This window comes from Malus domestica, chromosome 16 (genome assembly GCF_042453785.1).
Source record: "Malus domestica chromosome 16, GDT2T_hap1".
Lineage (NCBI taxonomy): Eukaryota > Viridiplantae > Streptophyta > Magnoliopsida > Rosales > Rosaceae > Malus > Malus domestica.
The window spans coordinates 17,462,474-17,533,883 of NC_091676.1; the positions used below are offsets into that span (position 1 = coordinate 17,462,474).

At 37.8% G+C, this 71,410-nt stretch overlaps 6 protein-coding genes and 1 long non-coding RNA gene across 9 annotated transcripts in view; 3 read left to right on the forward strand and 4 right to left on the reverse strand.

The window, feature by feature from the left end:
* The window catches only part of LOC139193024 (uncharacterized), a 633-nt gene extending 213 nt beyond the window's left edge, over positions 1-420 (forward strand). Inside the window, exon 2 of the mRNA XM_070815983.1 lies at positions 1-420. This exon is cut by the window's left edge and continues 48 nt beyond it. Coding sequence (XP_070672084.1) covers positions 1-420 — 420 coding nt within the window.
* A 6,659-nt stretch (positions 421-7,079) lies between these two features.
* LOC103403958 (protein LIKE EARLY STARVATION, chloroplastic) lies at positions 7,080-10,954 on the reverse strand. The gene is made up of 4 exons (XM_008342804.4): positions 10,112-10,954; positions 8,882-9,534; positions 7,910-8,100; positions 7,080-7,723 (listed from the first exon to the last, which is right to left on the reverse strand). Exons 1-4 carry the CDS (start codon positions 10,629-10,631, stop codon positions 7,348-7,350), a joined length of 1,740 nt encoding a protein of 579 aa, XP_008341026.3. The 5' UTR covers positions 10,632-10,954; the 3' UTR covers positions 7,080-7,347.
* A 16,685-nt stretch (positions 10,955-27,639) lies between these two features.
* On the forward strand, positions 27,640-31,347 carry LOC103403956 (guanine nucleotide-binding protein subunit gamma 2-like). Its single transcript, XM_008342803.4, has 4 exons — positions 27,640-28,367; positions 30,799-30,851; positions 30,961-31,005; positions 31,090-31,347. The coding sequence occupies exons 1-4, from the start codon at positions 28,233-28,235 to the stop codon at positions 31,172-31,174; spliced, it is 318 nt and encodes a 105-aa protein (XP_008341025.1). The 5' UTR covers positions 27,640-28,232; the 3' UTR covers positions 31,175-31,347.
* Positions 31,348-34,586, reverse strand: LOC103403955 (uncharacterized). The gene is made up of 4 exons (XM_070816229.1): positions 34,535-34,586; positions 34,058-34,316; positions 33,587-33,802; positions 31,348-31,962 (listed from the first exon to the last, which is right to left on the reverse strand). Exons 3-4 carry the CDS (start codon positions 33,776-33,778, stop codon positions 31,603-31,605), a joined length of 552 nt encoding a protein of 183 aa, XP_070672330.1. The 5' UTR covers positions 33,779-33,802; positions 34,058-34,316; positions 34,535-34,586; the 3' UTR covers positions 31,348-31,602.
* A 956-nt stretch (positions 34,587-35,542) lies between these two features.
* On the reverse strand, positions 35,543-40,550 carry LOC114822167 (uncharacterized). 2 transcript variants are annotated; one of them, XR_003770313.2, is made up of 2 exons: positions 40,155-40,550; positions 35,543-36,282 (listed from the first exon to the last, which is right to left on the reverse strand). It is a non-coding gene; the product is annotated as an uncharacterized lncRNA (long non-coding RNA). The 2 variants fall into 2 exon arrangements; XR_011577434.1 differs by lacking the exon at positions 40,155-40,550 and adding an exon at positions 38,242-38,407.
* A 3,838-nt stretch (positions 40,551-44,388) lies between these two features.
* Positions 44,389-48,025, reverse strand: LOC103401330 (uncharacterized). 2 transcript variants are annotated; one of them, XM_070816230.1, is made up of 4 exons: positions 47,804-48,025; positions 47,388-47,455; positions 45,168-45,509; positions 44,389-45,092 (listed from the first exon to the last, which is right to left on the reverse strand). In XM_070816230.1, exons 1-4 carry the CDS (start codon positions 48,000-48,002, stop codon positions 44,847-44,849), a joined length of 855 nt encoding a protein of 284 aa, XP_070672331.1. In that variant the 5' UTR covers positions 48,003-48,025; the 3' UTR covers positions 44,389-44,846. The 2 variants fall into 2 exon arrangements, with proteins under 2 accessions (XP_070672331.1, XP_070672332.1); XM_070816231.1 differs by having other exon boundaries at positions 44,414-45,092; positions 47,813-48,025.
* A 5,338-nt stretch (positions 48,026-53,363) lies between these two features.
* On the forward strand, positions 53,364-59,941 carry LOC103425723 (pyruvate kinase isozyme A, chloroplastic-like). The gene is made up of 6 exons (XM_070816232.1): positions 53,364-54,192; positions 54,287-54,377; positions 54,476-54,669; positions 55,788-55,909; positions 58,014-58,492; positions 59,175-59,941. Exons 1-6 carry the CDS (start codon positions 53,455-53,457, stop codon positions 59,474-59,476), a joined length of 1,926 nt encoding a protein of 641 aa, XP_070672333.1. The 5' UTR covers positions 53,364-53,454; the 3' UTR covers positions 59,477-59,941.
* Positions 59,942-71,410: the final 11,469 nt, after the last annotated feature.

The window sequence follows — 71,410 nt, forward strand, 5'->3', positions numbered from 1 at the left end:
GGATGGGTGGGCCGCGATTTTGCGGGTCTGCTTCAATTTGCTGGAGGATCGGGAACAGGTATTTGTCATAGTGCGGCGGCTGCTGAGGCTTGTGCTATTCGGAGTGCTTTGATGGCTTGTATTGATAATGGCTTTGATAAGGTGATAATTGAATCTGATGCTTTAGTTATCATTAAGATGCTAAGTAAGGTATCCCCACAGGACTACAGTATTGAATGCATCCTTGGTGACATCGAGATTCTAGTACAGAGGTTAATGTCAGTGACGTTTTCGTTTGTACCTAGGGAGAGCAATCTTGCGGCTCATTCAGTGGCGAAGTTTGCCTTGCAGCAAGGTGGTGATTATGTTTGGGATTGTATTGGGCCGAAGTTTTTGTTTAATATTTTAGCCCACGATGTAAACATTCCTATTCGTCTTTAATCTATTCTATCTTTGGTTAAAAAAAAAAAAAAATTACAACGATTAGTAAACTACTCATAATGTAAATCGCAACGATTGATATTTTGTAAAACCAACCAAGTAATACTCAAACTGCATGATCAGAATCATAAATGTTACGGTAGTACTGCTGTTGCCTATTGCTATTAGGTGAACGGCCAATACGACGACGTATTATTCCCTTATTATGGGACAAAGCATTTAGTGCTTCATAGGGGTGGTTATCAGTCATGTGACATTTGCATAGGGACCAATCATGACAAGACAACTTCACTCTAGCAATTTATCTTCAAATGATATGATAGGATAAATTTGACTTGTGAAATATGTGAAAACACTCACGGGTGCCTCTAACCCGTTACTTTTGTTGAAAAAGTTGGAGTTTAATTGTTGTTCTTTAATTGCAACGACTAGCAAACTGCGTATAATGTAAATCGTAACGATTGATATTTTGTAGAACCAACCAAGTGATACTCAAACTACATGATCAGAATCATAAATGTTGCGACAGTACTGCTGTTGCCTATCGCTATTAGGTGAATGGCCAATACGACGACGTATTATTCCCTTATTATGGGACAAGGCATTTAGTGCTTCATAGGTGTAACAGCCGTCCCTAAAAAGTATAAATTTTTTTATAATTTTATTACATGAAATTACGGGAATACCTTAAGGGCAAAGCTTAATTTTTTAAGATGCATGTGATTCTCGTATATTTTGTCATGTTCTTCACATTTTTGGATATAGCTCGATTTTACGGACGCGTAGGCACAAGTAGAAGTGAAATTGGGGTTACGATTAAAGTTTCGTGGAGTTACGAACCCGAAAGTATTTGGAATGAATCATTATTTTAATTATCTTACACTATATTTTTATTATTATTACTAAATGATTTTTATGATATATGTGTGTGGGTGTGGCTGGTGGAAAAAGGGAGAGGAGGAGATTGGGTGGACCTGCCCAATCTAAGGAGAGAAGAGGAGAGGGATGCTGCCTTATCAGAAAGGAGGAAGATGGGAGGACAAATCAAGGAGAGATCAGGGAGGGAAAGGAGGAAGGTGAGAGGCACCTAACCATGATCTCCTTCCCCTTGACCCGTTTCTGACCCACGTGACCCGTTTTAAAGCCCAAACGCCCATGTGTTTTTCCGATAGTTTTTTCTCCAAATCTCCGGCAAGTTACAACCTCCCATCACCACTAAACATCATCCCAACATCCCATTGTTCCACTCTAGCCAAAATAGGCATGAATTGGTTAAGATTTCATGAAGATTGTACCGTGGGTGTCGTGGCCCTTCTTGTTCGAATTCCCCCAAATATGAAACTATTTGGATCAATTACTACCACCATTCGACTTTCCTTGAGGTATGGAACAAAGCCCAATCAGTTGTAGCGGTGGCAGATCATCGAGGAGGAAGAATTGAAGCACACCATTTTCTAGGGTTTCTGCGGGTTTGAGCAAAATTGGAGCTTTTCCAGGTCAAATTAGACTTGGCCGCAGGTATAAAGTTTACTTTACTCATTTAGATCTTCATTCTTGTCAATTTTGGTAATTTTTTAAAATAGTTGGATTTTCCTGCGAATTGGGACGGCCGACTGCCACCCACGGCGGCGCATGGCCAGGAGGCCGTTGATAGCGATTTTACCACTTGTAAAACAAAGGGTTAAACCATAGAAAATTCATGCAAGAGAACAAGTGTTTGTAGTATAGAATGGCTCAAGCAAGGTCGATCTCCTTAGGGACTAATATAAACAATTTACGAGTTTTTGTGTATTTACTTATTTAACTCTAAGAATTACACTAATTTGACGAAACTAAAAACTACTGGATGTGAATTAAACAAATATCTAAAATGGGAATTTGCTTATAGGAACAATGATTCAACTTAACAAAACAATTAAAAATATAAACTCAAGATAATACAATTAATTTAAGAAAATTAGATTGACAAGGTGCTAGAGTTCAACCTTTACCAACAACACTCCTACGTAGCTCTTCCAATTGCTTAAATAATTGAAAACACACCTACTTTGAAGGTTGGATTTTCCTTGTGTATGTTTTACTTGTGACATTCAAGCTAAAATGCATACCACTACATGCAACTTATCCATGACATTTGGATTAAATATAAACATGAGTGATTCATTAATCTTGGTGAAAATCCTTTTGTTAAACCATGTAATCCCTAAGAGCATGATATTTACCTTAGGAGAGTACAATCCTCAATCACAAGAAGCACAACCAATTTTAACGTGACATTCGTTCAAAATTGCATCCGATAACTTTTCTAAGCATCCTAATGGTGATCAAGCATCAAGGTACATATATAGTTTAATTCAGTGATTGAAAATATCAAAGCAAGCATGTAACAACACTTAAGCAATTGAAAAATAAATCTACGTATTCATGTTGCGGCTCATGGCCTTATTCTAGGAAAATAAATTAGTTACACATACTTATATTAATACATAAAAAATTATCCATAAAACAAAATAACAAAGAAAGAAAACACCGGTTTTTACAAAACGAGCTCTCCGTTGCTCCCGACTTCTTTTCCTTTCTCCCGTGCTCTCCTACTTCTCTTCTATTTTTCCCCTTTTATTTTCTACTGTGCTCTTCTCTCTCTTGCTGCCATCTGCTCTTCTCTACTCCTCTCTGTCTTCTTTTCTGTTATTCTTTTCTTTTCTTTCTTTTCTGTCTCTCTCCTCTCTGTCTTCTGCCCTCTCTGTCCGTGTCTCCCATTTCTTCCTTTTTAAAATTTTTTTATTTTTTTATTTCTTTTCTTTCTTCCTTCTGTCAGTGCCTTTCTCTTCATCTTTTCTTATCTTTTTAATTCTTTTTTTTTTCTTTTCCTTCCACTTTTCTTGTCTGCCATCTTTTGCTTTAAACAATAAGGCAATGATCCTTTCAAAACATCATTCCGTGGAGACAAGCTCCACTTCCATTTCTCTTATTTGTTTTTATTAATTCATTTTCTCCATTTTGCTTGAAAGTGATCCTAAAATAAATTTAACTGCACATTAACACAAGATAAGGTAAAATGCCACAATTTTAACACAAAAACATCACAAAGACTTTAGAAATGGATGGTATAAATGCATGAAATATATGAGTGATCAGCCGTCTTTAATTCAGTTTTGATATTTGAATGATGTAGGTTGATCGTTGGAACCTAATTCTCTACGATACGTTAATAGGTATTTATGTGAATCGATGATCCAACCGTTGGATCATCACCAAACTTTGTTACATTGTAGTACATAATATTTGAAGAATGTAGGAACTTACGGATCTGGAATCCTATATAATGATCTTCCCGAATTGAATTTGTAAGTTCATGAAATAAAAGGTTAACCGCCACTTAGTTTTGGCAATTGGCGGAAATCCGACCGTTGGATCGTAATGGGACTTTAGGATGTTGTCCTAAAGGTATAATGTGGATCTTTGGAAGCAACAGATCAGAAATCCATGATGCAAATCTTCCAAATTGAATTACGTAGGGATGTGTTATATTTAAATTGTGTATTTTATCGGTACGAACTTTGAGATGTGATTTGATAATTGGTCATAGGCGACGAGGGTTTGTGATGTCTCGATATGCGTACTAGGGAGTTGTAGGGTGGACCTCAGGTAAGTGGGTCTTTTCCTTTTTATCATATATTATATATGTATATATATATATATATATGTGTGTGTGTGTGTGTGTGATTGATAATTCCACAACGTTTATAAATTTCTTATTGTGTATAATTATTGTGAATGCTTTGAAGTACTAATGTGAACTACGAATGGCTTGATCCATATTTAGGGTACGTAGGCAGTCTAATGAGATGTTAGATGCAGCCATACAATATTTGAAACAAAAACCTTGTTTGGGAATTGAGCAATGTGAAGGAAATTGATGAAAATATGAGATTTAACCTTATGTTTTTAGTGATTGGATGTTGGTCATAAATCAATGTGGAAGGAATCAAGAAATTGAAATAAGGAAACGTAAGTAATGATAGTTAATTAAACTAGTGTTTAGTTGGACTTATCTCTGATAATTATTTCCGAAAATAAATAATTCGGGAGTAGGACGTTATAGATTGTGCATTTTACGCCACATTATATATATGTATATATTGGAAAAATACTATGATATGGTTGAGTTTTAGATTTGAATTATAGCATATCCATGTGTATACTACCTACACACGATTATTATGAATGCTTTGAAGTGCGAAGATGAACGCGAAACACACAGGTAAGTTCAGGTGAATTGTGGTATTAGTTGAAATGATTGAGTTATGGCATGATCACATTATGTTTTAGGCAACTCTAACATTGTCGTACAAGTTGCCTATGAGTTGTATATGTCACATGAGATGCATTTAGAGCTCATAAATATGCACCTTGGTGTTAGTGCTCCCGCACATGGCCAAGGCACAGTCCTTCACATGATGTTCACCTCCCGCACCTTACGCTCGCCTTGGATCCAAGGTAGGTGCACATGCCTGTCATACAGATCACTATAGGTGGTTCCGACTCGTAGGTGACTCGCGATTATTCGCACAATCTTCACGTGATCGTAGCACTTGAGCGTATTTATTTACACCCAGTCCTATCATACAGACCACTTTAGGTGGTTCCAACTCCTGTGCAGGTATACTTATTGAGCTATGGATAAGTCGTACAGGTCACTAGAGGTGACTCCGACTTATGAGCTAGCATATATGATGTGATATGTGATGAGCTAGCATATATGATAAGATATGTGATGAGCTAGTATATATGATGAAATATGTGATGAGATGAGCTAGCATATATAGTGTGATATGTGATGAGCTAGCATATATGATAAGATATGTGATGAGCTAGCATATATGATGTGATATGTGATGAGCTAGCATATATGATGTGATATGTGATGAGCTAACATAAATGTTGAGATATGGGTAAGTTATACAGGTCACCATAGGTGACTCCAACTTGCGTGCTAGTATGGGTTATTAATCACATGATTATTGATATTGCTGATGAGATGTTGTGTTGTGGTATATTTATGATTTTTCTGGAAACTATACAGGCGTTGTAGCAAGGGGTTATAATGTTTTATATGGTTTCTATTAAAATTTTATTTCCAGGGCCACTCACCCTTGTTTTGTTTTCACCCTCCAGGTTTTATTAGCTTAGTTTTCTTATCGTCGAAGATTCGTGGCGATTCTTAGTATTGGAGATTATTTCGAGGGTACGATTCTTAATTCACTCTACTGTACTTGTTTATGCTCTAACGTCACGTGTGAAGTGGGATCATTCCCGCTCACCAGCGCATTTTGGTATTTAGGCACTCTTAGGTTTAAATTTATTCACATTTTTCCACATCATCATACTTTATGGCTTCGTCACCCTCCAGGTGTCGGCCAACACAGCTCGATTCGGAGTCCTAGTGGACATCCCGGGTCAGGGTGTGCCAATAGGGGTTGTTGTCAGTCATGTGACATTTGCATAGAAACCAATCATGACAAGACAACTTCACTCTAGCAATTTATTTTCAAGTGACATGATAGGATAAATTTGACTTGTGAAATGAGTGAAAACATTCACTGGTGCCTCTAACCTGTTAGTTTTGTTGAAAAAGTTGAAGTTTAATTGTTGTTCATTAATTGCAACGACTAGTAAACTGCGTATATTGTAAATCGCAATGATTGATATTTTGTAGAACCAACCAAGTGATACTCAAACTGCATGATCAAAATCATAAATGTTGCGACAATACTACTATTGCCTATTGCTATTAGGTGAACAGCTAATACGGCCACGTATTATTCCCTTATTATGGGGCAAAGCATTTAGTGCTTCATAGGGGTGGTTGTCAGTCATGTGACATTTACATAGGGACCAATCATGACAAGACAACTTCACTCTAGCAATTTATTTTCAAGTAACATGATAGGATAAATTTGACTTGTGAAATGTGGGAAAACACTTACAGGTGCCTCTAACCCGTTAGTTTTGTTGAAAAAGTGGAGTTTAATTGTTGTTCTTTAATTGCAACGACTGGTAAACTGCGTATAGTGTAAATCGTAACGATTGATATTTTGTAGATCCAACCAAGTGATAGTCAAACTGCATGATCAGAATCATAAATGTTGCGATAGTATTGCTGTTGCCTATATTAGGTGAACGGCCAATACGGTGATGTATTATTCCCTTATTATGGGACAAAGCATTTAGTGTTTCATAGGGGTGGTTGTCAGTCATGTGACATTTGCATAGGGACCAATCATGACAAGACAACTTCACTCTAGCAATTTATTTTCAAGTGACATGATAGGATAAATTTGACTTGTGAAATGTGTGAAAACACTCACGGGTGCCTCTAACCCGTTAGTTTTGTTGAAAAAGTTGGAGTTTAATTGTTCTTTAATTGCAACAACTAGTAACCCGCGTTTAGTGTAAATCGCAACGATTGATATTTTGTAGAACCAACCAAGTGATACTTAAACTGCATGATCAGAATCATAAATGTGTAAACACTCACATGTGCCTCTAACTCGTTAATTTTGTTGAAAAAGTGACGGTTCAATTGTTGTCCTTCAATTGCAAGGACTAGTAAATTATAGTGTAAATCGGAACCATTGAAATTTTGTAGAACCAAGTGAAACTTAAATCGTATGACCAGACTCATACTTGGGCCTTTGTAGGCAATTCAATAATTAATTGGATGGTTTCACTAACACCATGTTAAGCCCAGAATCAGAACTCTCTTCTGAGATTAAATATGCAGTGGAAGTGGAACCAAACAATACCTTCAATGTAAAGCTTACAAGTAATATCACACTATATTATAACTACATTCATTATTTAGGTAAGGGGACTCTACGATTATGTATATAGGCGGCCTTTGCAGTTAGCACAGATGGTAGTCTATGACATCTCGGATGGCTTAGGAACTTCCCGGAGCTTGACTGAGTTTTCGAAGCAGTGGTAGAACCCGAAGTGGGGGAATCTCTCATACCATGTGTCTTCCTGCTCATGTGTATCCCAGTGCTCGCCGCTGCTGCTCTTCCCATACTTGTGAACCCACCCAGTACCATTGTGGCCCTCACCCCATGTCCGGTTCCAGCGCTCTCCAAACTTACCTTCCCACCATGTTTCCCCCTGCTTCACGCCGTGACCATTTGGATCAAAATGTTCATCCCATTTGTCACCCCATTTTGCCCAGCCATCACCCTCACAGCGCTCAGCCCATTTGTCAGTGTATTTGTCGCTGCCACCATGTCCATCATACTTTTCGCCCCACCTGCAACAGATGCAAAGAATGTCAAGATATGAGCAGGTTGATTGACATATCTGCAGGAATATTACAATTTCTTGAAATCTACTGCCATGCGGAAACAATTTGACCGGACAGCACAAATAAATGAGACAATGTTACTGGGGGCATGCCATCAAACAGTTAATCAATTTAATTCAGGGAGTTTGGTACCTTTCATGCCAGATGTGAGCATGACCAGCCTCAAGGGGTGTGTTTGGGTCAATACTACACCACTTATGAGCCCATTTCTCTGCCTGGCCTGAGGCATCATAGTGTTCCTTCCATTTCTCATGCCACTCATCGCCTCTACCATTCTTTCCCCACTTGTCTGCAGTTTTCTCCATATGCACAAGTCCACAATTCTGCAATCAAATCAAAACTTTCTGTTCAGTTTGTTCTAAGATTTGTAACATTCCTATTCTCATCAGACAAAACTAACATGCCCAAAAATGATAACACGAGAAGAGATGACAGCTTTCCATGCATCTTAAAATCATTAAAAATAGACTGTGCCTACAGAGATGCAGACAGATAGAGGGCCAGGGTTCTAAAACACTTTGAATACGGTTCGCGTACATTCAATATGTGCTGCCAGTTGGTGCAGGGAATAGGCATCCTCCCACAATCATGAAAGCATGAGGGTTTTTGGTGTAAAACAACATTTTTTAACCAAAACATTTCATCGCCAAATCAAACCTAACACAATTTATCTCATAAATTCATTTGAAAAATGAGTTCATAGACTCTAGGACCACTCTCTGAAAAATAATATCATCTCTGTTGGCAAAAGCGAAATTGTTGTTAACAAGTCAATGGTACAACAAGTAAACTAATTGCTACATAAAACTTCTTATGGCAATCCTGTTGATGGAACACAGCATTTCTAAGGGGCATTTCCTCATTTTTATGAATAGGAGCCTGCATTTACATAGATTAATATAATTTATAGCTCAAAGACTACACAAATTGAAACAAATTCTAAAAGTCTGTTGAGGAAGCAATTTAGACTTGCAATCACAGCAGAAGCTAGGTAGGGTTGTTTCTGACTGGAAAGCAAAGCTAGAATCCATTAAGATTGTGATATTGAAAAGAAGGGGAGAAACATTTAAATTTAGTTGGAAGTAGCAGTGTGTGTGGAATAACCTGCCACATAGATTCCGTCCAAAATTCACGCCAGACATTTCCAGTTGCATCACGTCCCAATTTTTCTGAACCAAGCTCCTTGTGACCAAACTCATCTGCAGCCTCCCAGTACTTATCTTGCCATTCAGTAACTTGGTCAGCACTAACACCTCTGGTCATTGTCCACTTGCAAATCACCCCATCAGGCCTTTGCTCAATTCCAGATTCCTTCCACCACTTAGATCCATCTGTATTCACTCCATATGATGACACCTCATCCACCGCATCAAGAGCTTGAGCTGCCTCTGCTGCATGTGCTGAAAACTCATCACCAAGTTCATGTTCCTCTTTCGGGGAAAGTGCCTTAGAGACGTCCACTTTCTCAACCTCCATCAGTGACTGGAAAGGAGGAAGAGGAGGGCTTCGATTGGGTTCTTGAAGCTTACTCTCTAAGGGAATTGAGAGATAATCCACAGATCGCTCTTTCTCCAACACAGGATTGCTTACATTTAGCTGTGCTGAAGTTTTCATTGCTGTTGGCAAGTCAATGACATCGTCTGAAACTTTATCACTACCCTGAGGGGGTTCCCAGGACCAAAAATCAGGACCTGGAGTCCTGGTTCCTGAAATTTCTGATTGAGGCACTGGCACAACAACACTCCTAATCTGTGCTCCTGTTGAAATTAAAATTTTTTGATAACGAAATGCTCAAATTACTGACATGCAAGTTATAAGAAACAAAAACAAAAAGTATTCAATTCAATTGATCACACAATTCAGATGCTCATCCACTACCTTCTAAAAAATACCAAATCAGCATGCCATTACTTACCACCCCACCGTAACTTAAAGTTCTACCCCGTCGATTGCAGGGTGTATATCCTCGTATTATCAAATGCCAACATATGTTACAAATTCACAACTCTAACTTTTACAATTTGATATAATGCGATCTCCGTGAAACAATTAAGCCATTTACAATTTGATATAATGCGATCTCCGTGAAACAATAATCCCATCAGCATCCAAAACATATGCAGAATATCAAACTCTAACTTTTTTGTTCTTGGAAATTCTGGACTTCAATTAACAAATAAAACAGTGATCAATTTTTCTCGATAGCATCAAATGTACCTCAAAACTATACCTATATTTATCTTCATTATCCCAAATCAAAATCCCATATTTAAACAAACAATCAGAAATTCAAATTGCCTCATTAAAAATCAAACACAATGTCCAAATCTTTACCTTCTTGACGAGCCCCAATTGTTCCGTCACCACCCCTGCCACTCCCACCACCGGAACCTCCGCGATCCCCCGCCTCAGTCCTCAACTCCTTATTCTTGTCCTCCAAAATGGCGCGAGCGGCCGCGATCGCGGCCGCAGCTCGATCAACAACCTGCATTCGCTGAACCCGGTCCCTTTCCTCCTTCGAAACCTCCAGAATCTTTTGGAACTCCTCGCTCTTCTTCTCCAATTCCTCAACAGGCTCCACACTCTGATCATCAACATCGATTTTTGCAGAGTTCTCAACGATCCTTTCGAACTCGGCGACCTTTTTGTCGTTCTCGACGGCCTTCTTCCACATGCCGAGGTACGAGTCCCCACCATCGGAAACCCTAATCCGCAAACTTCCCCTGCCTGTGATTTTGCCTCTCCCAAACGGCGCCATTTTGAGGGATTCGAGCGGAAGAATGAGCGGGTGTTTGTGCTTGTGGAGGTAGAAATGGGCGGCGCGTGGAGCACAGGCGCCGAGCTGAGACGCCATTTCGTGCGGTGGCGGGAAAAGCTGTTGCCTGTTGGCGGAGAGAGTGGAGTGAGCGAGCGAGGAGACCTCAGTTACTGGAGAAGAAGAGAGAAGTGGCGGAGGATATTTCAAGTGTTTATTTTATTTTATTATTAATATTTTATTTATTTTTCTCTGCTTTTTGAAAAGAAGGGGAAAAGGTTCCGTGAGATTGGAGGAAGGTTCTGGGTGCGTTTGATTGATACGTGGACACGTGGCGGGAACGAGAGGGACATAAGGACGGAGCGTGGCGGAAATGGACGGTGGCGTTGGATTCAAAATCCCGAGAGTCTCGGACCGTCCACGACTTGGATGCTGAGGCAAATAGAGATAAGGAAAAAATTTGTAAATGAAGTGATCCGTAACCAATACAATAAATATGTTTATTCAAAATTAAGTAATAATTTAATTATTAGTATTTACGTTATTTAGTAACAAATTTTATAATAAACTTAATTTTTCTAACATTATCGACAAATAGTATGCTCAATTATACGTTGATCGTTACGTCCAATCAATAAAAATAGCATGATGACAGGATAGGCTTTACTGTTAAAGTATAAGAAAAGTTGATGTCGGCATGATAATAGGTTTTCAGTTTTTGTTTTTACTTCCAAAAAAATTGTCAAGAAAATTCTTTCAAAATAAAACTTTTACGGTTCATTTGGATTTTTTAGTTTAATACTGATTTTCGTGTCAACATTATAAAATTATATGCAAAAAATATGAGGTGCCAGAAAGATTCACATTCAAGAGAGTTTTTTTAGCATTTTTTAAAAAACTAAAATCTTGTTTAGTAATTAAAAAAATGAAAACAAAAAAAGTGAAAGCTTTTTGCCAGATTTTGAAATAATTTTTAATTTCCAAAAAGGTGAAAATTAAAAACCATTATGACAAATTATTGAAAAATCAAGAAAGTAAAATCAATAATATTTCATCAATAATTTTGTAAAATCAAAAAAGTGAAAATTGAAAACTAAAAGTAAAAATTGGAGATGGTGAAATGATAAATTATTGATTTTATAAAATTAATAGGGTAAATATCAGTTTACTACTCTCATATTTCGCAGTTTTCATCATTTAGTATATCAAAATTTTTTCGTTCTAGAGTCATACCTAAAGTGTTAATTTTGGGACAGTCTCATACATCTGTTAGTCAAACTGTTAAGTCTGCCATTAACTGATGACGTGACGTCTATGTGGACAATGACTGGACGCCACGTGTCATTAAGGGTCCACTTGGATTATTTTATTTTTCTTGGAAGAAGGGGTTCAAAAAAAAATATTCAAAAATTCAAAAAAAAAAAAAGCCTCGTCTTCTACCTCCCTCAACCCCCTCCCTTCTCTCCTCTGTTCTTTTGGCCTCATCCTTTTCTCTTCAAAAACCCCATTAATTATACCAATTAGATATATGATATCATCACATTCTTTAGCCCTAGCAACTCTTCCTCCAAGCAACCAAGAACCGCATTTAACAAAACCCAACAATGGAGTCACCTCAAACCAGGAAATCAGGGGTTAACCTTCCCTCTGAGATGTCCGAGACATTGCTCCACCTCGATTCCGTTTCGAGTTCTTTTCATGCGGTTTCGAGCCTTTCAGTGTCGCTGGGTTCTTGTTGGGCGATTTTGCACTTATCCTCACCATCGAAGCCCTTAACTTGCAGCGACAGATTCATCCGTCGAAGAGGGAGGCAATTCTTCGAAAGTCACTCTAAAACCCTAATTCTATCTCTTTCTATAAAACCCTGTTCTTGTACTTACTTCCCATAAAATCAAAATTCCGTCTTTTTTAATATCTGCACTTGCAAAACCCTAAATCCCAAAATCCAATTGTGAAACCAAATTGAATCCCTTTTCGTTTTAGAAGTGGCAATTCTCTTTGGATTCGACTGATTTGCAGAGTAGAAGGGAGGGGGTCTATTGATTTACAGGTAAACCACAAACGAAGTTGTTTGTACCATACTTGACCAATCCCGAAACTATTGAGCACCGGTCAACATTATACCGTTAAGGACCCAGAAGAGTTTCCTTCTAACCAGGAGGTCAATCATAGTGCGACACGTGTCGACATCAGAAGCCAATCATAGCACGACACGTGTCAACATCAGAAGCCAATCACAACACGACACGTGTCAATGTCAGAATGAAACTAGAAACTCTATTATATAAATAAAGATCATTCTCTCATAATATTTCCTAATGTCGTTTGTACTAAATCATTCACCAGTACCCATTAAAGGAAAGCTTGAACCTATGTACTTGTGTAAACCCTTCACAATTAATGAGAACTCCTCTACTCCGTGGACATAGCCAATCTGGGTGAACCACGTATATCTTGTGTTTGCTTCCCTGTCCCTATCCATTTACATACTTATCCACACTAGTGACCGAAGCAATCTAGTGAAGGTCACAAGCTTCACACTTTCTGTTGTACCAAAGTCCTCACTGATTTTGTGCATCAACATTTGGCGCTGTCTGTGGGAACGAAACTTATTCCCATTCTCTTCAGCTTTGTTAAGCTGGTTTCCACTATTCGTACACTCTCTTTTGACCAGGCATCCCTTTCCAACATGGGGAGTGAAGGAAGCCACAGCACACAGAATGACACCCCTCTTGCACCTGGTGCGAAGCAACGAAAGAAGGAACAAAAGAAGTTACTCTTCAAGCTAAAGTCGATGAGCTGGAAGCTCAGAACAACAAGATAGCGATGATAAATGAGATTATCCAAGAGCAGTATAAGAAGGTCTTCGAGATGCTCCATGAGGCTAGATATACTAAAACACACGAGCTCATCACCCCTGTGGAAGTCAACCATCAACTGGGTGCCCCCCAACACGGAGGGTCATTTGCCCTCAACATGGGTATTCCTGTTGAGGAGCGAGCTACTCATCGAAATGGCGACCAACATGAGACTTCTCTCAACCCAGCTGCTTCGACCCGAAGCAGGAGGAGTGGAGGAAGACACCTCCTTACAGAAGAAGTGGAAGGATCGAAATCCATCTTTCGCGACTGTCGAGACTTCCTAAAGCAACATCGAGATAATCCCATCTATGTAAGCTCGAAGATCAATGACCCAAGGGTCTCTGAAAGACTCGGTCCCCTCCCATGTCCTAGGCCGGTTACCAATTTGGGGAAGGGGCAACAAGTCCTAGAGAAACACGAAGGTATATGGGACTTAGAGATGTTCCGACAGATATACCTTGGAAGTCAGTACGGCGAGTCAAGGGAAAAATCACATGCTCTTGATCAAACCTTCCTACTTCCAAGAGGAGATGGAGATTTACGAAAGAAAGCTTTAGTGGTACATGACTCCACTCAGGACCCTCTTGTCCTACAACTCCTTAAGGAAGTAAATAAGTTGAAAGCCGAACGACAAGCTGAGATACCTGATTGGAACCAACCTAGGCCTGGCCCTCTTAAAATGAGGATCCTCGACACCCTTTCCAAGCAAAGATAAAACAGAAGCTTGGCTTGCAACTCTATACTGGAAAGGAGGACCCAATTGAACACCTTAACCTTTTTGAGTCCACCATGGCATACCGGATGCACACCGACGAAGAACGATGTCTTCTTTTCCCCTCCACCCTCTATGGCGGAGCTTTAAACTGGTATTGCCGTTTTCCACCTGAGACGGTAGACTCATTTGAGGAATTGAGGAAACTGTTTGTTTCTCAACACATTTTCCAGACCGATCGCTTGCACTTTGTGGATGACTTATACACTATTTGCCAGAAGCCAGACGAGTCATTACGTATGTATACTGGTCGCTTCAGCCATAAGTATTCCCGTTGTGCCAAGGCAGACAACAAGACTGCCCTCAAAGCCTTCACGGTAGGCCTACGTGATTGTTTCTTCAAGTACATGATCAATGCCAACACTTGGAAGACTTACTTTGAGGTGATGGCACATGCTTACAACCATGCCTCCGCCGAGGCAATGACATATCAAGGGAAACCCCTCATATCCACCCCTTATCAACAAGTAGAGAGTGGAAGCTAGATCCAACCAAATGAAAAAACCTTGACCTTTCAAATGGCAGCGGTGCCTCCCCCTGCCTTAGTTAATACTTCGCCAAGTCAATAGACATATCAACCTTATGGCAAAAGGAAAGATTTCCATCCTCACCAGTCTCATTTTAGTAAAAAGAGTAAGGGACACTATCTCGATAACCAAGGGAATCGCCACGATAACGCTCGCCCCCAGGCAGTCAACACAGTGGGCCAAGCACATGTCAGGACAAGCCCTACCCCAAGGTATGAGACATACACACCCTTGAACGCCACATGCGTGGCCATTTACCCCAGCATAGCACACCTGATACCGAAGTTAAAGCCAAGGCACCCGGATTACAAGCCCATGAAGAACACGGGCACGTTTTGTTGCTACCATGAGCATAATAGCTATGACGGCGAGAAGTGTATCACCCTTCGTGATCATATTGAAGTTTTGGCGTGTGAAGGAAAAATTGATCGATTCCTTCTTCACTTTTCATGGGATAATTGTAACCAACGCCAAGTGAATGTGATATATTCCATAAGCGGCGGCACACCCATATATAAATCTTCCAATAGAGCCATGAAAAACAATGAACGAGCTTTAAGGCCTGGCTACCAAGTGTTTCACGTGGAAGACATCAGGGGAGTCAAGTATCAAAAGCCTAACTGGGATCCAATATGTTTCTACCTTGAGGAAGAAAGAGGTATCATTTACCCTCACAACGACCCACTGATCATGGAGGCTCACATAGCTAACTTTGAAGTAAGACGAATCCTGGTAGACACATGGGCTTCGGTCAATATCATGTTTGCTGAAGCTTTCAGGGCACTTAATGTAGCTGAACACTTGCTCGATCGCTCGATTTCTCCTTTGATAAGCTTTTCTGGTGATATCGTGCAACCTTTGGGGAGCATACACTTACCTTTCACCATTGGTACATGCCTTTACACAGCTACCATTACCACTAACTTCCTGGTGGTTGATTGCCCAACAACATACAATGTCATCTTCGGACGCACAAGCATCAATGATCTCAAGGCCATGGTATCCACACATATATTGTTGATGAAATTTCCAACCCCTTATGACAATGGTTACATCAGAGGAGATCAACTTAGTGCACGATCATGTTACAACACTTCGGTCAAGCAACAACACCTGCATGTGCCCAAGGAAACCTTTTCTATTCATGACCAAGTCATAAAGATAAGCCCGGACGAAGCCAACTTAGATCTTCACGGTGGCAACAGTTAACCCAACGATCCTCGAGATGACTTTTTCACCTAGCAAGCACAACCCGCTGAAAAGCTGGAGAAGGTTTCTATATCAAAAGATTATTTAGATCGCATGGTGAAGATTGGCACCACATTGTCACCACCCATTCGGTTGGCATTGATCTCTTTTTTGTAAGAGAACACCGAGGTCTTCGCCTGGTCATACAAGGATATGCCAGGCATCTCCCCCGATATCACATGTCATTGCTTGAGTATTAACCCCAAAACCAAGCCGGTTAGACATAAGCAAAGATCTTATGACGTTGAACGATACGAAGCAATGAAGGCAGAAGTTGAAAAACTCAAAGGCATAGGCTTCGTCCGCGAAGTCAATTACCCAACATGGGTAAAAAATGTGGTCCTTGTTAAGAAAAATCCGACCAAAGAAATTCTCTTGCTCCAAAAGGTCTTGTGGAGAATGTGTGTCGACTACATCGACCTAAATAAAGGATGCCCAAAGGATAGCTTTCCTCTTCCTCTCATTGACAGACTTATAGACTCTATGACAGGGTGTGAACTCTTGAGCTTCATGGATGCTTACTCAAGATACAACCAAATCCTCATGAACCCTCCGGACTAAGAACACATAGCCTTCACTACTGACAGGGGACTATATTGCTATAAAGTCATGCCCTTCGGCCTAAAGAATGCAGAAGCGACTTATCAGAGACTAGTCAATTCAATGTTCGCCGAACAGATTGGGAAAAACATGGAAGTTTATGTTGATGATATGCTAGTTAAGAGCAAACATGCTCACTAACACATCGCTAACCTATCTGAAACTTTCACCATTGTGAAGAGGTATCGAATAAGGTTGAACCCCAACAAATGTGCCTTTGGCGTAGGCTCTGGCAAATTCTTAGGCTTCATGATAAGCCAACGAGGCATTGAGGTTAATCTCGAGAAGATCAAAGCAATCCTCGACATGAAGGAACCGGTAATTTCAAAAGACATCCAAAGCTTTACTGGCAAGGTGGCAGCCTTAACTAGGTTCATCTCTAAGGCCACAGACAGATGTGCTCATTTCTTCAAAGCATTTAAGGGAAGTAAGAAGTACATTACATGGACTAATGAATGTGACGAGGCATTCAAGAACCTTAAAGACTATATGAGTAAAGCCCATCTGCTCTCCAAACCTGAGGTTGGTGACACTCTCATCATCTATCTGTCGGTATCGACTTCAGCAGTAAATTCCGTTTTCATTTGAAATTATGGTAATGTCGAATGACCTGTCTACTACGCTAGCAAAGCCTTACAAGATGCAGAGACACGATATTCCAACATTGAGAAATTGGCTCTAGCATTGGTCATGTCCACTCGAAAACTTCGCCCTTACTTCCAAGCACTCTCCATCATCGTGCTTACCAATCATCATCTTCGACAGATACTCCAAAGTCCTGACACTTCGGGGTGAATGATAAAATGGGTGATAGCATTGGGTGAGTTTGACATCTCCTACTAACCAAAGCCAGCTGAGAAGGGCCAAGCAGTGGCAGACTTCATCACCGACTTCACATATCTTGTTGACATTGTTTCTACGCCTAAAGAACTGGTTTCATTACCCTCGGAAGCTTAGAAAATAGAACCAACAGCCCCAGCATGGAGTCTATATGTTGATGGCTCGTCCAACCAACATGGTTGTGGAGCGAGGCTAGTCCTTACGACCACTAACAAAGTGGTGATGGAGTATAATCTTCGTTTCAAATTCAAGGCGTCGAACAGTGAGGCCGAATATGAAGCCCTCCTAGTAGGCTTACATTTGGCCAAACACCTTGGGGTTAAACGAATTGATATCTTCAATGACTCCCAATTGGTGGTTAACCAGGTCACCAACAACTTTAACGCTAAGGATAGCTCAATGACAGCATATCTGGCACAAACATAATTGTTGCTTAAGCACTTCCACTATCAGATCACCCAAATTCCTTGAGCGGCAAACAGTTATGCAGATGCTTTGGCTCGCCTCACCTCAGCGGTGAAAGACAAGATTGGGAGAAAAATTCAGGTTGAATTATTAGCAGCACCATGGATGCGGAAGTGACCAACTTATAACATGGGGATAGTTGGATTACCCTGATTTATAGATTCCTTGCTTATGACACCCTTCCAAATGACAAAGTCCAAGCTAAGTAGATTCGATACAAGGCTACATGTTACTTGATCATTAATGACTAACTTTACAAGCGGGGTTTTAACCTACCATACCTAAGATGCCTTACGCCTGCAGAGGCGAAAATTGTCCTTCGGGAAATACATGAAGGAGTCTGCGGAGATCATACTGGATCTCAATCCCTAGCACACAATTTTTTTCGCCAAGAATATTACTGGCCAACATTCCACCAAGATGCCATCAGAATATCTCGCTCATGTGATAAGTGTCAACGCTACGCAACTATTCCTCACTCATTTCCCGAGCTGAAGCCGCTCACTCCTATGATCAGCCTTTAGCCCTTCGCCTAATAGGGACTTGATTTGTTCGGCCCAATGCCTGCAGGGAAAGGTCCGCAATGCAGTCGTTGCAGTTGACTAATTTATAAAGTGAGCTGAAGTAGAACCCTTGGCAACCATTATTGAGGCAAAAATAGAAGACTTCGTATGGAATAACATCCTTTGTAGATTCAGCATTCTCAATGCGATAGTCACTGACAACGGGTGACAGTTCGACAATAATAAGTTCAGGATGTTCTGCTCTAAGTTCAACATCAACTTATGTTTTGCCTCCCCAGCTCATCCCCAGTTTAATGGACAAGTTGAAGCTATCAACAAAATAATCAAGCGAACTTTGAAAACCAGCTTGGACAAGATTAAAGATTGTTGGCCAGAATTTGTACCCCAAGTTCTTTGGTCATACCACACTTTGTATTGGACATCAATAGGAGAGACCCCATTCTCACTTGCCTTTGGTACAGAGGCAGTTGTCCGAGTTGAGCTTGAGCAAGCAACATTCCGAGTCCAGAACTACGTGCAAAGCGAAAATGACAAACAACTTACCCTCAACTTAGATCTAGTCGAGGAACACAAAAACCAGGCTCACTTGAGGAATATTGCCTACAAGTAGCGCATCTTCAACTACTATGACTCAAGGGTCAAACCTCGTTCTTTCAAAATGAGGGATTGGGTATTGAAGAAAAGATTACTCTGCGACAGAGTTCTGAGTGAAAGAACACTTAGTCCAAACTGGGATGGACCGTTTGAAGTTGTTGGCATTAGTCGCCCTGACTCCTACAAGCTTAGAAGTTCCAGTGGCAAGACCCTTGGCCATCCATGGAACGCTGATCACTTGAAGTACTATTACAAGTAAACTCACATTGTACAAGTGTTAAGCTTCAGCCGTTCGTCATCCTATGTAACGAAGATTATTTGGCATGAATTTAATAAAGACATGATTTAGACAACTCAGTCCTAATCCTCTTACATTCCTAGCAATGAAACACTCGGGTTCAAAGCTTCAACATGAATGCTTCCAACATGAAACAAAGTCTATGTCAACGAGACTATACAAATAAACGAACAGCTTCACAGTATATTCGTTCAATCATACATTCCAACACATTCATACATAAGCCAACTGTGATTCGAAAGGGTTCAACATACTTTGTGTCATTCGACACTTGCTACAATTGATGTGAGAATTACTTGACACACAAATTAAACCCTCATTTTGACAATTGTAGTAAAGTATGTAAGTAGGGTATCGTTCTAGGCTGGGGATTAGGAGGGATTGCTAATCTATTCTAAATTAATTTAAAAATATTAAACAAGACTCAAGGACACAAAACTAGGCTAAAAACTCTAATAACTCAAAACACACTTAGAATGACTCAACATAATGAAAACAATCAATTTAGACACTAGGAACTGAAATGGACGGAAATTGAATTAAAAGACTAACAACAATGAAAACTAACTAAATAATATAATTTAATAATGGGGGGGGTTTGGTTTTGACGAGAAGTAAATTAAACTTAAATAAATTACAGAATTGACAAAAGCATGAATTAAGGTGAAAGGATAGGTGACGGACTAGCTAGAGGGTTCTTCTCCACACATGACACATATGCAACCTAAATTGATTTTCAGTTGTTCTTTCAATAAATTGTGAATGACAATGTTCCAAGTTAATTAGGTCCGCTTAAATTAACTCTTAGATTTCCCTAGATTCATTGGATTGAATGGAATACGCATTACAACCAAATTATTCCTCATCAAAGTCCCTAACTATGGAATACGCATGATAGAGACATTCAACAAAGATCATTAAGTTCAACGGAAATCATAACATTGACTAGGCATTCATAACTATGGAATACGCATGTTAATCCAGCCTAGAATTCACTTAACACGATTGTGGATAACAACCTTCACTACTTGTGAATATAAGTTCATAACGATTAGGTGAAATTCACTTATATTCTAGCATCAAATTCATGATTGTAAATTAAGTATGCATTCTTAATCGACATACAAAAATAAGTTATCAATCAAGCAGTTAAGCAAATTAAATCACAACTCAGAAATCACAACTGAAGGTAATCAATTCATATTACAAATATATTCATGGCTTTGAATTAACCTCTAGCCAAAAAGAAATTAGTTCCACATGTTTAACATAATTGAACAGCAAGTTAAATTAAACATGAACATAGAATTAAAAGAAGAAAGAATTCCAAACACTCTAATAGTTGCAGATTGCATAAGCACGGCACTACTCCTCCTCTCCTTCAATGGTGGCGGCACAAGGTGGTTATGGTGGTTGAATGGTTGGTTATATGGAGGAATGGATGGGGAAGGTTTAGATATGTAGGGAGAGGCAAGGGAAGGCTTGGAGAATGGTTAATTTCTGGATGATTTGAATGAGGTTGTTGCCATGGTATTTATAGGAAAAGGATGGACTTGTTTAACACAAAATTCTGGTGGAATTGAGTAGGTGAGCAAGGCAAAGAGTGGGAATTGTTGGTGGGTTAGGTATTGAGTCATCCATTCACATGTCATGGTGAGTTAAGCATTGCATCATCCACTCACATGTCATGGTGATTTAAGCATTGCATCATCACTCAAATTTCTGGTGAAAGTGAATCAATGCCCACGGCATTGAAGAATTTCTTGGTTTTGAGTGAAGTTTTGGTCAATCCTTCTAGAAATTTATCCCTTCTTGCAACTTGTATTTGTTTCACCAGATTTTTAGCATGTTCATAGCCTCTTTTGTCTTCAAATTCGTCCATCCTCATGCCTCCATGCTTGCAAAATCCAATCTTGGCCCAAAAATGCTCTAGAATGTTCCAAATTGCTTCTTTTTGCATACTTTGACACTAAAACCTGAAATTGCACGAAAATAACTTTAAACACTATAATTATCATAGTTTAGCTAATTAAAAGCAAGAAAACAAGCTAACTAAGTCGTATAAATATGCTCCTATCAACAATGTGCCTCGACACCTTGCCCTTATTGCATAACAAAGATACAAACAAAGATCATTAAGTTCTATGAAAATCATAAGCATTGGCGAGGCACTTGTTACTATGAATTGCATGAAACTTATGCCAAGAATTTACTTAACACGATTGTGATCAACAACCTTTACTACTTTCGAATATAAGTTCATAACGATTAGGTGAAATTCCCTTATATCCTAGCATCAAACTTATGCATGAAAATTAAGCGTGCACTCTCAACCAACACACACAAATCAGTTTTAATTCATATAGATAAGTAAATCGAATTCACAACTTATGAAACGCAATTAGAAGTAATCAAATCATATAGCAAACATAAACATGGTTTCGAATCCCCCTAGCCAAAGGGGGTTTAGTTGCTCATACTTACAAAACAAAGAGTATTGAAATTAACATTGAAATCAAAGGAAACACAACACCTAAAACGTCCAGCAATCCACAATTGAATGGTATGCACGTCCAAGCTTCTCCTCATCCTCTTTGCTGCGGCACAAGGTCTAGGGACAGGTTTTAGATGGTGGTTGTATGGAGGAATGGATATGTAATGGGGTAGTAGTGTTTAGGATGGGTGAGGGGTGCGGCAAAGGTGTTTAGGTCAGGAATTATGGAGTATTGTGAGTGATGGCTACGGCAGAGAGCAATGGCTGATTTCTGGCGTGAATTGATGTGTATGAGAGGTGGTGGTTCGGCTAGGGCTGAGATATGAGTATATATAGGCACCTAAAACCCTAGGGTAATCAGATATGGACTTGGATAACCCAAATCCACAAGGAAAAAGGCTTAGAAATCAGAATTCACAAGGGAATAGGCTAAAAGGGTGCGGCAGATAAGGATAGGAAAGATAAGGCTTCTAGAAAGCCTTGCAAGGCAAGGAAATAGGTTTCTAGAAAGGGATAGGTGCGGCATAGATAGGTGTGAAGGGATAAAGCATCTAGAAGGTCTTGTTATGCAAGGAAAAGGGTTCCCTTGCTGAAATAGGTGCGGCATCCCTCTAGAATAAGGTTAATGTGTCCTCAAGTGTTTAGGACTCCTTTTCCTTCTTTGACTTGGAAAACTTCTTTGTTGCTGAAACTCAAGGCCAATTAGGTTTAACTTTCCTACTTCAAGTAGGAAACCTTGTTTGAGTAGGAATCTTCAATATTCTAGGAATCCCACTTCAACTAGGAAACCTTTGTCAACTAGGATTCCATCTTTAATTAGGCACTTTCCTACTTCAACTAGGAAACCTTGTTCAAGTAGGAATCATCATCTTCAAATCTTCAATTTCGTCCATTATTTTGGCTCCAAGTATGTGATGTCCAATCCAAGCTCAATTGTGATCCAAAAGGCTCCAAAATGCACCACTTTGCATACTTTGCCCTTAAAACCTGAAAACACATAAAACTAGCTTAAAAGACTACTTTGATTAAGGAAAAACAACTTAAATGCAAAAGAACTAGCTAACTAAGGCGCATAAATATGCTCCTATCAACTCCCTCACCTTCAACGCCACAAGCCGAGCCAACCAAGACAACATAAGCCACGAGCAGAGCAGCCTCGCAGCATATGCTACTTCTAGTTGAGCATCATTTCAAATTGAGCACCACCTCATATCGAACATCAGTTCAAGACAACATCTAGTTACTTCGGCCCACACATGGACTGAATTTCAAGTCTCCAGCCAAAAGACTCTCTTGACTGAAGACTTGGGGGACTACTGTTTATACCATATTTAGGGCCTCGCATTTAGATCTCGTACAAATATTCAAGGGACTTAAATGTAATTATGTGATAAAGGAATGGGCAAATATGTAATAAGTGAGGAGTCCTTATTCTATAAAAGGACCTATCACCCTCACAATTAGAGGAGGCCATTTCTGGAGCCTTCTCACCCCTCTCACATCCCTTCTCATTACAGAGGCTCTCTCCCTCACTTCTTAGAGAAATACAATAATCAGTGTGGACGTAGCCCAAACCTTGGGGTGAACCACGATACATCTTGTGTTATTTACATTACTTGTAGATTCACGGTCGGATTTACGTTGTTCCAAGACCTCCGGTTTTGTGCATCAACAACATCAATTATTTTAGGCTTTTTAATCAAAATGGTCTATGAGATTACCATAACTCCTCACTTTGGTCCTTGAAACGTAAAATCAATAGAAGTGGTATCTGAGTTTGTCCACCGTCAATCATTTTGGTACTTCCGTGAAATTAAATAAGATGAAATGAATACTCTCAAAAAAATTCAAATCAGTTTGCACATTGTTTTCGAAATTGAGGGTATTTTTGTCATTTTGGTCCTTAGTTAACAGAGATTTTTCATGGAATGACTAAAATAGTTGATGATGGACAAACTCATGGACCAATTCTATCGATTTCAAATCTTAGGGACCAAATTGATGAGTTATGCCAATTTTAGAGACCATTTTGGTGCTTGAATATCTTGAACTCTCTCTTTGAGCTATCCTTACTTGTACTAACTTGCTCTTTCAATAAAATTTACTTTGACCGACAACAAAACTAAAAACTATGATAAAATCTCAAAGTTTTATTGACTGAATAATATGAAAGATAAACCTTGCCATCATAAAGGATACTTGTACAATGTCTCTTAGCCCAAAATCTGTGGAAGTACAAATATAAAATGAATTAGGAATTAGGAAATCGACAAAATACTGAAATATCATAAAATGTTGAAAAAACTACAAGAATATTTTAATATTATGGAGTAACGCCCATGATACGATGCATGTGATATATTTGGTTTAATGAATATTATTTTTGGAAGCAACCTTATTGGTGAAACTACGAGGACTAAGGTCATCTTCAATAGAGAGGGCTAAAGGCTCAAAAGAAAAAAAAGGGTCATGATTTGTTCAAAAACTTATCTCCAACCGAAGGCTGGATTATAATTCTATTGAGCCCAGACCATTATTTGGCCAAAGAGGCATCATACTAGCCAAATGTAGCCCCTCTTAGCCTTCTTTTTTGGGTCCAATCCTCAATTGCAATAATTAATTCAAATTCAACGGCTAGATTTAAAAATAGTTTAATTAAATTAACCATAAATTTAAAGTACAAACTTAAAACTAGTAAATTATTAAGGGGGATATGTTTTAGGCCCTTCAGTGGAGATAATATATGAGTATGGCCTGACACTGTTCATTTTAAAAAAATATTTTGCAGAACTATAATTTTGGACGGGTCTATATTTAGCCCTTTTGGTTGGAAATGGCCTAATTTCCTATTATATTATCGTGATAGGGTGGTAATTAATTATGAGCATGCAAGAATACAAGTCATTTCTGTCTAATATAGTGCGGAGCCAAAAATCGAGGCTAAGAAGGGCCTGTAGGCTAGGCCATAACTAAACAAAATATAAGAGAGGAAATTCAGGTTTATTTTTGTATTGACATGAATATTTATTTTGAAACAACTTTATCTTCATATATAAAACCAAGGGCCCAATAAATAGTGTTTTTTGGTGTCACAAGCTTCACCAAAAAATAATTGAACATAAATGCCCCCTCAAACAAAAACTTCAAAAGCAACTCAAAATAATGCATCAAATGTGGTAGGGGTATTTTCATCATTTTGACAATGTTTTTTAATGCTTAATTTTTTTGTTATAGTTTTTTTTATTTTATTTTTAATAATTAGTACCTTACAATAGGCTAGCAATAATGTGATTTAATCAGTTGTTCATTAAATATTATTTTCTCTATTTTTAAACACATTCAAAACATCTTAAGAGGAGATAATACCAGTTATAAAAAATGTCTTTCGCACGCTGATAATAACGTGATTAAATTAGTTGTCAAATGAATGTTTTTTTTTGAACAAACGATATTATCTACACTAAGGGGGAGAGGGTGGGCTTAGCCTCACAATGAGCTAGCAATAATGTGATTCAATCAGTTGTTTATTAAAGATTATTTTCTCTATTCTTAATGTAAATTCAATAGAGACCAATTTTATTATGTGGATTCAACTGCTTTAAGGGGAGATTTGGGCTAAATGACACATTAGGCCTATCATAATATAATTTGTTATCGAATTTGCTATCCGCGAGAGTCAAATTTAAATCTCAGGACTTTCAAATAAAACGAAATACACGCTACTTAGTACTTACATTGGCACAGATAATTATAAACTAAAGAGAATGATGAATCTTTATAGCTTTCATGAGACATTAGTATTGAAAAAGTTATACCAGAAAACTAATTGTTAAAAACATATGGTGGCAACACATTATATAGTGGACCTTATTTCATAACAAAATTAGTTTGCTTTCAAAACAATTGCTCTTTGAGCAATTTGAATACATGTGGTGTTTTAACAATTTGGTAAAATATATGATGGAGATGCAGAAGGGGCCTAGGCCTATCCTGGCCTCACATGCTCACCTAGGGTGTGTTTGTTGTATCGGAATATCTCGGACTGAACTAGCTTCAGGAACTAAACTGGACTGGCTTAGACTAGACTAAGCTGGACTAATTTAGTGAAACGTTTGGTGCAGTGTCGGACTAAAAAGCAGAATAACTATTAAATTTAGATACTATATTATTTAATCTCTATTTATTAATATTTTATTATTAATCTATCATTTTACTTGTTTCTAGAAACACCTATCTAATGGCCAATTTTTATTTTTCCAAGCATATCACTGTTACCCATTCCACTTTCCTCCGCTACTCTCTCCCTCCCCTCTTCCCTCTTTTTATCTGGTTCACCATTTTTTAGACTTCTCTTCCACTCTCCTACTCTTCGTATACATCTCTCTATTTTCCTCCACCCATCTCCCTCCCATCTCCTCTTTTCCACCATCCACTCTCTCCCCAACCTCTCCCTTTATTCCTTATGCAGAGGATTCACCAAAGTTCACCACCCAACGCCTCCTCTGATTTTCTCGGAAAATCTCGGGATTTTCTGCTGATTTTGAGTCTTTGTTTTGAATTTGTTCGGGAGATTCGTCTGCATGTGCTTTTGGGGGAATTTTAGATGTTGGATTTTGAGGTTTTTGTTTTGAATTTGTTCTGGAGATTCGTCTGCATGTGCTTTTGGGAGAATTTTAGATGTTGAATTTTGAGATTTCAATGGGTGGTAGTGGGTTTCAGATCTGGACAGGGGTAAGTGAGTAGGAGTTGCAGACGACAAAGGTGTGCAAACGATGTTGGAGACGGGATTAGCAATCCCGTGGTTTTTTGGGGGTCTCACTAGGACGACTTAGCAAAGCTCTTAGTCGAAACGAGTCCGACTTAATCCCATTAAAGTTTAGTCCAGCTTGCACCAAACATGGGATTAGTAGTCTTAGCAAAGTAGTCCAATCCAGTGAACTTTAACGAGGGCAAACAAACACGCCCCAAATGTGTTATTAAGGAAAAATATGGATTATGGTTCAAACGTGAAACAAGGCTAGAGAGAAAAACCTAATTTTCTCCACATTGACGCCTCGTCTACAAATTGCTCAAGAAAGAGATTGTAGATGATTCACGACTAATTATCAAGGTATATTTGACATATTTCTCAGTAATCATTTGAGCATATCATGGATCCAAGATCTGGGTTCACAAATCGGGTCTCATGACTTTACCCAATTTAAGTTTACAAAAACATAGTAAATGACAGAGTTTGGTCTAAGAAACTCATGCCAAATCCTAAGTTGAACAAGTGATGCCATTCTCATGGGCTCCAATAGGTTACTGGAGGCCGAATATGCAAAAGCTTGGATCTTGATGTTGGATTTGCACCTTTCAATTTAATCTTCAATTGCCTCGCCATCATATACACCGTCAAATACTTATTTGAAGTAAGTGAATGTGCCGGAATGTACGATTAATTGCATATGTATTAGGTGAATTCATTTTTTATTTTTATAGAAAAAAATTGGAGGAGGTAAATCCGAATCTCTTGAATGCAAAATAATTTCTCTTAACCATTTGACCTTCTATTAAAAAAAAAAACACTTGACCTAAGATCTCCTTCTGTATTAGGTGAATTTGCAACACAGTGTCATTATACCATACCGTCACACAATAAAATTGTCATAACTGATAATAAGGGAACTTACACCACCACTAGAGAAACTTACCGATCACAATTCACAAATGTCCATCTTAAAATCCATTTTATGTCTCTCAACAAAAGAAGAATTTACGTTAAAAAGATTTGCAACCACATAATATCTAGTAATCAAAACGCCACAATAACGACAAACGGGTTCTATTTCCATGTAAGTTGGTCTCTGAGGACAGCAGCAACCGAACAAGTAATGATTCCTACGGACTCTCTTCCCGTCTACTTTCTAGTACTAACACACCAGAGCTAAATAGTGTCCTGTCCAAGCCCACAGTACCATGCGCGCGCACTTCCACGATTACAGGGCGCAAAGTGGGCATATAGACACCGCGTGGGGCTGCACAACAAAGTAACGAATCTGTATGAGTCTATATCCTTCTTGGACTTCAAAGTGGTGAGAGAGAGTAAAAAGCAGAGAGAGAAAGAGGGACAAAAAACACGGAAAAAAAGAAAACCAGCTTTGATCCAACACTCCCTCCACTACCAAACAACCAAAAGACAAAGAAAGAAAGAAAGCTGCTTCCTTTCCCCTTTCATTCCCTTCCAAAACAGCCAAACCCAAAAACCCTCTGTCTCTGTCCCTTTCTCTTTAACTAGTAGATCCGTTCCTTTGCAAAAGGGCTTTGTGTTTCTGGCGAGAAATTGGTTGTGGGGTCCATGAAGATCTCTGGGTTGTCGTTGGTTTCCACTCCAGTGGCGTTTCTTCGATGATCAAATTGTTTCTTTGTGGTATATGTTGGTTTTTGCAACTGGGTTTTTGCTAGACGGTTTGAAGCTTTAGTGGGTTCTGCGATACGATGCAATCGGATGGGTCGGAAACATTGAGCCCAACAACCCTACGGCTGCAGTCCTTGTCCGCCGCCGACACCAGAGGGAAGCACAGGATACATGCCGAGTTGAAGCGGCTCGAGCAAGAAACTAGATTCTTAGAGGTCAGTGTGATTCTTTTTACCTGTGATGGTGGGAATTTGAGTTCGTCTTATGTTGTTGGATTTTGATGTCTTATGTGTCGTTTCTGAGCGTGATTGGATGCATGTGCCAGTGAGATAGTGAGAATTTCCAATTTTTAAGGATGAATTCAATTAGCTGCTGGATTTGTACGGTCACTGGATTTTCTGTTTGTTTGTTTGGAGTTTTAAGGTTTAGAGAGTCAATGATGGAATCTAGGATTGGATTGGATTGGATTAAAAATGCATTTATTAGAGTTGTTAGGTTTGTGGTGAATGTGTTAAAATGGTTGCAGAGTTTGAAATGGTTTAATTGATTGTTTACCAGATCGTGGTCCTGTTTCATCAATCCGTAGGTTCGGTTTCCTAGTTCTGTAGTGTAATGTGAGAGTTTGGGAAATTTATGCATCGCTCTTTGGAGTGTATTCTCAGCTTTGCCTATTGCAGCCATGTGACCCTCTTATTCATTGTTACCCCAAATTTATGAGGGTTGTTGTTCGATTAATATGACCCTCTTCGTCAGGTTTTCCGATTGCGCCCTGTGACCCACTTTCTATCCATATTTTTTGCAAAAGTTGGAAATTTTTGGAGTTATTAGTCGTTGTCCGGTTATTATGTACGTTTGCATTTGGGAATAGTTGATTGCCTTCTCGGTTGTTATAGTTCCTTATCACATGTGCAGAAGGGCAATTTGATAATAAATTAATAATGGGATAATAGACGGGTGAGTACATGTTTCTTGTGAACAACTGATTGATTTTGTTGGTAAGAAAGCATGATCTTTACAGCTAAGAGGTGTACCTGTGTATTTTAGTTTTATTTGCTCACTTTTAACTTTTGAGAAGTGAATCGTTGAGCTTTACACTTTATACAGCGGCATACTTTCCTCATTTGTTTGGCATGTGTTGTATACATATTTGAGTCCTCTACATCAAACTCTGAAGTTAATGTTTTTGATGGTTGTCTTGTTGTCAAATTGTTTTGATAACTGAAAATGCGGTGCAAGACTACAAGATTTTGGTCTTTAAGTTGTTCTTGAAGACAAAATTTTGTTGGATTGAAAAGATGACCAGGGGTGTTGCGGAATAAGGTTTCAAGCAAATGTTTGTGAAAATGCATGACCTATCATATTGTTGATAACTGAAAACTAGAATAAAATTGAAAAAAGTTAGCAACATAGTAAGTACCTACTTATCACAAGAGAAGAACTGTAGTCAAATAGCTTAAAATTAAACGGCAGAACATTCAGTTGAATCTAGCGATCTCCAGTGCTATCTTAAAGTTTCCTGGGGCTGTATTAATAACAAGAGGTTTGTAATAGTCAACTTGGCCAGATCTACCAACATTCAGAGTACCTTGAGTCCTAAGTTTCAACTTTTCAGCTGTGAAGTTCGTAAAAATGATAAAGGCTAATTAAATGGTATCAGAGTGTTTGGAAAGATGGCTTCTCATGTGCTGAGTAGAAAAATTATGAATTTGTCACATTTATATTTGGATATTTAACCTCTTTGGGCTTTTGACTGTTAGAACACTCCGTCCACTAACCTAGGAGCAACTGCTATTATTGGTGTCATTGTCTGTGGCTAAAAGTTGTCAGACTTGCAGTTAACGTTATGCTTCAGATAAGTTTTTTGAAACCACATATATTGGTAGAAGTTGTTAAACTGGCTGCTATCATTTTGGTTTGACGAGCAACCACATATATTGGTGGGACAGTCATGTCTGGAGTTATTTTCAAGTTTTGGTTTGAGAGGGGGTCTAATTAATCTTTCCATATATCAATTGATGCCGCATGCTCTTGAGACTTACAAATCATACCTTCTTTTAAGAAATGAAACTCCATATCCTCTGTCTTCGGAAGCAACTAAGGTTAAAGATGTTTGAGTTTCGTGACTCACTCTTCCACCATGTGGGTAGCGCAACTTGAGGAAAGAGTGAGGCATAGAAAACGTTCTGGTCAAAAAGTTGGATGTCAATGAACTTGCAGTGTCATACTTTTCTTGTTAAGATAACTTTGAAATGTGATTATGTTAAAAAAATTTCTTTCGGCACTTATTGGCTTCTCGAATGTTTCTATAATAAAGCTTATCTACCACTCATCATTGTCAAGCATCTAGTGACACATTTCAGCCTCCCACGACCCCGAATTTTTATGGCAAGCATCTAGTGACACTTTACATATTAGGTTTACTTCGGAATTGGAGATTTATAATGGTTATTGCTTTATTTGTTTTCCTCTCTTTTTGTTGGGCAGGAGTTTCGATTATCTAGTTATGTGATTTGGTAATCAAAAGGCACCCCGAAAAAGGGATTCAGCAGCTTGTTGTGTGTGTGTTTGTTTGTCATGATTTATCAGCATGACATCATTATGAAGGCTGCTGAATGTATTTTTTTTCTCCTCATTTTGTTTGTGCAGGAAGAACTGGAGCAACTTGAAAAGATGGATAAGGCATCATCTGCATGCAAGGAGTAAGCACCAAAGCTACTTAGAATATTTTGATTTTTTTTGTTTTTTTTTATCCAGAAAGCTATTTTCGAACGTGATCAATATGTTTACCAACTTTTGTTTGTGCTCCAGAATACTAAACAGTGCGGAAACAAGGCCTGATCCATTACTCCCAATGTAACACCTCTATTCTGCCTCTTTTTGCGGTGTTTCGTTGAACTTTCCCATCGTTTCTGATTTTCATCTTCTTGCGATTGACAGAACACACGGCCCTCTTAATCCGTTCTGGGATCGATGGTTCGAAGGCCCCCAAGACTCAAAAGGTTGCAGATGCTGGATATTGTGATTATTGTTGCCGAGTTCCAGGCTTCCATCGTCGTTTGTTCACACAGGCTTCAATTAGGACATTCAAAGATTTTGTTTTTACTGTTACCCGCAAATGTTCCACAAAACGTTTCACTGTGCAGATGACAATTTATGGCAATGCGAAATTTGGGAGTGTCTTTAATTTAAGGCAAATTTGCATAATGTAACCATTTTTCACAAGGTAAAATAGAGGCAGAGCATTACAATTTTTCAGGCATCTCGTATTGTTTAATGAAATGCCTAATGATTCACAAGGTAAAATATTCTTCAAGCATTTGAAATTGGGAACGATCTACACATTTGCTCAGAGCAAATAGCTTTGATGATACACAACTGACACTGATACATCACTTAGCCTTGAAACCCCAGATACATGAAAAATCTCCCTCTCTCGCTCTCCGTCTTTCTTCAAGTGGGCGCTTTCCCTGTAACGTGCTGGGCAATCCAACCTAGACCATCATACAGCCCTTCTCCTGTGAGGGCACAACAGGCTTGGATGTGCCAGTCATGATTCTTGATGCTGTGAAGAGAGAGTGTGTCGGTGATCTCTGCTGGGGTCATTGCATCCTTGAGGTCTTGTTTATTGGCAAAAACCAGTACAACAGAATGTTGAAGATCCTCATGCGCCAGCAACCTCAACAGTTCATCTTTCATAACTGAAATTCTGGCCCTATCCGTACTGTCTATAACCGCAATGATAGCATGTGTTCCACGGTAATATGTTGCCCATGAAGTCCTCAGTCTTTCTTGTCCACCAAGATCCCATACCTATCATTGACATGATTTGCAGGTATCTTCTTTAGATCTTAGCGTCTAACACCAAGAAAACTTAAGCATGATATAATGCCTTGAATGAGAGAGAATGAAATGAAAATGGCAAGGGAAGAGAAAACTGAGAGCATGACTAACATTTGATCCAACTGAGATGTAAAGCATCATTTAAATGGGGTAGCGCAAAATATTTAATGAGCTAAAAAGACTTGGACACAGACCAACAATGTCACTATACATGAAGGATGTCACTATCTTCTAAGTTTTAACGACGACATTCAATTCCTTTCTACACTTCTTTGATCGCCATCAGCAAAGTCGTAGTTATCATGCTCAGTTGGCAAGTAATGTTGAAATTTCATGCTTCCTGTGTAGTTGGACGTATTGTTGCTTGACATGTTAAGACATATATTTCAGAAACACAGCAGGGACAATTAGCCTGTCCAAAAGTACATCCTCCAGATATATCAAATCTATGCCATTTTAGATGTACGAATGATGACACACACACGCACATGGCTCTAGTAAGTAACTAGAATAAAACTGAAATGAAAAAAAGTAACAACAAGAACAAACAATCCAAGTAAAATTTACGCCTAATCCTAACTGTTATAACATTAGTTTCTTCATTCTCTATAAATTCATCATATCAAAACTGTTATAAACAACGAGAATGAAACTGAATGATTTCTTATAAAGACCATGAATATATTAAACAAAAACATAAAACAACTCTAATCATCCTTCCACAAAAGAATGTTCAAGCACTTGAAGTCAAGTACTCTCATGGTAAACATATCTAAACTGTGAGAGCTTTCAGAGCATATAAAACAACTGGTGTGTTTCCGGTTAACTCTTAACCTTTCAATGTGTCGAGCATGGTATACTTCCTATTAAAGTACTTGACACAAAATGATTGACCACATTGTATGCCCGGTTAAAAAAATTCTGCAACCCAAAATAAAATATTCCTCTTCATTATTAGAACAGATGATCAACTTTGAAAGTTACCACGAAGAGGCCACTACTATTATGCTTCAGATAAGATTTGTGCAAAGGATAAGATTTGTGGAAAGGGCTAAAAGCTCATGCTGCTGTAAATCTCCCAATACAACACCGATAATCTTAAAAGAAACAAATTTCACCGAACAATTTCCTCCCCTTAATACTGCAGTGAACTATAACTCCATTAACAAAATGGGTTTGATGAGGGTGATTATATGGGATAAATGTCAAAGGCATTGCCATGGATAGGATTATCAATAGCAGTAGGGGAACGGCAGGCAATTGAGGGAAAGTAACAGATACATCTAGTCACCATTAAGAAACCAAACAATTGGGTAAGATGATTTCTTTACACAACCCTATTAACTGCATGGCTATCTAGAAATATCTATCAGGAGAAGAAAACAAAAATAAGAAACTGAGAAATTCAAATCAATAGCCAAATACAGTATTAAAAAGTCTAACAAAAAGCTTGTTAGAAAACAACAAGAATTCAATAAACACAGATAAAAGGACCCCTCCACAGCTCGACCACACATCCTAAAATGGATAACCATTCGTTAACGAAATTTAAAAAAAAAACAGAACATAGAAGAGAGAGGAATGGCTAAGGTACCTCGAATCGAATGTTCTTGTAGACAAGCTCTTCGACGTTGCTGCCTACAGTTGGGTTCGTAGTGACAACCTCTCCCAAGTGTAATTTGTAAAGAGTAGTGGTCTTCCCAGCATTGTCCAACCCAACTACCACTATCTTATACTCTTTTGCAGGAAACAACATGAACCAAAACTTGGAAATGAATGCCCCCATCTTCTATCCCCAACCCAAAAATCCCTACAACACCCAATATTTATCAGAACAAAAGAAAATTTTAAATCGAAAAACATCTAAAAACAAATAAATTACATGAATATATTGATTTCTGTGTTAATTCTGGATGGTTTGGTCAAATCAAGATTTAAAAATAAAATAAAAACAGTAATAAAAAATAAGCGATGACAAACTAATGTGGCTTCGATCCGAAATTAGCAGATCGATGAACAGAAACATTTCAAGAATTAAAAAAAGTGGAAAGGAAAACGATCGAACCTGGATTTGGATATTGGCGGAAGGGTGAAAGATGGAGGAGGAGGAGGTGGCGGTTGATGGCGGGGAAGGGCGGTTACCGATGGTTCGGGAAGCGGAGGATTGGAACCAAGAGAAACCCCCGAGATTAATTTTGGGTTTGGATCAGGAATCCGCCCAAAAGCTTTGGGGTTTCAGAAATTTTGCGATCCGTATGGGGAAAGCTTAGCGGTGTTTGCGACAAGGCGATAAAGGAAGCGCCTTTAGAGTTAAATATTGGGAACTTCAACGAAAGAACTCGCTCGCTACTCTTTAGAGTTAAATATTGGAACTTTAACGAAAGAACTCGCTCGCTACTCTTTAATTTAACGAAAAGTCAATACTGTACTATTCATTTTACCTTTTATTTCATCTTTATCATTAAAACTCAAAGTTTTCAAATTATTTTCATTAATTTTCTTTAAATATTTAATTAGTCGTTGAAGTACCCACCAAAAATACTTAATCGTTCAGGAAGTGGTGTCGGAGGCCGCACGGCTCTTTGGGACAACATAATGACGTGTGTTGATCAGTATGTAACATTATATAATACGAAAAATAATTTCAAAAACAAAAAAAGACGAGAAATAAATAGTTAAGTTTAAAATGTAAATAATTTAAGAAACTTTAACGAAAAGCATCCGGTACTATTTATTTTAACGAAAAACTACATTTTTACACTAAAAAATCAATCCTGGTACTATTCACTTTACCCTTTATTTTGTCTTTGTCATTAAAACTCAAAGTTTTCAAGCCATTTTCATTAATTTTCCTATAATTTAATGGCTAAAATATCAACGCAGTAGTAAATAATAGGTAGCATTGAATCCCATCATTTCACCCTTAGTTTTGGATAATCTCGACTTCTTGTTTTTTGACCAAATGATAATATCTATATTAAGATCATCTCAAACTTTTAGTTAAATTTAAAATTTTTAACCTAGAAATAGTTTTTCTCCTCCAATTATTCTGAGTTAAAATTTTAGCCCGAGATTATTAAAAAATGAATTTAAAATAATTTTTTTCTTGAAGTAACTTAAAAAAAATTATGTAGACTATCCTAATTTAATTTTGTGACCATTTTAACCTAAAAATATTTAGATTCCGATAAATATTGAAAAACCACTAAACCGACACCATGAAACTCGTGAAACACTATAAGGCCTCGTTTGGCAACTCGGACTGTACTGACTATTTCTGTCGGATAGGATAAATAGTCATCATATAGTACTGACTAAATTAATCGGGCGTTTGGTGCAGTATCGAACTATTGACCATATTATTTATACTGTGTTTGATACTGAACCAGATACAAACAGGGAAGAAAAAAAATTGACAAATCTTTGTTTGTTTGTTGAACTTTTCTCATATTTATACCTATTCAAAACCACACAAATTTTCAAATAACAAATAAAAATAGTAAATTTCAAACATCAAATTCACAATATTTTCCAATAACATAAAAGAAGGTTCACAAAACACAACTGCAGTCGTCATGTTATATAGATTAATCCAACCACATATCCAAATTCACAAAATATACAAATGCAAGCTGGTTTCAGTAAGAAACAGTTTGTCCAGATAACCAAAATATGTGCATGATGCTGCTTTGCTTTTAGTAAGAAGCAATTTGTCCAAGTACTCAAAATATATACATGTTGTAGCTTTTAACAAAAGATATGCATGTTGCTTTTAACAAAATATATTGTTGTTGTTTTCTAATGTCAACTGCGATTACTTTATCCAACTAACATGAGTACGAAGGATTTTTTTCATTGAACCATCCAAAGACAATAATGTCCTCTCATGCTGTGGCTTTTCGAAAATGATATTCAGTGTCTTGATTTGATCCTCAATAGACGAATCCATCTTTGACAATTTTGAAGCAATCTTAGGTTTTGAATCCACTCATTTCCCAAAAGCAGCTTGTAAAACTTCACCCAACTTATCAACTGGTTCAGAAAGCATTTCTTTAAATGTCACAGCTAGATCATTATCATTAGCAGCTGACCTCTTCCTTTTCTTGGTACTTGAATTGCTGGAACGTTGAGCAATAGAGGGAGAACTAGTCTCCACCTCAGCTTCATCTTCATCTCCATTAATTTGCTGAGGCTCCTTCATCATCTCCGTAGGAATTGTAGCTCATACTCCGGTTGCTCAGTCTTTTCCAAAAATAACATTCAATCTGTCGTACATGGGATACGATTTTCCTAGCCAAAAAAATGTATATTACAATATATAAGAAAATTGAGGATTCAAATTACTAATATAAACAAATAATTTATTGTTATCCGTGGGAACTTTTAATCCCGATGGTCTACTTATCACATCTCGAAGTACTTTGGAATCAAAAGCCAACCCTTCCCAACCTAGGTAAACAAATATAAAATTCATGTCTAGATTACAAACTCCCAACATATTGGTCGCAATCTCTCCCTTCCTTGATTGGTATCTTGGTTTATCTCACTCAGGGACATGAACATTAATGTAAGTCCCATCCAATGCCCCCAAGCAATTCTTTATATATAAAAAAAAATCAATGACATTAGTAAGCTCAATATATTTAATTACATTAATTTTAGAAGTAATTTTTATAAAATATGAAGAATTCCTCCAACCAACTCCATTTAGGATCTGGGTAGGCATTAGGAATGGGTTCTGGCACTTTTAAAAGTCTACCTCGCAACCTTAACACTCCATGTAAAATGGAATTGAAATACCTACTTATGGTCTCCCCCAATGGACAAAACCTACTCTCAAGTGTACGATTCTTTATATGATGTGCAAGTATATGCAAAAACATGCAAACTTGTTCTTCTATGTCACTACACCATCCAATTTTACTCTACCGTGGTCACGGAGCATCTAACATAAATAATGGAATGTTTGTAACGCCCCGACCCGAAAATTTTATTTCGGAAACTAATTTCGATGATGGGCCAAAATTAAGCTCTAATTTAACTAACTACCATTAATCACAATTCTTTATTTAAATTTCTTAATCACTCACAAAGTCTATAACCAACATTTATTTATCAAAAACATAAGATTTAATTTTCCAAGTTTGTCACCTAATTTCTTTTCTTAAAACAAATTCCCAACAAGAGATTAATTCTCGATTATTTAAGGTTGCAACCAGCCCTGTTAAACTGCCTACATACCCTTGAACGAGATCAAGCATTTCGTAGTTCACCATTTACTACACTCGAACATTCACCACATAAACCATTATATCTTAACATTATACCACAAATCAGGCACACAACATTCTAAGAACATTCGAAGAAGCACAATAATATTCTCTAGCCACTCTGATCAACGAGTCTTGTAACTCAAATAATATCACTTAAATAGAAGTAAAGAAGATTAGAAAGGAATCTGGAAAAGAAAATAGGTGTGGTAAAAACAGTACTTTGCTTTCACAAAATCTGCAGAAAATAGCACTATTGGACCAAGTTTAGGCTCCCTTTGGAACATTAAAAAATAAACCAAACTGTGTGATATTATATGGGTTTTGAAGCTTGTGTTCTATACTTTAAAAACATATAAATTTTGTAGAAAACAGAGCTCTAAATTGGAAGTTATGCCAAAAAGAAAAATGGAGTCTTGAAACTGGAAACCCAGTTTTCTGCTACTGTTTGGCAGCTCGCGACCCAAGTATAAATAAGATTTTGATTAATCAAAACTCAATGGAACTGGGTGAAAATAATTGGGTTACGATCATGAACATATGTACTTTCAACACACTAAAAATTTTCTTCAAAGAAGCACATCACCTAGAAATTAAGCGCCAAAGAAGGCTACTCGAAACTTGAGTTTTCTTTGCAAGGAAATCAATTTTCTGCAACTTACATAACAGCCCACTTCCAATTCATATAACAAATCCCAAAATACTTCCAGGTAGTCCAGAAGTCATGTATACAACTTCCAAAACTAACATGACTCAAAATTTAACAAGAAATTGACCTTTTGAACCAAACCCTTGATCAAGAAATTTGATCTACAAACCCATTCTGAATTACTCAACTCTAATTCATGTTCAGACTGGTTCATTGAATGATAGAAAACCCTAAATAAAAATATGAACTCCAAATATATCACAACAGTTTCAATTCTACTTAAGGAAATTAAATTTGAAAATCAAGACAATCAAGGAACTAGGAATTTACCCTTCAATTCTTTGAATCTTTCCTTCACAATCATGTTCTCTAACTCTCATTTTCTCTGCCAAACACTCTCTCTCCGATTTTTGTCCGAAGAAAGAAGAATTTCCTTCCAAAAGCTATGGAAGAGTCGCCTCCTCCCCCTTTCTTTCTTTTGCCCCTCTGATTTTTTCCTTCCCGTGGCCTATTTCCATCCAAAACACAATATGGAACCTTCCCAAAACCATGGCAAAATGACTATTTTGCCCCTACTTTCGTTCGTTTCTATTTCATTCGTTATAATCCCGTTTGTCGAACGGTTTTCGCCTACACACTCGTGAAATCGTCCTCTATCCAAATATGTCAATAAATATGACAAAATATATGAGGATAAAATACGTCCTCATATAATTACGTTAAACCAACTAGGGTATTTTCGTCTTTTTAACTTATCGATACAAATATCTACTGTAATTATAAATACATTGTAATTACAAATATGACTACAAAATACTTATTTTAATATTCAAATCCATGAACTGATCTTCACATTTTTCCCACTGAACTTTCCTTAACCATTTATTGATTTGTTTTCCTATTTCCTTCACATATTCATAACATAAATAATTAATTTATATATTTAAACTTTTCAGGGTATTACAACGTTCTTCTATCCATTCTAATTTGGTTCACACATTGAACATCATCATATCCTATTATGCTGTCTAAATAGGCTAGCTCTACCATTCTCCTAACAAATGTGCGGTTTCTAAGTGCAAGTTGCCGATTACGCCTTCTAGCTGAATTATGGTTCATCATGAATCACATCATCAACCAAGTCTCAATTTTCAAGTACCATAACTTAACAATGAAGCATGCCACAATATTTCTTTCATCCATGTCTAGTGAAAATATAAAATAACATTATTAGATAGTGGCAAATAATTAAGTAACTGGAGCATGACATTATACATGTAAGTAAGGACATAAGAAAATACAAGAAGACATGATTATTGGTTAATTAAAGCAAAAATGCATAATAACATTGAAAACGGAATAGCATAAGAACTTATCAACCAAAATCAGGATGCATATTTCATAATTGTTTCCTTCCCTACCAAAATATTACAACTCTGATATGCAGTGCCGCTACTATTTGCGGTTGTGTCATTAAGACATTATAACACAACAATAGACCACAACACAGTTATTTTCCATCAGCCAATGTGATCCTAGACAAAGCTAAACACCTAAAATGAACAAATGCAACCAATGACACCGCTACATTGAAGGAGACTTCGTACCAAATACAAGTGTGAAAAGGAAGTACCTTCTGAATATAATGCCAGACCAAGAAAAGAAATGTCATAGGCAGATAATAAATCGTACATACCGTTTGGGTGATGAGAGGGAAAAATTACAATGAAATCATAAAGATGTCTTGACATTCATCCATTAAGGAAGCATGTTACGAATCGAATTCAAAAAATCAAAACACCAAGTTCCGGAGAGAAAAGAAGTCTAGTCTATGATGGCACTTTGTACAACCTCAAATCATTGTATATTTATCACCTCATGCTCTTTCCATATAATGACCCGGAATTGTGACTCGAAAACATCAACTTAATGGTCACGCTGAAGTTTACTAATTATGCTCTCTAATGTTTCAAAAGATTCAAGATTGTGACTCGAAAACCCTACTCACATACTCACATATATCCAATACATACACATGTCTAAGCCATTAAACTGAGCTGCTAAAAGGGCCAAATTATAGCAGCTAACTACGTGTAATAAGTGAACCTGCATATTCCTACTCTACACTCTGCACTAAATGCGTACTATCAATTATCGAGCGAAATCTCTGATTCTTCGCAAAAATCATAATTACCCATAAATAATTGATGCTCAACAGCGACTATTGAGTTGAAAAGGCTCACATTTGGCAGTGTTTACACAAAATTGTTTTTTAGCCACTCATCTACAGCTTCTTCAATACGCCCTTCTCGATGCAACATCTACACCCAATCGACCAGCGAATACTGCTGATGTTCATGAAGAATCTAAAATTCCACACCCAATCCCAAGTACTAAACAATATACTGATATGGATGAAAGTTCAACACCAACAACAAATCTAAAATTCGATCCCAACGACGAACCCTAAAATTCAAAAATTCTAATTAAAACACAAAATTACATGATCAATTGCATAATTAGAGAGAAAACAATAACTAGATTCAATCAATTGAGAGAAAATTGCAAGAAAATAGAAGGGGGGGGGAGAACAAAGGGAGGGCCGGAACTTGGGAAAAAGAAGACAAATGAGAAGATGAACTTGGATTCAAACAAAGAAGAAGAAGGTGTTTAAGAAGACTAACGTAGGATTCACACAAGAGAGCAAGCACAAAAGAGGCAGAGAAAGTAGCTAGATAGGATCGATAGTGCGTCTGGAAAGGAAGGAGAGAGCGAGAAATTTCACCCGACTAAGGGCTGGTTTGGTATTGCTGTGCTTTGAAAAAAAGCTGCTGTGAGAATAAGCAGTTGTGCTGTTAGAATAAGCGGCTGTGAAATAAAGCCAGCAGAGTGTTTGGTAAACTTTTTGTAAAAGTGCTTTTGGAAAAAAAAGTGTTTGGTAAACTTTTATGTAAAACAGCTGTGACTGTGTGAAATGACCAAAAAGAGTATAATACTATATGTGCTATTAATTTAATTTTCTTAACAAATAAAAGTGAATTATTAAATATATTTTATTTTTAAAAAAGAAATATTTATAAACTTTATCTTAAATATTAATTAGTATGACAAAGTACTTCAATTGAAATATTTTAGACTGAATAGTTAGGATTCATTAGTACAATATTGTTAATGTACTTGAAAGTAGTCTAATTAGATGCATTCATCAAACTTGATGCTATTCTATTTCTTAATGCTTCTATCTCATGGGATCCTTCAACTTGATAATTTTGGTATTCTTCATCATCATCATCACTACTATCGCTCTCTTCACAATAGTCCCTGGGGTCATCAAAATGACGATCACTTTCAGAATACCTCCGTATGTAGTTATGAAGAGTCATTGTAGCAATGACAATCTTCACTTGCTTATTGAACGGGTAATTAGGCATATCCCATAAAATTGCCCATCTTTTCTTCCATACCCCAAAAGTTCGTTCAATGATGCTCCTTAGAGAAGAATGCATGTGGTTGAATACCTCTTTATGACCCATTGGTTCGGGATCCCTACGAAAATCCGGGAGATGATATCTTTCACCTTTATATGGTCCCAAATAACCTCTCATTTGTGGGTACCCTTGATCACTCATATATTTCATGCATTTATACCATCCATTTCTAAAGTCTTTGTGATGTTTTTGTGTTAAAATTGTAGCACTTTACCTTACCTTGTGTTAATGTGCAATTAAATTTGTTTTAGGATAAATTTCAAGCAAAAGCAGAGAGACACGGGCTGGAAAGAACAGAAAAAGAAAAAAAAAGTAACAGAAATAAATGGGACGGTAAAAGGAAAGCAGGACACAAAAGGAATAAAGAAAGGAAAAGAAGAATAATAGGCTTAAGTGGGGAGTGCACTGACAGAGGAATAAAGAGACTAAAAACAGAAAATAAAGAGAAGACCGACGGGGATAAAAGTAGAAAAGAAATAAAAAAAAAACTAAAAGGGAGAAAGGAGTGCGCAAAAGAGGACAGTGGGAAGGAAGTGGAACAAAAAGAAGGCGCAGAAGGAGTGCATGATGGCAAAAACAAAAGAAAAGAAAGAAAAGGTGGAGACACGGCAGACAGAGGATAGGCGCAGAATAAGAGGGGACATACTGATTGGAGAGGAGGGGGAAGGCAGAAAATAAGGAGAATAAGAAGAGAGAGGAGAGACTGCCAGAGTAGCGTATCGACAGAAGCAGAAAAACTGTGCGGGAATAAGAAAAGAAGTGAAAGCCGGGGCGCAGCAGAAGACGGGGAGAGAGAAGCAACAACAAAAGAAAAAGATATAGACACGGGGACAGATAGACTGACGGGAGAGAAAGGAGAAGCAGAGACTGACACGGCAGAGAAGCAGAGAGATAGACACGGAGTAGAGAGCGACAGAAGAAAAGGGTTTTATCTTCTCAAACTCATGTTTAACATTTGGTTTAATTTGAGAATAATGTGTAACTAATTTTTAGTAGTTATGGGCTGTTTTGAAGCCCCGAATATGATTGTAAGTTTGTTGTGATATTTTGTTTGAATGACTTTTATGAAAGGATGAAAATTGTTTCACTACTTATGTCATTGATAAATTCTTTATGTGTTTCTATGGATGGATACATAGTGAGCATATCTAGGATTTTAATGCTATGAATATATGTTTACCTGCCCTTGTTGAATGAGGACCTACATATGTTCTAGAGTAGCACTTGTTAATTGTGGTTAACATGTGAACCGATTTCTAGGATAAGTAAGACAACGCCAGTACTTACGATGCCTTGTGATGACTCAAACTCTTTTTATTCTTAATGATTTCTACTTGTTAAATCTATGAACACGCCATTCTAGATTGCATGTTAGGAACTAAGTTAAGTTGAAAACGCCATTCTCTTAACATACTACGTAAGAAAGAGTAATAGGTTGTGTTCTAACATTGAGCCAACTTGAGCATCTTCATCCGGAAATAAAAGACATTTGAATGAAACATAACATGCTTGCATGATTATTTGGTGGTGGATAGCATTTCCCCTAACTCGTTTTCTTAACTTGTGAATCAAAATCTATTGGTATTATTTAAACTTGTTGAGGTCCTGTTTTGTCCGATTTAATTTAAATAGCTAATCAACTCCAAAAATCCCAAATATTTGTGTGAGCATAGCTTGGTGTGTCTAGTTTATGTGTATAAAATTTCGTTGCATTTGGATAAGTGTAAGTTAGTATAATAATTATTGTTCGGTGGCTGGTCAGTGGAGACAGCCACCCTGTTTTTGTGACATTTTAAGTATTTGGATAAAACAATCTTCTGCGGGAAAGACCCTTATTTTCATATGCTACAATCGACAAATTTTAGTGTTAATAAGGAAAATTAATAGGATATTTGTGTGCTACTTTGTGGTGTGCTACTTTGTGGTGTGCTTTTATACCTACCAACACTGCATCTACCAAATAATATTTTCCTGAAAATTGAAAATTTTGTTTTGTATTGTAATAATTATACAAAGCAAGTATGTAAATTTTTATAAATAAGTATGAAGATTACCATTTGGAGGCTTTGGAAAGTTTAAATTTGGATTCCGTAGCATGCATAAAAAAACCCTTGAATCATGTGCAGTGCCTTCCCATCCGGCACAAGCAAATGTGAATTGCATGTCAAAATTACATGCAGCCATAACATTTTGTGTCGGTATTCCTTTCCTACCAATGTATGGAACTTGATCCGGAGGTGGTATTGAAGCCTCAACATGTACTCCATCTATGGCACCAATACAATCCTAAAAATAATAACATAGAAGAAAATCATCAACCTACACTTATAGTTTGCAAACACTTATAGTTTACAAATAAGTTAGAAGACGAGTCAAAATTTACCTTAAAATAAGGCATGTATCTTGTATCTCTCCTTATTTCTTGGGGAATGCCACGAAACTCAGAATCCATCGGTTTGATAATATCTATTGCCATCTTACATACGATATCTAACACAACACCAAAATATCTACTAACAGTCTCACCAGAATGTTGAAATCTCTCTTGAGCTAATCTATTTTTCAACCATGTCCCAACATATGTAAGAACATTCCTAATATTTCAATTGCATTCATTTTCCTTGAACCTTTCAACCCATAATTAGTTTGCAAGTCATTGGATAATCTATAAAAGACATCTTTGTTCATCCTAAACATTCTATAGCATCGCACATGATTTCCTTGTAGTACTTCCATCAACCAAATATTACCTGTTTGGGAAGAATTCATACACGGAGTTTTGTGGACATATTTTAAATAATATGTTTCAACAGCTCTCGCTACAGCGCATATAATTACACCATCCTCCAAATCCTGAACATCATCATCAGAGGTATTCATATTGAATATACACCTGTAACCTAACACATAATTCAACATCCCACAAGTCATAATCCAACAATCACTAAGAAGTCATACTCCGACATTCAAGAACAAGTCATAATCCAACGTTTAACAAGAAATCATAATTCAACATTCAACATATAATCCAACATTCAATAAACATGTAGTAACATTCAATACATAATCTTAATGCAAAGTACAACCACACATATAGTCCTAATTCATAGTTTTAGGCTTTTAGCTCCCTATTGTTCTTTGTTGAACAGATATTTCAACCAAGTTAGCTGGACTTCAGGATCTTTCATCGTGCCAAACACCTTTCGCTTCTCTACGCTACAAAATAAACATGTAGCAAACAGCCATAACTCGCTAGGTGGCTCACAACCAGGCAATTGTGCAACAGTCGCTAACACTTCTGAAATACTATTTCCGATATGCAGTTTGGACATCAATGAGTTTGCAGAACTCCTAGTTTCATAAACTTCAACAAGACGGTCAATTTGACCACAAAGTTTTGCAGCACCTCTAATTTTTTTCCCTTTCTTGTTTTGCAATTCTCCTTGGTTAGCCGCTCTTTTTTTTTCCCTTCCTACTAGCTTGCCTTATATCCTGCATGGTCTCAATTTCATCCTCATCATCTGAATCAACTTGTCCTATAGATTCATCTCTTGTATCTGGTGGTAGTACTCCAGAGGAAGGTGCCCAGGCATGTTCACCGGTAGCAACTGTGTTCGAGAACATCCTATCTAACTTGTCCTCCATCTCAGGACTAATGCCATTTTTTCGGAATTTTCCATATTCTTTGTTTATCTACAAGTAAGAAAGAATATGGTTAAGCCATATTGCATGATATCATAATACATATTAAAAAATAAATACACAAACCTGAATTTTATTATTCCACCACTCCTGAGAGGCATCAACGGTACCCTTGCTCGAATTCCACCCTAGGCCAGTTTCTTTACCAACTAGCTCTTTCCACAACTTCCACTCATTTTTAAGTGCATCCCACTTATTTTTCAGTTGCTTTCTTTCATAATCATGCCCTGTCTCTGCCTTGAAGTTAGCTCTAATATTTGCATATCCATCTTTGTCAAAGTGAGTGCCCGGACGATGTCCGGCCTCAACCTCCTTGATGCAAATATCACAAAATATAGATATATTGTGGGCATTCCATGTAGCAATAGGATTTGACGAAGATGCCCCATTCTTTGCCATTGATACCAACTACTGATTTGTAATATAACCAAGAAATAACCAATAAACGATCCACATACAACTACAAAAGATTACATCACAGTTTGGGAAAAAAATTGGACCATTAATCACAAGATTAAATTGCACAGGTTTATATGGATACCCCACAGGTTTACCAACACATGCTTATATGGATACCCCACAGGTTTACCAAATGTAATTTTAGTCCATGTGATTTTCCATACAACTATTTATTATATAAGACTACTCGGACACAACAATTTACGACCATTAAAGCATTCTAGACTAAATAAACATTTCATCACACTAATTCATTAAGTGGAAGTTAGTTTGAACAGAAGAGAAAACTTATAATAAAAAGGACCACATTATAGAAAGAAAGAAAACTTATAATAAAAAGGACCACATTATAGAAAGAAAAAAAATTATGTTAATTAACATATAAGTTTGAAAAGTGGTTCGATTATTCTTTGAAATTTCAGAATGTAATGTCAACTATCCTTGAAGAATTCACACGATGAACCATAAAAATACATGAAAATTCATTAACACATAGATCAACCATAAAAATGTATAGATCAACCATAAAAATACATGAAAATTCACACGATGAATAAGATAAAAATATTCACTTGACTATTATTATTTTTTTAGTAGACAAGAAGACTGAGAAATGAAACAAGTAGTCTATCTAATCCTAATCTCTGAAAAACCTTGTTTCAAGTAAGAGCTGAAAGCCAAACCAACAAACACCAAAAAACCTAAAAGAAAAGAAGATGAACACACCAGAACATATAACCACTTCTACCTATTTCATTCTTTATCTCTCTTTACTCCTAACCACTTCTACCTATTTCATTCTTTATCTAATCCTAACCAACAAACACCTAACCACTTCTACCTATTTCATTCTTTATCTCTCTTTACTCCTGCTTAATTTGTTTTTGAATCATTCAATCTCCCAGGAACATTGTTCGATAGCTAAGTAACAAGGCCTTTTTTTGGGTGGCTGGTAACAGACTTTGTAGTTGCTCTGTTCTGTCATTAATCTGTCTAATATTCTGTTCTCAGGCTGCTGATTCTCAAATTATGTCTGATTATGTGCGTCACTTTCTTCATCAGTACACGTACGTGACAGAGCCTCTGGTTTTTAACAACTGTTTTTTGTCTTCCCTTTTGTAGTTGGAATTGTGCAGTTTTTTTATTCTTATTTTCGTTAGTGTTTTCAGTGGCTTTCAACTGTATAATGTTGACATGCTGAATTTTGGCAATAAATCTTAAAGACATAATTCCAAGCAGGCTGAAGTACTTTTGGGAAGCATTTTGTTGCATCCAACTTATGATGATCAAGATATTTCGTTCATCTTGGACTTCATTTTGGGGCATCATATGTTTTTGGGTTTGCAGAATGCATTTTCTTTGTTTGACATTGCATTTTCTTGCTTAAAACCATAAGACACGTTAGAAATCATGTAACCTGGTAAGTACTTTACAAAGCTATGATTTAGAGGTTGAAGTTGTAAACATTTGAAACTTGCGGTATGAATTATCAGTCAAAAGTTTCTCTTTTGTATAGGATACAGTTGGGCCAGCTTGCAATAGTCAATGTTGCTGCAAACACTCCATGCTCAAATTTAACATAAATCAGCTACCCTAATTTCATTCTTTCAAGTTTTGGTCTTCTACTTTAATCCCTAGGTTTCACGAGAGGATATGTACCACTAATCGAATATGATCACGAAAATTACAAAATGCTTGAAAGAAAACTCATTTCAAGTGCAAACTAATACGTAAACACATAAACCAAATACCATTTAAATGCAATCACAAAACAGATTTATCAAAAACATGAAAACCGAATTTTGTACCAAGACAAAAATAACCCACATGTTCGAGTACAGCCTCAGCGATGTCCTCAGAAACCCACATCCTTCCAGAGAGATACGATACGAACACTGACAAAGGGATGACAAATCAGAAGCACAGTTCACATATTAGAACCAAAGCAAAGCTTTATAAAAAATTATCCTTTACCTAAACCCAAATCAGAAGCAGACCTTCTCAATTTTTCTTGTTTCCTCCACAAACCCTAATTTTTCCCCAATTATTTTTTTCCCAATTATTTTTTTTCCACAAACCATATCACCTTCCCCAATTAATTTTTCCCCACCCTCCATCCCCATTTGTTTTTCCCGACACCCATACCCTCATCCCTTTGCTTTTCCCACCCCTTTTTCCCTCTCCCACCCCCAAAGTTAAAAATCCAAACAAATAAATAAATAAAATTTACAAGAGAAACTTACCAAACGAACCTGGAGAACGAGAGAACAAGGGAGAACGCTGGTTTTGGAACGAGAGAACAAGAGAGATCTGGTTTCCTGGTTCGGGTATGCGAAAGGAGAGTAGACTGAAGGAAAGAAAGGAGGAAGACGAGAAGGAGAGAGAGGCGGAGAGGAGAGACTGTAAGGAAGGAGAGCAATTTTGGATTATTGAAAAATTCATTAAACGTACACTGTTCACCCGTGTTTTTGGTTTAGGAAGCTGCAGCTGTTTTTGGGAAGCTGCAAATAGCAGCTTCCGGTTTTGGGCTTCTTTTCACCCTCAGCTTTAAAACAAAGCTGCTTTTGGAAAATTTACCAAACACCTTAAATCCTTCTAGCTTTTTTTCACCCTAGCTTTTTTTTTTAAGCACCTCACTACCAAATTGGGGCTAAATTGTACCGTGGTTTCGGAGGGTATAAGCAAACAGGTCTTTATCGTATAAAGTAGGCGGGTCCTGATTATTTAATCCAGTGGCTATTTAATACAAATGAACACAAACACCCTATTCTGTATTATTAGTACTATCCGATGTCTTATACGGTGTGTCAAAAGAGGCCTAAAAGAATATAAAAGAATTTTTTTAATTACTTTAGTTGTTAGATTTATATTTGGACCATTAGATCTTTTTTTTACTGTTGAATTTGATTATATTAGATCTTAGCCGTTTGATTCAATTAATTTATAGTTATAAAAAAAAAATAAACATATATGGTGGGCTAGCCTCACTAACCCGGGAGGAATCCTGGCCTAAATTTTCTCCAAGGATTGGAGCAAGTTGGGGTAAGTTTAGAACCTAAAATTTGAGTTTTACTCTAAGGGTTGGAGTAGGTCTAAGGAGTGGGGAAGTAGGCTAAGTTCTAATGTGGCTTGCATAATATGTAGTTCAACTTCGCCCTTGGCGAGAATCAAATTTAAGATCTCTCACTTACAAGTGAAGAATTATTTCATACAACGAGTCATATTTCTTTACATGATGGCCTAAGGCATCATTTCATCATATAAGTGTTGTAATTCGAACTATTCATTTTCTTGACAATCCTCAAAAGAAAGGAAAAGGAAAAGGGAAAAAGTGGATGGTGGGATGAGACTCTAGGGGACGTTGGGAGGCCTTGGGATCACTTGTCGAAGACAGGAATTGGTCTTTGGAGAATCTAGAAGTGTAGAAATGATGTGATTTTTCAAGGCAAAGCATGGAATCCGACGGAAGCAATTGAGGTTTGGAGGAAACATGTGGGTAAGTATCGGGTACTTGTGAATGAGGGGTGGGATTCATTAGACAAAACGAAGATGGATAGGGTGCGGGAAGGAGTTAGTGTGGCATGAAGGTGGAGGAAATTGACTTTTGAGACGTTAAAGATTAATTGTGATGGCTTGTGGAACTCAAACACATGACTTGGGGAATATGGTTGGGTTATTCGAGACTTTGCAGGTTGTTTGAGGAAAGCAGGATGAACGGGGATGAGGGTTTTTAATTCGACTTTCTTGGCAGAAGTAGAGGCTATTCGCGTGATGCTTATACCAAACTGACACGCCCCAACCCAGATATCCAAATGACACTTGGATGGCATGTGTTGGCCAACACCTAAGTGTGATGAAAGCCATAAGTGTGTGAATATGTGAGAATATAAAGGAACAAGCATTTAAAAAATTACATAAGAAACAAGATTCACAAGAAGATGCAACATTAAAAAGCAGTAGTGATTGTAATCCAATTCAAACATAACAAAAACAGGATATTCAACGATCATGAATATGTTAAGAGCATACTACTAAACAAAAGTGCCATAGAATGGTAAAACAACAAGTAACAAAGATCATGAAAAGAATCCATACTCAAGTGGAGAGATGCAAGGTCACTGATAGAGAAATGCCTTGAAACTCAGGTCGTACTCTTCGTCGCTATGTCCTGAGGGGGTGCAAAATAGAAAAGGTGAGTGGACCATAATTTGTATTAATACTAATAATAGGAAAACCATTTTATTTATGAACATACTAACCCCTTATTTTGAAAACGCATATAATACTACATAATAGATTTTCTGAAAACTTAGCATGCACTAAAAATCATTTGTAAAACATGTACGTGTAAAACAATGCTCGATGATGGTGCTATTGCCACCCGAAGGCAAATTCGTAAATCTCATCCATACTGTATTCTCTAGGGGTATCATAGTCGCCCGTAGGCAGTATTTGTCCATCACCCGAAGGTGAAGCTGAATAACATGTCCATCACCCGAAGGTGAAACTATATAACATGTCCATCACTCGAAGGTGAAGCTGAATAAAAAAGCATACATACACACCGACACTAGTTGTGACTAATGAAGTTGTTCGACACTGCTTTCGACAGTGAAGCTGGGGGTATAAATATCTCACGACTCCTCCACTGTGTCTTATGGCCATGGACTAATACCCGTGGTGTGTGAATGTGCCATATGATAACCCACTAGATACGTATCGAAAACATATTTCAAAATCCCATATCAAATCCGGAGTTCAAAAGCTCAAAACCTTATTTCATCAATCCATGATAGCACATATTCATAAATTCGTAAAATAAATCATATTCGAAAGCCATAAAATTTCATATACCGGAATCCAATGATTCATAATCTTTCGTAAAACATAAATTCGATAAATCATAAATATTTCGTAAAAGCAATTTAAAGAAACCATAAATTCTCCGTAAATCATATTATAAAACATGCTCAAATCATGAAATATGAAATGCATGCTAGGTTAATATTTTATAAAAACATGTAAGTTTAAAAGGGGTCCACTCACAAATAGTCGTCTACTGTAAAACCACTCGAACTAGGATGAACTGGATCGCTTCCAACTATTGTACCTAAACACAAAGAGAGTACATTTAATAAAAATTTACTAAAACGATGGAATTTCAAAAAATGGATAGTGGATTTGGATTCGGCACGTCGAATAACATAAAGAAGGACCTCAAGTTCCCTCATGCGTTGCCGCACACGCTGCCACTAAATGGCAGCCCGAAAGGCCATGCGTCGCCCCGAGATGAGTTGCCAGAAAGGTCACGCGCGCCCATGTTCACCCACACTTGGCCCATGCGCCAACCGTGGAAATGGATTTCTGTATTGGGTTTAGAGTTGGGCCAGATTAGGTTGGGTTGGGCTACTTCGGGTCGGGTTTGGCCTTTAAACTTACAGGTCAACGGACCCAGCAAAAAGAAAGGTCGGAATTTAGCCGAGAGTTTTCTCAACTTCGTTTTGGGGTCAAAACTCAACAAAAAACAATGATTAAAAAATAATATTGAAGCTAGAGACATGGAGGACAAGTTCGTACCAAAATGAGGCCAAGTTATTGTCAGCTTTGGCTAGAAATTCCCTATAAACCCGTGGTACATGCCGGAAAAACTAGGAAAGGTTTCCTCCGAGTATTCCTGCGTCCAAAACCATCTCAAAATGTCTCAAAAACTACCTAATCACCCTACCAAACCTGATCTAGGAGTATTTAAGCGTGAAATCGACTTACCTCGTAGGAAAATCACGTGCATAATGATTGTGCACAATACTGAGAAGGATAGATAGTGGGATCGATGAGGTAAGGGAGATAAGGGAGGGTCCAGGTGGTGAGAATGGTGTGATTGTGACGGTGGTGGTCAGTGTGCACGTATGTATGTGTGTGTGAGCTTGCTGGAAATGAGAGAAGAGAGTAGAGATGAGAGAGAGATAGATAGAGAGAGAATGAGAAGGTTCTAGAGTAAGAGAGAGATCACAGGAATGAGGGGAAAAAGGCACCAGAAATGGGGTGCCATGTGTCACCCATGTAAAGGTCCAAGATGGGGAAATATCTCCACTTGCAAAATTACCAAATGGCCCTTATCATTCAAAAATCGTAGAAGCTTTGTTTTAGCTCCCAACTCGATTCCAATCATGCCTTCGTGTTTGTATCGATGAGAGTTATGAGAATAGAATAAGTAAAACTCTAAACCATTAGCGAATGAAGGTTAACGAAAGTCAACCTTTTCGTCACTAAGGGTATTTTCGTAATTTTACCCATTTAAAACATAAATTTCGATACGAGTCGTTACACTTGTTCTGTAAGGATGAAGGATATACGAAACCCGAGATTGAATCAGATGCCCATATGTTGATTTGAATGTTTAACAAGGAGATTGAAGTAGAAGCTGACTTGGAAAGCTAGTTTTTTGATATTGAATTGCTGGTCAAGCATATTGGGGACGTAAATATTGAGTTTGTGTCGCAGGGTAGCAACCTTGTTGCCTACGCAGTTGTCTTTTTTACTGCCAAACATGGTGGTCTATTTGTTTGGGACGAGATAAGCCCAAAGTTCTTGTTTAATATTCTCACTACGGATGTAAATATTTCGATTAGATTATAAATAAAGCGTATCTTTTGACAAACCTAAAAACAACTTCACTACAATAGGTGTAACCCGAGCAAGTTGAAATGTCAATTCAGCTTTGACTCATAATTAATTTGTTTGTGTTTGGTTTTTGATTCTATTTGGGGTTGGAAAAATGCCTAAGATAAGTAAACGCTGCCATTTTGTGAAACATGCATCATGCCTTCTTCCCAAGGCGATGCCTTCCCGGGTTAGCCTTTCATAGCCGCCACTTTTGATAGTAGGCCTCATGGCTTTCACGTGTTGAACTTCTACTTGAGCTAGGAAGGGAAAGTTAACCATTAATGCATGCCTGTTTGGATTTTAATGTAATTACAAGGCTGGATGACTTTGGTTTCTCCCTAACTAAGTTGGTCAACTCCTTAAGGAAAAGGGGCAACTTAAGTTTGGTTCTCTCTCAAGCTTACCTACGTGGACTTCAAAGGCTATGAGATTGGATATTTGGGCTCTCTAGTAGCCAAAAGTCTTTCATAATCTTAACTTCACATAGGCCCGATAAACTTTCGTAACCATGCACACCACAATTCACTTGACAAGCCTTGGACATGTGAGTTGGGTTTATTTTAGCATGAATAGTGATTAGCACGATAAAGTTTGATGTGATGGATATGTATGGGCACAATGTGATTTATATTTGGGCTTGGCATGAGGCTCGTATAGCGATCGGGTCTCGAGAATTGATGAGGTTTGCATGTGATATTTTTTAACCTCAACAACAGTTTGTTAGTTGTCTTATTTTGTAAGAAACAAAAAGCAAAAACTTTTCTTCCCAATATTGTATGAATGTCACATGTTTGAATTGATCTTCATTAGAAAAATAAAAGGGTGAGCGATATGGAAAATTTGTTGTTAAAAGAAAAACATTATGGATTTATGAATGTGTCATGACAAATTAAATATACAAATTTCGGGTGCAACATTTACTCTTCTTCAAAGCACCTAAGTTTTTCTTTTGTGGAAAAAAGAAACACACATCTTTAAATCACCAAATACTTTCTCAATCTAAACTGCCAACTGTCAAACACATCATTTGCCACGTGGTAATCATCACCTAATAATTAAATTTATTCATCGTACATCATGTAGTCAGAAATTATTTTAAATATTTTTATTTAAAATTAAATACAAATAGTACCTGATAAAAAAGATTCGAAGGTTCTGTCGGTAATTCTTCCCCTCACCCTCATACACGTCTCCGCAAACACGGAACTAGGAAAACGCCGTCGTATAATCCATGCCCATCAGTCTCCAGTCGTTTTTGCCCCTCCCCCATTTTCCTCGCTTTGGAAACTCCTCCCCAATTCCCAAAGCTATCCCCTCTTCGGTAACTCCGCCCAACTCTCCCCTTTTAAACTCTCCACCTACTTCCTCCGTGACCGTACACCGCCGGTCAACACCAGTCACAATGTCGCAGTCCGTACATCTCCTCACCCCTTCCGACCTCGCCATCCCAAAACACCACTCCTCCTTCCTCTCCACCTTCAATCGCCGGTTGTCGGTCACCACCACCACCACAACCGCTTCCCCTTTCTTCCCAAAGCTCTCCATCAGAGCCTCCTCCTCCGATCGCAAGCCTTCCGTTCTCGTCACTGACAACGGCACATCCTCCTCGGGGCTCCAATCCTCTGCTTCGCACGCCGACCATGCTCTCTCCAGCTCCATCGAGGTCGACGCCGTCACCGAAGCCGAGCTCCGGGAGAACGGATTCCGCTCCACCAGGCGCACCAAGCTCGTATGCACCATCGGTCCCGCCACCTCCGGATTCGACCAGCTCGAGTCGCTCGCTGTCGGCGGCATGAACGTAGCACGCATCAACATGTGCCACGGCACCCGCGAGTGGCACCGCGAGGTCATTCAGCGCGTCAGGAGGCTCAACGAGGACAAGGGATACGCCGTCGCCATCATGATGGACACCGAAGGCAGCGAGATTCATATGGGTGATTTGGGTGGCGCCTCCTCCGCCAAAGCCGAGGTCCGTTTGTTTGCTTCTTTGTGACATTTCATCAAGCACCTTATGTGCAATGTTTCATGCTGAGTGCTGATTAGTTTGGTTTTCGAATGTACAGGATGGTGAAGTATGGACTTTTAGTGTCAGAGCTTTCGGCTCCGCTCTCCCCGAGCACACCATCAATGTGAATTATGAAGGTTTTGCTGAAGGTAATTAAATTAGATCACCAAATTTCTTAAATTTTTAATCTTTTCCCGCTTTGTTTTAGTTGAAATGCGAAATTTGATGTATGATATGATGCTTGCAGATGTGAAAGTGGGGGATGAACTGCTTGTGGATGGCGGGATGGTGAGGTTTGAGGTGATCGAGAAGCTTGGTCCTGATGTTAAGTGTAAGTGTACTGATCCTGGTTTGTTGCTGCCTCGGGCTAATTTGACTTTCTGGAGGGACGGGAGTTTAGTGCGAGAACGCAATGCCATGCTTCCCACAATTTCGTCTAAGGTTTGCTCATTATTTTCGTTCTTTTACATAAGAAAAACATTGAGGGACTCATCGGTTGATGTATGTATTGAATTTCTTAATGTTATTTTTTGTATGCGACTTACATAGTGAGTAAAATGCATAACGATGCCCTGACGAGCCTTCTGTATGTTCCAACTTCCGAATACATATATTTGTCTAGTTATAAACTATGATTGACAATTTGACATTATAAATTCCACAGGGGCTGCATTCCACTCTTTACATTGTTTTTCGAACCGTATTAGCAAGGCTTTCGAATGTGCAAGCTGAATATTGATACATTTGATGTGTCCATTAGGAATTATCAAATTGTTCAAATTGAATTTTTGAATGCATATATGCATCTTCAATCACGTCTAGTGATGGTTCTGTTGCATATGCTTTTGTTTCAATATTTGTTAAAGCTTGTTCAAAACTAGTTAATTATTTAATGCCATTACTTTGAAAAGAGGAGAATAAGTTTTGAAAGGCTGAGCTAAAAGTCTAAGACTACACTATTATAATCATCTTTTCTTCAACTTCCACATGTTTATTTTCAGTTTTGAAATGACTTTCGTTTTTAAGATTCTCAAATTTAAATTATACTACTTTCTTCTGGTAAGCACAGCTTTATCATATTATTACTATTTGGTTAACTCTATTGTTGGTTTGTAAGCATGGAGTTATGGTTTCAGTGCATTAGTGTCTTCTGATATGAAGCATCCTTACCTACAGATTTCGTATCACAAAGATGGATCTTCTCTTGAGCTAGATTACATAAAGGAATCCCAAGTTTTGAATATTTTCATAATTATTAATTCGTGTCACAATCTTAAATTGGTCATAAGGCTAATTCTATACTCTAATAACCCTGTCTGGACTCTGGGGTGTGGTCTGGTCATACTTCGATTCTTAAAAGCATAATCATGAATTGGCAAACTTTGAATAGTGTATATCATTTGTGCTTGTGTATGCTAGCAATGATATGCATTTGTGATTGTTCTTCATTTCTTCTGTTATTGCTAAAATGTACTTGTGTATTATTTCCACATAATAATATTGGTAAGTTCTTTAAACTTATCTTTTGTTCTCACACTCTGAGTTTTCAATATATTCAGGATTGGTTGGACATTGATTTTGGGATTGCAGAGGGTGTTGATTTTATCGCTGTATCTTTTGTCAAGTCTGCGGAAGTGATTAATCATCTTAAAAGCTATATTGCTGCACGGTCACGAGATAGGTAAAGAACTTAAGTCTTAAATACGTATATTATACATATACATATACATATTATATTTCGTGGTCATATGTTTTCGCTTCATTATGAAGCCTCCTTCATGTTGTTCCTATTGAGTATTGAGTCAGTGCTCCTGTTAGGCCATCTTCAACCGAAAGGGGGCCAAAGGACCATGTTTAGCCCTATAGCCTTACAAGAAATTATTTTTTAATGAACAATGTTAGGCCATATTTTGTACCATCTACAACCAAAGGGGCCAAAAGCCATAGGCCAAAACATAGCCCTTTGACAAAAAACTCTTCTCCAACCGGAGGGGGCTATTTTTTAATATGTTCTATAATGAAAAGGACCTCCGAACAATAACCAACCAATAATAAAAAAGGTTGTACCTAAATCAATGTATTAAAAGGCAAAGGCATAGGAGAGGCGTTCCATGGATAGCTCCGCCTAGGCATGAGGCGAAGCCTCACGGGACCTAAATAATTTAATATATATTGTATATATAATTACATATTGAGATTAGAATACTAAAAAACTTGAATTTTGAAACAAATTATGGTGGTTTGGAGAATTTTGAAACAAATTGAGGTATGAGATTGGAATAAATTTGAAATATAGGATTGGGATTGAGAATTTAGGGTTTGAGGAATTGGGGAATTGTGGAATTGGGGATGTGGTGAAATATAGCAGAGAGAATCAGGTATTGGTTGGTTACAGAGAAAATGGGATATTGGGTGGTGAAAATAGCAGAGAATTGGCAGAGAAGGACTGCAGTGATTATAAAAAAAAATTAAAAAATTAGACTTGGCCAAAACGACGTCGTTTTGGGCCAAGTCTTTGTAAAAAATAAAAAACCTTTCTTCTTCCTCGCGTGGTCGTCTTCTTCGTGAAGACGCCGCTGCAACATAGTTAAAGAGCACAGAGTTTTCCAGAAAATTTCAGATTTCAAGCAAGATTTTGGATAGCAGAAATGCCCAATCAACGCCTCAGGCGTGCCCCGATGAAGCCTAGGCGAGTTTCTGCCCAATCCAAGATAACAGAGGCGAAATTGACGAAGCCCCACCTCCAAGGCCGCCTAGGCGTGCCCCGAGGCGCGTCTTTAAAACACTGACCTAAATCAACGTCACTAAATAGTTTAATGTTAGGTTTATCAAATAAATTTAATTTAATTACGTATATATGCAACATTCCACTGGACCAACCCCAACGATACTTTGGCTCTTGCATGCGTCCTGGTTGTATTATTAATTTTTTTAAGCCCAAATTAAGGTTTAATTATTAGTCTGTCCCCATGCATGGTATAATTCTTTTTGCAAAAGTACATAATATAAGAAAAAAAAAAAAAGGTCGTACCCAGTGCACAAGGCTCCCGCTTTACGCAGGGTCTGGGAGAGGTGAATGTCGGCTAGCCTTACCCCCATTTATATAAGAAAAATATATAAATAATATTATGAAATTTTAATAGTCAATACTGGGGATGGGATTACTTGCAAAATAAGCAATTAAAATGTTTATTTTGTGTATGAAAAGAAGAGATAATTAATTAACTTTTTGCTAAAGCTGCTTTAATTAATTAAGTTGATGCATCACTTAAGAAGAGGTTCTGCTGCAATATTGTTTCTTTCAATCGATATGTGATTAAGCATGGAACTTGTCTGGTTTATGGGACCAGAAGGCGCTGGCTGGGCTGCTGCATCGGGCTGGCTGGCCTGGTGTCTTATTTATGGCCTGGTGGGGCCCACAAGCCCTTTGGCCTAGCCCTCGGTTGGAGACAGTTTTCGTGTCAAAACGGGCTATATTTTGGCCGATGGCCCTTTGGCCGGGTTGGTTAGAGATGGCCTTAGTTCTTTCAGTGTTAAGAGATTTGATATTTCTTTCCACCACCTATATATATTGTGTAAGGTTTGTGGTTTGTGAAATTTCTTTTAATATGTTGCTTGTGCGATCATTTTGATTGAATAATTAAAGGTTAATATACCTATTTGCCACTTGAATTAGATATACTGAGATATATATCATTCCTACTGAATATTTTGTTCTACTTTGTCCAAGATGGTTAACATGTGTTCCTCATTTAAGATAATTTTTTTAAATCATTTTGCTGCAGCGATGTTGCTGTCATTGCAAAGATAGAGAGTATTGACTCGCTAAAGAACTTGGAAGAGATCATTCAAGCATCAGATGGAGCAATGGTGGCAAGAGGAGATCTCGGTGCTCAGATACCACTAGAACAGGTCCCAGCAGCCCAGCAAAAGATTGTTCAAGTCTGTCGGCAGCTAAATAAGCCAGTCATTGTGGCTTCTCAACTACTTGAATCTATGATTGAATATCCTACACCCACTAGAGCCGAAGTGGCTGATGTTTCTGAAGCAGTGAGGCAGCGCGCTGATGCTTTGATGCTTTCTGGTGAGTCGGCTATGGGCCAGTTCCCAGAAAAGTCATTGGCTGTTCTTAGAAGTGTTAGTCTGAGGATTGAAAGATGGTGGAGGGAAGAGAAACGTCATGAAGCTATGGAACTGCCAGCTATTGGAACTTCATTTTCTGACAGTATTTCAGAGGAGATTTGCATTTCTGCTGCCAAGATGGGTAAGTATTCGCTAAATACGTTTCTAAGTGAGTTAAGCTAAGCAGTTATCTGTTTGTTTGTATGTATAATAGTACTAAGGTTAGGGAACTCCCTGGGTTGGTCGTGTCTGTCAATATAAACTACTTATAATAGATCTACACTGAGAGTCTTGATGTAAAAGGCTCCTGTGTTCTCTTAGGGTGGATTTATGCCAGGATTTCCATCTAGTGTAGTATAAATCACATCTTTCACTATAAGCAATAAACGAATAACAAAAGCAAATTTCTCACTTATACCAAACACACACACCCACATGAAAGTAATGTTGAGATAATCATATGTGATTTATGCATTTTGGTAGCCACATTGTATCTGGATTCTTTGTTCCGAAATGTTTTCGTTTTTTTATTGTATAAAATGCACCTCCTAAGTTGCAGCGAAGCTGAACCAACATATCCAAATGACATAAAAAATAATCTATTTTCTCATCTTATAACTGTTTTTTGGGATAGCATTTTGGCTGCATCTATTTTAAACATTTTGGCTGCATCTATTCTCAACCTCCTCCTAAGATGGCTAATTCAAAGGAATGATTATATTAGTATTGAGTTTATTGATCCTTTCTGTTGAATTATTTTCTTGTTTTAGTCATTGCTTTTTCTGCATTTGGAACAATATCTTGATGTGGTTTGCATTTTGCAGCCAACAATTTGGAGGTAGATGCTCTTTTTGTCTATACAAAGACAGGCCACATGGCATCTCTCTTGTCTCGCTGCCGGCCAGACTGCCCAATCTTTGCTTTTACTAACACGACATCTGTACGGAGACGTCTGAACCTACAGTGGGGTCTGATACCGTTTAGGGTGAGCTTCTCCGATGATATGGAGAGCAACCTTAATAAAACCTTCTCGCTGCTGAAGGCCAGGAATTTGATCAAATCAGGCGACCTTGTTATTGCTGTCTCAGACGTCTTGCAGTGCATCCAAGTTATGAATGTTCCTTGAAAACTGGATTTCGATTAGCTTGGAAACATTTTCTCGATCCTTCTAGCTTGTGTCATCTATCAAACTGCTAAGTTAATTGCTTTTGGTTGAAAGAAAAAGGGGGAAATCTGGAGGTGACTCAGCCTTCCCCTAATGATCTTCCCGGAGCAGGCCTCAAGATCCATCGTAAAGTTCAGAGGAGCTGCCTGGTATTGTTCATTAATTACCTTGCGAAATTAGTTTGCTTAATTAGTTTTAGGGTTATGACGAGAACCGTATCGTTGAAAGGCAGAGAAATATCTTTATGTTTTGGGATTACAGAAATAATGATCCTATGTGTTGTTTTGATGTGTCTCTAAAATTCGATCAAGCATGATCAACAATTAACCATTTTCAAGTTACTGTTTAATGTCACCCCACTGGTTTCTGAAATTGAGTGTATTTGGGTTACTCATGTTGTTGAAATAAGTGGATGCAATTCATTTAGATCATTGTCATTTTATTTTTTCACGTAGCCACATTGATTGGATTGCAATGTGCTTTTCATCGATGCATTCGAGTTTGAATCTCTTTTTATAATAATCTCAAGTAGAATAATGTACAAATATAACTTCATAATATCATCAAATATGTAAGCTTGGGCAGTCATGGCTGTATTGGGCTTTGAGCGAATATTCCCTTTTTTCTCAATTGCATATTGGTGTGAAAATTCTAGATAAGAAATGAGTACGGTGGCATATATTCAAGCAATAAAATATATGTACAATGAGCAACGACTTATCAAGAACTTAAGGATAAATTGAAAGTTTTCACATAATCATATGATTACACAAAGGTTCATCTTTACGTCCTCAATCTTTTTGTATTAGTAATGGACAAGTTAACATGACATATTCAAGATGATATCACTTGGTGTATGTGGAGTGCAAGTTCAGTGGGGGTCCAAATGAGATAGGAGAGAGAAATAACGATCAGGAAGTACCAAAGAATAAACACTTTCGTTATCTTGGATTCTATCTTGCAAAAAGACGGAGAACTAGATGAAGATCTCAACCCTAGAGTACAAGTTATGAAGTGAAAGAGTGCATCATGTGTGCTGTGCAGTTGTCGTATCCCACTAAAACTTGAGGAAATTTTTTATAGGACGACAATAAGTCCATCAATACTTTATGGCATGAAATGTTGGCTAATAAAAAAATAGCAAGTGGAGAAAATAAATGTAGTAGAGATGACAATACTCTGTTGAATGTGTTGGCACACAAATAAGAATAGGATTAAGAATGATGATATTCTCACAACCGTCAAGAATAGAAAATTTTGGCAAAATTGAACTTCGCCATGGGACCCCAGGCACCCCAGCATGGTCGGGTACGGGCTGGAAGCAAGAAACAAGCTAAAATTTGGCTTTTAGGTTGAGAAAAGGCAGACCAAAAGGAGCAGCTGCAGGCTGCAGTAGAAGGAGCCCAACAAAGCTGGGCCGAGCACAAATAAAAGGCCCAACATGTGGCAAAAAAACTTGGGCTGCTGGCCCAAATGTTTCTTACCTTTTTTTCTTGGCAAAACCTAGGCCCAAACTGGAGCAAAAAAAAAAAAAAAAAAAACACAGTCTAAGCCAAAACCGTGGGCTGGGTGTTGCGGGTTGTTGGGACCTAAAACTGTCATATACAATCAAATCATGTCTCAAGGTCTAATCGTTGTGAAAGCGTCACAAGCCAAGCTTAAATTCATGCATAAAGTATGAAGCAAAGAGTATGCAAATTGACGATCATGCCACGTTAATAAAGTTTATTGGATACCAAGCCCATGCAAATCACGCATATTTATCATGGCAACTTGTATTATAATATGAATATATTAGTATTATGATACGAGTCATGCCATGTATATGTCATGCTTAAAAGAGCTCATGCCACTTAACGGGGCTTGTCGTGTGGTTTGTGGTGTGGATGGTTACGGATGTTCACTGGCCTATGTGGAATTAGAATTGTGGAAGACTTTTGGGCTGCTTGGGAGCACCAAAAGTCCAAGTCCATGATTTTGGCTTCTCGTGGGTAGGCTTGAAAGAGAGAATAGCTTTAACCTTACTCTTTTCCATTGCAAACACTAGAATACATAGGAAACAACCAAAACCCAACGCTATGCTAACCAAATCACATGTTCATCTAGAGTCGCGCGTCCCTTTTATTGTGCAGAAAGGAATCTTTCTTTTCAAGCTCACACATGAAAAAGAAGAGAGAAAGCAGGGGATGAGCATTACTAAAGCTGGACGCATGTTGTGGGACTTGGTTCAGGAAAGGTGTTGTTGGACTTGGTCCAGGAAGGGAGAAACTTTGGGCAGTGTGTTCAAGCAAACTTCACAAGGCTCCTAGCCTCTGCAGTGTTATACCAACAAGGAAACCTGTAGCTATAGCCAAGGAAAAATGAAGGAAGACTTAGCTGAATATGGATTCGGGTATGATTCAACTAACGATGACTATAAAATTGTCAAACTTGTGCAGTTTTCTACCAAAGATTATGTTAGGGAAATTTTATTTAAACCCATGTAACATCTTTCTACACTCAACTTAAATTTTAAATATTAATTGTCTTTTTACCCTATTGCATAATTACCATCAAGTACAATATAAAATTAATAATAGAACTTAAATTTATCAATAAACCCACACCCTATAATTAAACCCTACCATCACTCCTTATTTATCATACCTTCATTCCGGCTAAAACCCTATAAACTCTTATAGAGAAAAAACAAGTTTATTTTATTTTATTGATAGATGGTGATAAAGTTTGATCAATCCTCCAACTAAGTTATGACTCGACTTATGGAAATTTTTTGTTTGTTTGGTTTCAATTTTTCTTTAGAGTTAGAAGATGAGTATTTGATTTTTTATTTTTTTTTGTCAATCCCAGATTGCTCACAGTTTAAACTTTTTGCACCGCCGAAGTGAAAGTATTAAACAATTGTTGCACACACCAAATTTCTGGGATATATATGAAAACCTTTCTATGAATATAAGTTTTTTAATCTTCATTTAAAAGAGATCTCCACATCAATTAGATTGCAGACAAAACAATTTGGTTTATGGCCCAAAATAATAGCTACTGTACTTGAATATGCTCACAAATACTTTAACCGTCAGAAGATTCAAATATATTCAAAACTCAAGGTTTTGATTAGAAAAATACGATTATAAATTACAAAAACTGTAACTTGTGAAGATGAATGTTAGTTTTAAACAACTATTTTTTCTCCAATGTTAATAACAGCAGCCTTACTAGTCACTAGTATATATACAAAGAGTATTGTTGTTTAAAACTCAAGGCTTTGTTAGATATATTGACACTTGCCACGAAAACAATTGAAGAATTTGGAAATGGATTGGAATTGGGACCAGTTAGTTGAAGAGATCATGGTGGGAAAAGGGACAAAGGACCCATAATGTTTTCTGACTTTGGAGTCTCTTTGAAAACAAAACTATTCATTTTGAGAATTTATTTTTTAAATGGGTGTAAATATAACTTTATAGTTTGAATTGGATTTGGGAGGGTAGTTTATGTAATAAATTTGGGTTTAAAGAGATATTAGTTCTTTGATTAAAAATAATATAGGTGTAGAGAATAAGTTGGATGTAAAATGACGTTAAATGGGTTCAAATAAAGTTTTCTATTATGTTATTGTGGGTTCTCAAGTCAGTGTTTATAACCTAAAATCCAACTCACGGAAAATGATCCAAAACATGCCTTGCAACGGTTTTTAAATGCATGAAATTCAAATCATCTTTTTGAATGGTTCTCTCAATTGGGTGATGTATAACCCATTAGATATAAACCAGAACATAATTTTGACCTTAGATCTTGCCAATGAGAAGTATAACCAATTTCCGACTCATACCGTCGATGATGCGGATATTATGTCGTTGGAGGTATTGGGAGACTCTTTATGTACTTGTGTTTGACATCTAGACGAGTTGGATTCTGAAGGAACATGGCGTGAATGAATCTTGGACCATGCTTTATTCTATTCGGCATGGAGATGTGCCTTGGTTGTATGATTCTTGCAAGCCTTTGGTGCTTACAAAGAATGGTGAAGTGATTTTTTAATTTTTAATTTTTTTAATTTTTAATTTTTTATGACAGACATGGGTAGGCTTTGTTGGGTTGATTTAGCGAAAAAAAAGTCAAGGAAATTGAAATTAGTGGCCTTCATTGTTGCTCTGAAGCAACCATTTGCATGGGGAGCCTTTGCCTTCTTGATGGAGACCCTTTAATTTTTTGGAGGCAGAAGATATCCCCCTCCACTTTCTGAGAAGAGGAAAATTTACAGCAGTGAAGGGCCTCTGGATCTTTAGCCAAAGCAACCAGAAGATGATCAAAATCTGGGAGAAAAGTAGTTTATTGGCATGACAATTCCATGCAATTACAAGTTATGAATCTTTTTGGTTTTTAATGCAACATTATTAGTAATTTTGTTGATTTTCAACTTGTTTTCAGACTCTGCTTTGGTGGTGCATGACTTTATTTTCGTTCTTATGGTCTTCTGGTATCTCGCACATATATATCTTACAACAGTTCTGTGCAAAACATAGAAGTTGATACTTGCACTCCAGGATGCTACTTGCACTACGCGATGCTATTATAAGTTGGAAAATAACGATGTCTTTTGAATGTGTATGGTAATGGAAAAGGTGATAATTGCACTAAGCAGTGTTACATATTTACGAATTGACGATTTTTTTTGCTTGAAAAAGTTGCAAAATAGGAACGAGGAACACAAGGTGACATGCATTTGTGGTTTTGTATTTCCTGCATCATCTGTTCTGCGAATGCATCTCATTTCTGTAATAACCTTATTCTGAAGAAGAGAAAGGTACAATAATACTTTTGCATAGAAATGAAATTAGAAGAATTGGCACTGAATAATCTTATTCTGAAGAGAAAGGTAAGGACTGCAAGATATACGACACTGAGGAGGGCCAACACCAACAAGGAGCCTTTGGAAGAGAAGTTGCATCTGCACTCCTCAAAGTGCAATTTCTCCGTAATGTTTTTTATAAGGGAGACATTTAGGATTATATTTTTTTGGAGTATTAATAACAGTTTCCGAAAACAAATTCAAAACTTTGCCAGAGTTTTGCCTTTTTCCTGTAATCAAATTAGATTGTTGGGGGGGGGGGGGGGCGGGGGTGGCGGGCATGAGTCTCTGGTTTTTGTGCTAATCTTGGTCGAGGTGAGATTCTATGTGTTGAAGGTTGGGGTGTTTTCATTGGGCTATAACTTGCGTGGAACAATGAAAATTAAGAAGATTATGGTGGATCACATTCTGCACTTGCGGTACAACTTATTTTAAATGCAAAAGTGGATAATCACCCTTTAGTAGTCTTGTTAGAGTCTTTAAGTTTAGTTTTTGTGTTTTTAAATCAATTTATATTAGATTAGCACCCCTAGTTAATCGCCGGTTGGAACGATCCCTACTTACATCATTACTACAATTGTCACAAATAGGGTTTAATTTGTGTGTCAACATAATTTTCACATCAAATTTTGGCGCCGTTGCCGGGGATTAGCAAAGTTGCTAATCCCTTGTCTTGAGTCTTGTTTAAATTGTTTAGTTTTCTGTTTTGTTTTTAAATTTTGCACCGTGTGTGTGTGTTTTGTTTTTGTGCCATGTATAGGCACCTTATTTCCTTACTTGTGCCGAGTCTATTAAGTTGGTTACTAACCTTGTTTGCTCTTGTGTGCAGGTACTAGTTTATGACCTGTAGCTCACAACCTGTTTGTGAGCATATCTTCGACTTTGACGGTGATTTTGAGAGGACTTTGAGAAGGAAAAAGAAATTGCAAGAGTCTAATCCTCTTAGTCCCGAACCTGAATTAGAAGAGCAAGAAGTTGAGGTTGAAGAGGAGGCCACGGCAAGGTTTGAAGAGGAAGTACCAACCATGGCAGCAGACAATCGAACCATCAAGGAGCTTTCTGCCTTGGGTTTGGCCAATGCAGCCCCTCTTTGCATCCAATACCCTAGGGCAGCCCCTGAGAAGACCGATGAATTTGAGTTGAAGTCAAGATTGTATTTTTGTTTTGTTTTGTTTCTTTGTTTTGCTCGAGGACTAGCAAAAGCTAAGTGTGGGGGAATTTGATAGGAGCATATTTATGCGACTTAGTTGCTTGTTTTAGTGCTTTTATGTTATTAGTTCTTAGTTATTTTAGTTCTTTAAGCTTCTTTTGTGTGTTTTCAGGTTCATAAGACGTATTTGGCGAAATGATGCATTTTGGAGCCTTTTAGAGCAGTTTTGGGCTTATTATGGATAGCTTGTATATGGAGCAAGGTGGATGGACGAATTTGGAGTCAAAAGAGGTTAGAAACATGCTACAAATCAGAAAAGGAAACTTCATGACAAAGAAGATAAGGAAAGTGCAAGAAAAGAGGAAACATTATCCAAAACCTTATCCAACCTTATCTTATCCAAACCTTATCCTATCTTATCCTAACCTAATCATGTTCCACCTTAATCCTAGCTACAAGTGGACCTAAAAACCTAATTTCTAGAGGCCCTATCTGACCCTAAAAGGGTACCACACCTTCCCCCCCTTTTATGCCTTCTAGAATACCCAAAATCAGCCATAAGACACTTAGTTTCTAGAAGGCCCAATTTTGGACGAAAATTCTTAAACCTATTTCTAATTGGATTATGATTTTATATGGCCCTTTTTCTCTTGGATTTGGATTGTTTAAGTCCATATCTGAAACCAATTGGGCTAGGACTTAAGTTCCCAACCTTTGCCGCAAGCCCTAAGGGCCCTAATCACTTGTATCTGCTAGGTTTAACCGTAATTCTTATTCCTAGGGTTTTTACCATGCTATATATATATGGACCTTAAGTTGCCGTACCCCCCGACACATAACCTAAGCAGCCATTCATCATTCATCACAAAAATTCGTCTATACACACCCTAGGCAGCAAAACACCCCAAAAACACCATTCTAGCGCCCAGAAAATACAAGCAGCCGCTCCACCTTCTTCCACCCTCTTTGCCGAGTTCTCCACCACCTTCCAACCATCAAACACTCTTCCACACTCACCCTACACCCTTTGCCGTGCCTCTACACCCCCCAAAATCCAGTCTACATCATCAAAACAGCCCAGAAACCATCAACACCCAATCTGCCGCAAGCAAGGAAAAGGGACAGATTCACTCAATTGTTTGGCTCTTCATTCTAAGTTGTTGAACAATTTTAGGTGTATTCTATCTTATATTTCAATGTCTAATTCATGTAATCTTTGTTTTGCTTTAAGTATGATTGGCTAAATTCGTTTTGGCTAAGGGTGGGTTTGAAACCATGTTTATGCTTGCTATATGATTTGATTACTTCTAATTGCGTTTCATAAGTTGTGGATTCAATTTGCTTATCTATTTGAATTAAACTGATTTGTGTGTGTTGGTTGAGAGTGCACGCTTAATTGTCATGCATAAATCTAATGCTAGAATATAAGGAAATTTCACCTAATCGTCATGAACTTATATTCACAAGTAGTAAAAGTTGTTGATCACAATTGTGTTAAGTAAATTCTTGGCATAAGTTTCATGCGCTTCCATAGTTACGAGTGCCTCGTCAATACTTATGATTTCCATTGAACGTAATGATCTTTGATTGTATCTTTATTATGCGCTTTCATATAGAGAACTTTTGAGGAATAATTTGATTGCGATGCGCTTTTTCCGTCCAATTCATTGACATAAGGGAAATTTAAAAGTTAATTTAAGCGGACCTAATTAACTTGGAGTGTTGAGTATTCATGGTTTATATAATTGCAATTAGAAATCGTTTTGTATGCAAGTGTGACATGTGTGGAGAAGAACCCCTTAGCTAGCTTTTCATCCATTCAATTTAATCAAATTCGTTTTAGAATCTGTTCAATTTACAAGTTTTGTTTTTGTTTTCAATTTTCGTCAAAACCAAATCCCCATTTATTTTGAAGTGTTAGATTAGTTAGAAATCAATTTAGTTTGTGTTTTTAAGTGTCTTGAGTCAAGTTTAAACCTATTTTCGTCCAATTTTGTGTTTGTGTTCAAAACTGCTCAGAAAGTGTTTTAAGGCAGTTTTGAGTGTTTATTTGTTGTTTTGAGTCTTGTGCTTTGTTTTGGTGTGTTATAGTTTAGTTTTTCATTCTTTGAGTCTAGTGTAGTGTTTTAAACTTTGTTTTTACGTTTTGAGTCAGTTTTCAAGTGATTTGGCAATCCCTCATAATCCCCGGCCTAGAACGATCCCTACTTACATACTTTGCTACAATTGATAAAAAGAGGGTTTAATTTGTGTGCTTATATATTTCGCATCAGGTGTCGAGGATCCTCTTTCTAAGCCGAGCTTCTGCTTGGTCTCTGCTTGGTCTTTGCTGGTTCCAGTCAGGTATCTCGGCCTGACGTACAACCTTAAGGAGCTGTAGGACAAAGGGGTTCTAAATGGAGTCATGTACCACTAGAGCCTTCTTTCGTAAGTTTCCATCGCCTCTTGGAAGTAGGGAAGTTTGATTGAGGGCATGTGGTTTTTCCTTAGACTCACTGTACTGGTTTCCAGGGCGTGCTTGTTGAAACACCTTCGAGTCCCCTACACCCTCATGTTAATCTGGGACCTGTCACTAACTCCCTAGATTAATTGCTGCCTTGGGCCGTGGTAGGGGACCAAGTCTTTCAAAAACCCTTGGGTCATTGATCTTTGAGCTTATGTGGATGGGGTTCTTTCGACGTTGCCTCAAGAAGTCCCGACAGTTGCGATAAACAGCTTTCAATCCTTACACTTTCTCCACAAAGAGGTGCCTTCCTCTACTTTTCCTACTTCGGTTCGAAGCAGTTGGGTTGAGAGAGGTCTCATGTTGATCACCACATTGATAAGTAGCTCACTCCTCATTAGGAATATCCATGTTAAAGATCGGAAACCCTTCGTGTTGGGGGGCACCCAGATGACGGGTGACTTCCACATGGGCGATGAACTCATGTGTTTGAGTATGCCTAGCCTCGTGGAGAATCTTTAAGAAATTCTCATACTGCTCCTGGAGGACCTTGTTCTTCATTACTATCTTGTTGTTCTGAGCCTCCAGTTTTTTTACTTTAGTTTAAAGAGCAAATTTCATTCGTTCATTCTTTCGTTGCCTTGCACTAGGCGTGATGGGGGGTGTCGTTCTGTGTGCTGTGGCTTCCTTCCCTCCCCATGTTGGAGAGGGATGCTTAGCCAAAAAAGAGCATACGAATGATGGAAAATAGCTTGACAAAGTTGAAGAGAATGGGAATAAGTGTGTTTCCTACAGACGGCGCCAAATGTTGATGCACAAAATCAGTGAGGACTTTGGTACAACAGAAAATGTCAAGTTTGTGACCTTCGCTTGATTGCTTCGATCACTAGTGAGGACAAGTATGTAAAGAGATAGAGACAAGAAAGCAAACACAAGATGTCCGTGGTTCACCCAGATTGGCTACGCCCACGGAGTAGAAGAGTTCTCGTTAATAGTAAAGGGTTTACACAAATACATAGGTTCAAGCTCTCATTTAGTCAGTTTTAGTGAATATTTTAGTACAAATGACATTAGGGATTATTGTAGGAGAATGATCTCATTTTGATATAAGAGAGTTTCTAGCTTTATTCTGACATTGACACCTGTCGTGCTGTGATTGGCCTCTGATGTTGACACATATCGTCATGTGATTGGCCTATGATGTTGACACATGTCGTGTTGTGATTGGCCTCTGATGTTGACATGTGTCGCATTGTGATTGGCCTCCTAGTTGGAGTGAAATTCTTGTGGGTCCTTGACGGTATAATGCTAATCGGTGCTCAGTAGTTTCGAGATTGGTCAAGTATGATACACACATCTCATTTGTAATTTTTTCAGCAGTTTCAGGTTCTGGGTTTTTCTTCAAAGCTTGAACCTTTGTAGTGGGATAGTTAAGCCACATTCGTGTGATTTACTACTTTGAGCTGTGTACTATGAAGTTGGTGAAATAATTTTTTTGTTCTTTGAGAAGGAAAAATTTGGTCATTTGAAGCCCTTCAAGTTCAAAGATTTTTCCTTTTTCGTAGGAAATAAAAAGATGTTATTGTGATGAACGCTTGGGGGTTTTGGATGCAATGTTTGATTCCAATTGTGGTTGCAAAAAGTCCGAAAATTAGTTGAGTTTTTTTTCTCTGCACCAAACAATTCACCAAGTTAGTCTAACTTAGTCTATTATAAAACAATCAAACTTAGTCTCTGAAGCTATTACTGTTGAGATACGCTGCTGTAACAAATGTTACCTTAAGGCTTTGGTTGGGTTGACAAGTTGGAAGTGCGCTGTGGTTTGGTTAGTAGCATGATCGTAAGTGCCTTGTAAATGAAAAACATCATCATGTTGATTTCTAGCCGACTTTGTAAGTCTTGATTTAACCATGAGTTGTTGGGCCAATGTCAACTGTTCATTTTTTTCAAATAGTGTGAAAATTAGCTCCCCAATCTTTTTATTTTTTATTTTATCACCTCTTCCATAAGAAAAGGGCACAATAATAGTTCTCTTCGAGTGAGGGTCTTTCTCTTAGTGTTGAGAGTTCTTCTCAGTTTTAGTGTGAGACTTTTAATCTTGAGAAAATCCGGTGGCGCAGACCCTAGCTGCGGCAGGGGTCGGTTGCCTTTCCCTTTTTTCTTTCTTTCTCTTATCTTTTTCCGGTTTTTACTATTTTTTTCCTTAAATCTCTTTATTGATCTATATCGTTCCTCTTCAAGTATGGATATCCCTTTTCCTATATCATCCCTATTCCGATCTTTAGCCATGTATCCTATTGAGATCATGTGTAGAGTTCTGGTGTTTACACCAGCTCGGGTGTTTCCAACAACACCACCTTCTCTATGTTGTCTGCCTTTACGATCGACAGTGTCGCTCAAGGGTTTCCACAAGATTCATCTTGATAGTTGGCTTCTCTCGTTTAGTTTCCACATGATTAGAGTAGGAACATGCGATCAATGAGGCGATTCTTGGTGGTGGAAGAGGAAGTGGATGGATCTTGTGGAACTGTGGAGGCGAAGACTATAGTAGAAGTTTCCAAATTCTATTGTGTAGTTTTGGTCTTGGGCCTATTTGTTGATTGGCTCATTTTGTATTTTATTTGTTTTTGGTGAATCTTTTGTTTGTTTATATGTTTATTTTGTATCTTTTGTTAGCTTGTATATATGTTTTAGTTAGTTGGGAATAAAAAGAAATTTTTACCTTTTTAGCTCATGGAACCAAATACCCAAGTCCTAAACCATAGATCATGAGCTCTACCCACCTGATGAGAGAATTTTTAGTGTGATCGGAACACATGGTGGTACACCATGTGTCACTATACAAATGGTGAGATATGTGTGTGAAAAAATGAATAACTTAAAATAAAATTTCCCACCACTTATATAAAAACATGTGGTGTACCATCTGTGTTTCAGTCACAATGAAAAATTTCTGCCACTCGACGCCCCTACCTCCACCCAATAATAATAATAATAAATAAATGTAAAACTCTAAACCCAATCACCAACAAGAAAATTCTAAACCCTAGCCTCAAACACTCACCCACAAATAGGAAAAGGGTACAAAAAGAAACCACAGAAGAAGAACTTGTGTGAGGCTTTACTTGTTATTGAACTATGTTGATTGGCTTTGACCAAAAAAAAAAAATGAACAATTGTAGACATCGAAATTTCAGTGAAATAAATGTTGACCAATGCATTAAAATTACAACCTTTATTCATTTCACCAACATCATACACTCATTTCACCTACAACATCCACTCACTTCACCAAAAAAAATGGATGGTGGTGATTCATTCCCAAAGCCTATAAAAAGGTTTCTCCATCAAGGGATAAAAAAAGGAGACCAATGGACATCACATCAAAACCTTGAAGTTTTGAAACTCCAAAGCTCCTAAGCAAATCCCGAAGGATCAAGAAAGCTCTCT

What these genes read in the sequence shown, in the direction of transcription:
- LOC103403958 (XM_008342804.4), bottom strand. Translation starts at nt 10,631, where the DNA reads ATGGCGTCTCAGCTCGGCGCCTGTGCTCCACGCGCCGCCCATTTCTAC. An exon ending in AATTGGGGCTCGTCAAGAAG is followed by an intron (nt 9,535 to 10,111) that starts GTAAAGATTTGG and finishes TAATTTCAACAG; the next exon opens with GAGCACAGATTAGGAGTGTT. An exon ending in GCTCACATCTGGCATGAAAG is followed by an intron (nt 7,724 to 7,909) that starts GTACCAAACTCC and finishes CATCTGTTGCAG; the next exon opens with GTGGGGCGAAAAGTATGATG.
- LOC103403956 (XM_008342803.4), top strand. Translation starts at nt 28,233, where the DNA reads ATGCAATCGGATGGGTCGGAAACATTGAGCCCAACAACCCTACGGCTG. An exon ending in GCATCATCTGCATGCAAGGA is followed by an intron (nt 30,852 to 30,960) that starts GTAAGCACCAAA and finishes TTTGTGCTCCAG; the next exon opens with AATACTAAACAGTGCGGAAA. An exon ending in CCTGATCCATTACTCCCAAT is followed by an intron (nt 31,006 to 31,089) that starts GTAACACCTCTA and finishes TGCGATTGACAG; the next exon opens with AACACACGGCCCTCTTAATC.
- LOC103403955 (XM_070816229.1), bottom strand. Translation starts at nt 33,778, where the DNA reads ATGGGGGCATTCATTTCCAAGTTTTGGTTCATGTTGTTTCCTGCAAAA. An exon ending in ACAAGAACATTCGATTCGAG is followed by an intron (nt 31,963 to 33,586) that starts GTACCTTAGCCA and finishes TGTCAATGATAG; the next exon opens with GTATGGGATCTTGGTGGACA.
- LOC103401330 (XM_070816230.1), bottom strand. Translation starts at nt 48,002, where the DNA reads ATGAATTTTTCAATAATCCAAAATTGCTCTCCTTCCTTACAGTCTCTC. An exon ending in CTGAGGCTGTACTCGAACAT is followed by an intron (nt 45,510 to 47,387) that starts GTGGGTTATTTT and finishes ACAAATCAGTAG; the next exon opens with TTGGTATCAATGGCAAAGAA. An exon ending in GGTGGAATAATAAAATTCAG is followed by an intron (nt 45,093 to 45,167) that starts GTTTGTGTATTT and finishes TCTTACTTGTAG; the next exon opens with ATAAACAAAGAATATGGAAA.
- LOC103425723 (XM_070816232.1), top strand. Translation starts at nt 53,455, where the DNA reads ATGCCCATCAGTCTCCAGTCGTTTTTGCCCCTCCCCCATTTTCCTCGC. An exon ending in GCTGCACGGTCACGAGATAG is followed by an intron (nt 55,910 to 58,013) that starts GTAAAGAACTTA and finishes ATTTTGCTGCAG; the next exon opens with CGATGTTGCTGTCATTGCAA. An exon ending in CATTTCTGCTGCCAAGATGG is followed by an intron (nt 58,493 to 59,174) that starts GTAAGTATTCGC and finishes TGCATTTTGCAG; the next exon opens with CCAACAATTTGGAGGTAGAT.